This window comes from Chenopodium album, chromosome 2 (genome assembly GCF_948465745.1).
Source record: "Chenopodium album chromosome 2, dcCheAlbu1.1, whole genome shotgun sequence".
Lineage (NCBI taxonomy): Eukaryota > Viridiplantae > Streptophyta > Magnoliopsida > Caryophyllales > Amaranthaceae > Chenopodium > Chenopodium album.
In genome coordinates, this window is record NC_137835.1 from 30,954,249 (window position 1) to 31,026,337 (window position 72,089).

Consider the following 72,089-nt stretch of genomic DNA (forward strand, 5'->3'; position numbering starts at 1 on the left):
CTTTAATGTTTCTTGTCTTGACGTTTTTTGTTAAAGTGTCTAGCCATGCAAGTTTCATAGCATTGACTATGATGTAGAGCTTCTAGTTGTTTTTCATCAAGTAGAATTAGCTCCTCATATCTTGCTCTAGTCCATTCGACTTCATCAAGTTTACTTTCCAATGCGAGGCGTAGGGAAGTAATTTCTAGCTCTACAAGTTGTACGACATCCATTCCGTAGACTAAGGAGAATGACGTATTTCCTGTGGATGAGCGAATTGACGTGCAATAACCCCAAAGAGCAAAAAGAAGTTTGTGAGGCCAATTCTTGTAGTTTTCTGTCATTTTATCGATGATAGACATTAAGTTCTTATTGGATGATTCTACCTCACCATTTGCTTGAGGCCTATATGGGGAAGAATGATGGTGTCGAATACCATATTTTTGAAGCAATTATTTGCATTCTGCTTGAAATTGGGTTCCATTGTCACTTTTCATTTCATGTGGGACTCCATACCAACATATTATGTTTCTTTCGATAAAGTGTGCTACATGTTTTGCGGTTAGTTTTGCATATGATGCCGCTTCAACCCATTTTGTGAAGTAATCAATTTCCACTAGGATGTATTCATGAACTCATGTCCAGGGAGGAGTGATTTTTCCAATGATGTCTATACCCCATGTTGAGAATGACCATGGTGATGTATAGGTATAAAGGAGTGATGGAGGAACATGTTGTAAGTTAGCGTATATTTGGCATTTAGGGCATCTCTTTACGTATTGATGGCAATCCCTATTCATGGTAGTCCAATAGTACCCTTGACGCATTACTTTTTGGGCTAGCATTTTGTCATTCATATGAGTTCCACATTCTCCTTCGTGGATTATTCTCATTGTTCTTTGAGCTTCCTTTTTGGCTACACATAGGAGAGATCTACCTTTAAGTACCCTTCTATGAAGCTCATCGTTTATGAGTACATATTGAGAAGCCAAAAGCCTTAGAGCTCGCTTTGCTATCTTGTCAGCATGAAGTGGATATCCACCTTTGGTCACATAATTGAAGATGTTAGTATACCAAGGTTCTTCCTCTTCTTCTTGTTCTTGAACTAACTCATCATCTTCAATAGCTTAAATGTAAGCCGGTTTATGCCTTTTCTCTATTGTTAAAAGCATTTGCTCAATTTCCTTAGGAATTTTAACCATTAAGGCTAGTCTTTCCAAGGCATCAGCAAATTGATTTTCCTCTCTTGGTAGATATGTGTATTCTACCTTTTCGAGTTGATTAGAGTGAGTTTCCAAGTATGTTTGATAAGGAGCTAAGCTTTCACTCCCTACTTTCCATCTTTTGGAAATCTGATTGATGATTAAAGAAGAGTCTCCGAATTTTCGAATTTTCTTTACACCTAATGCCAAAGCATTTTCGAGGCCTAACACACATGCTTCATATTCTGTATCATTGTTAGTAATGTCAAAGTCTAGATTTATGTAGATTGGGACGTGTTCCTCTTTAAGTGACACTAATAATACCCCTACGCCACAACCCTTTTGGTTTGAAGCTCCATCGAAGTATAATGTCCAACTATAATCTTCCGTGAGCATAAAATCTTTGTCTGGAAAATCATTTTCATGTGTTGGTGTCGAATCTTCTATTGGAAAATCTGCTTAGAAGTCTGAGACCACTGATCGTTTGATATCCTTTTAAGGCATAAACCTTACATCAAACTGGGCTAATTTGACTATCCATCTTGATATTCATTCGCTAAGTGTAGATTTATTGAAGAGATACTTTAGTGGGTCCATTAAAGATACCACATAGACTGTATGAACGAGCATGTAGTGATTTAACTTGGTCGTGGCCCACACTAGTGTGAGGCACAATTTTTCAAGTAGTGTGTAGCGTACTTCATACTCGAGCATCTTTTTACTTAAGTAGTAGATGGAGTTTTCTTTACCTTCTAATTATTACACAAGCATAGATCTTATTGTATCTTTAGTGAATGTTAGGTACAATCGAAGAGGAATTCCTAGAAGCGTTGGTGCTAATATAAGAGGATTAGGGAGATATGATTTGATCTTTTTAAAGGCTTTTTTGCACTCATCGTCCCATATCACTGGTACATTCTTTTTTAGTTTCTTGAACATTGGTTCGCATATCGTGGTTATCTTGGACATGAACCTACTTATGTATTGCAACCATCCAATGTATCCTCGAATTTGTTTCTCGGTCTTGGGCGGCGGCATTGATATAATTGCTTTAATCTTGGTTGGGTATCTCTATTCCTCTAGAGCTAATGACATAGCCCTAGAGTTTCCATAAGGTGACTCCAAAAGCGCACTTAGATGGGTTTAGCCTCATGTTGTATTTCCTTAATCTTTCGAAGAATTTCCTTAAGGCTATTGGGTGTCCTGGGCGATCTTTTTATTTTACGATCATATCATCCACAAAGACTTCTACCACTTTGTGCATCATGTCATGGAGTAAGGAAGTCACTGCTCTTCGGTAAGTAGCACCCACGTTTTTTTAACTCGAATGACATTATCGTGTAACAATAAGTGCCCCATGGTGTTATGAATGCAGTCTTTTTCATGTCTTCTTCTACCATGAGAAACTGGTTGTATCCTGCGTACCCATCCTAAACGAGAGAAGTGCGTGTTTCATTGTATTATCTACCAAAATATCAATATGTGGTAAAGGGAAGTCGTCTTTTGGACTTGCCTTATCTAGATCGCTGTAGTCGGCACACATTCTTACCCTTATGTCTTTCTTAGGGAATATTTAGAAGTGTGGTAATGGTACGACATTTGCGATCCATTCGGGGTATTTAGATACCCTTATAAAACCAAGTGTCATTTGTTTTTGAATTTCTTCTTTTATTTTTAGAGCTACGTGGGGTTTCATTCGATGTAACTTTTGTTTTACAGTTTTCATTCCTGGGATTAATTGTATTGTTTGTTGAGCTATTTCTCTATTTATTCCTGGCATATCTTTGTATGACCAAGCGAACACATCTATAAATTCTTTTAGTTGATTTATTAAATCGGTTCTTTCTTCTTTTTTACGAGTTAGACCAATTTTAACTTCTCTTTTAATGGTTGTATCTTTTGAGATTTCAACCGTTTCAGTATATTCATTTAACGGTATTTTATTCTCAAGTTTTTCCATTGCCTTAATTATTTCTTTGTCATTTTCATTATTAGCTAAGCAGTGCTCATCATCTTGAGTAAGGGAATGGCACAAGGAGTAAGCAGAAGAAGACATGTTATTAAATTTGGAAATCATTACATCAAATAAAGATATGTCCATTGGAACTTGACTACTAACTATCCTAGGGGTAGACTTTGAAGTAGAAGTGAGAGAAGGAGATGCTACTACAGAAGGTTTAGAGGACTCAGCTACAGAAGACTCGAATTCAGACTCGGACTCAGACTCTGACTCATCAAACATTGGTCCTTGTCCCTGATCGCGGGTAAAAGATAGGTCGTTGGGACTACTAACCCTAACCAAATTAATCATTTATAATACCTAAACCTACACTAACCTAGTTAGTGGAAAGTAAAGGGTCGAACCCAAAAGGACTAAGTGTATCAATTTGTGCTAATTAGACTACTAGGAAAGCTTGTGAGATAAAGAGAGGTTCAACTAAACACAACTAAGAACAAATAACTAAAACTAGGGAAAGTGGAATCCAATTACATCAATACATTCAATAACATCATACAATTAGATGAAAATGACCTTGATTAGGAACAATCAACACATTTAACTCACTCTCGCACAATTAAGCATGTTAATTATCCTACTAAACTAATTCACTCTCGTGCAACTAGCCTAGAAAAGGTATGGAAGAAATTAGGGCTCTCAACCAACTCACTCTCGCACAATCGATTGAAAGCATAATTAAGAACATAGAATCAATTAGCTAGAAAGATTCTAATCAATAAAATCATCATCCATACACAATAATCAAGAAACAATTCCATACTAATCACAATCAATCATTCAATTTATTAACATAACCTTCATCCATTTCCCTAGAACAAAATCTAAGCTAACATAATGAAGAAAGACATGGAAAACAAGGTAAAATAAGAATAAACACAAGATTAAACAAATAAATTAATTAATCTACTCAAATCAATAAACAAAAAGCAAAAACTAAGAATTAAGCAAGAAATAAAGATGAGAGAAAGTTAGAAAATGCTCATTGAATAGATGAGAAGAAGTTCCACAAAGTTGCTTCTTCAACCTCTCAAAAACTCCATGGAAATCCAAGCTTTCTCTCTCTACACTACTCCTAAACTAACCCTAAGAGAGAGAAAATAAAGGCTAAACTAATCTAAACTATCTAAAATAAAATGTTGATTCAAAGTTATTGAAAATGACCCAAAGAGGGTATTTATAATACAAGCTAAAATAATATAAAAGAAATTAAAAAGAAATAAAACAAAACTAAAACAATTAAAATACTAAACTAAAAACCAAAAAAAACAAAACTAAAAATAAAATAAAATAAAAGGAAAATGAAAAGGAAAATAACCCCCAAAATTCCCCACAAAACCGCCAGACCCATCTTCTTTGCCTTAGAAATTTGCTGCTCTCATTCTCTATATAAACAGCAAACTATCATCATCATCACCACCGTAAATCAACATCATCATAAAGCATCATCACATCGCAGCCGTCCGATTTTCATTAAAAGTCACGCGCGAAGCTCGTGAAATGGTTCGTTCAAACCATGGGTTGGTGCGGCCGAACTACGGGGTTGGTTTAGTCGAACCATGGGTGTATTCGACCACACCTCTTCAAATTACAAAAACTCACAAGTTTCTGACTCGAACTTCGACCGAACTCCTTTGGTTTGCTCGAACCATGATAATTCGTAATTTGCTCTGATTTTGCTCTATTTCTTGCGCAAATTGGTATGATGGTGGCCGAAAATTGCTGCTGTGTTGGCCGATTTTGGTGTAGCTGTTGCGGCTGCTAGGTGTGGAGGTCTGGTTGGTGGTTGATTAGTGGCGTATTGGTTGTTGGATATGCATGGGTGAGTCGGGTGGTTGTTGTTGTTGATTGGAGTTGAAGGTCAGGGGAATTGGTTGTTGCGGTGGTGTTGGTGGTCAGGTGGTTTGGGGCGGTGTGGCTGGGTTGTTGAGCGAATTGCGTGGCTGAAGGTGGATGGTTTGGGTTGGAGTTTGGTGATGTTGGTTGCGGTTTATGGGAGCAGGGGAGTAGGTTGAGTTGTGGTGTAGGAGTGGTGGAGCAGGTGGTTGTTGATGTGCGGTGAAGGGGGCTGAAGTGTGGGTGTGAGAAGGTGGTTGTTTGTGTTGGTGTTGTTGGAGGAAAGCAGTGGTGGAGCTTGGTTCAATTTTGTGCCTCAAACCTCGGACCTTGAACCCGATCGACCACATACCCGAAAACACCTACAACCAAAAACAACACGAGGGGATTTTTAAAAGATAAAATAAAATAAAATAAAATAAAATAAGATAAGATAAATAAAATAAAATAAGATAAGATAAATAAAGTAAAATAAAATGCTAAAACTAAATAAATAATAAAATAAAATGAAATAAAATAAAATAAAATAAAACAAACTAGAAACTAAAAGAAAATAAAATAAATAAAATGAGAGAAGCGGGAAATTATTAACTAAAACTACAAAAATAAACTAAAAACTAATAAAAACTACTAAAATATTCCAAATAAAGATAAAAGACGAGAATAAGCAAATAAAAGAAATAAAGGATAAAAAGGGTTAAATTATTGGAAAAATAAGCCGGAAAACGACTCAATAAACACCCTAAAAGTGACATAAAAGTCACTTATCAGTCCCATTGTAATGGAGATCTTTCTTCCACTTGGTGCAGTCACCTTCACAGTTTTTCTCCGTCTTTGAATTAATCCTTCTGCCGGAGTACTGAGCTTTGTAGGATCGAAGTCTTCGTTTGAATAAGAGCAGAATTGTCATCGATACGCTTAGGCTCGTTTTTCTTGTAGCCAAAGAGTAATCTTATGAAATTAAAGTCAAAGCATGGAGGTGCTTTCTCCTTATGGGTAGGAGTTGGGATATCATCTAAGAAATTGCAATCCACGAAGATTTCAAACCCAGGTTGAATTGTCTTATCCCATCTTTGTTCAGGAAATTCATAACATGGGTAACCCTCACCCTCTCTTCTGAATTGACCATTTAGAATGAGAGGATATTGGTCCATAGGAATTTCTTTCTTTTGAGTACGAGCATTCCTCCGTGCATTAATCTTTTCCCGGGCTTTCTTATAGTCTTTCGGAGTTAGTTCAAAACCAAGTCCAAAAGTATCTAATTTAGGAAGTCCATGCGATTCCATTTACGTTGCTACTCCTTTTTTCTTTCAAAAAGTCATTCTAGGAAAGTGTCCTTTTTTTGGAGTATACCATTAACTATCATGTTCGAATGGAGGCCGTAGTGAAGAGAGGTATTTTCTTCTTCGTCGATTAAAGAGACCTCTTCCGCGTTAAAGCCCCATAAGTCTTCATCGTTTTCATCTTGCTCCACATTTATAATAGGCTTATCAATTGCCTTAATTCTCATTGGAGAATCATCGATAGTGACAGGAATTCCTCCAAATATGGCCTTCACTTGTTGGTGAAGGGATGAAGGGACGGCCTTAAGGTTATGAAACCAAGGGCGTCCTAACAACAAGTTGAAAGAAGCTATTCCTACTTTAGCCAACTCCTCGGGAGTGGTTTTAGAATTTATTCCTACTTTAGCCAAAGCATCCATTACTGCAACTCTATGCTCACGGGATGTGGCTAGTAGTTTTCATACGTTCATCTCGACTTTAGTCTTCCTTAGTTGTTTGACAACATCAGTGTCTTCTATGATGGGTATGGAAATTTGTTGGGTAGTAGGAATAGGTTGTGTTGTAATGGGAGGTTGCATTCTCCTCGATCTTGTAAGGACATCTATGGGTGAGTCTTCTTCATCCCAAATGTCATCTACTGGATAGAATGTGGAAAATGGAGTTTCTTCCAAATCTTTGAGGTAGACATCCTCATCATCACTTTCCCAAACTCCATTAATACTAACATCTTTTTTCTAGAGTTGTTTGGACCAAATTCTTGCTATCAATAGTCCTTAAACTAGATCCTTGAACTTAAAGCAATTTTCAATGGTGTCCCCCCTTGATGGTATGGACATTAGAATCTATATGTCCTTTTAAGTGATTCAAAAGGTCTTGGCTCGAGAGGTTTAATCTTCCCATTCTCGAAGAGCTTTTGAAACATATTTGCATAAGAGGTCCTTATTGGAGTATAAGGCTTATTTCTCCTTTTATGTTTTTCAACTACTTGGAGAAAAAAGGGTTTTTTCTCAGTAGTCTTAGCAGTTGTCATCTTTTCTACATCACGCTGATTTTGAGCCATTTTTAGATGGCCGAGGGTTTTGCGACATATATCAATTGCCTCTCTTAGCTTGTTTATGAGGTGTCATACCTCTTCTTTACTGGTCGGCGACTCCCCAATAGTGTGCTTCTTGGCATCGAAAAAGATTTCCTCTTCTTCTTGGATGGCATGAATCTTTTCAACTTGTTTAATGAGGTTTTTGGATCGATGTGATCTTCCTCATCATAAATAGCCAGGGAGTCTGAAAGTGGAGCATTATTAATACTTGGCTTCTTGCTTGCAGAAGGCAATGTATGCTTATTATTATCATTGAGATCTTGAATAGCTTCATTTAACTTCCAGCAATTTTCAGTCAGATGGCCCCATGCCTTGATGGTATTTGCAATGTGCATTGGGGTTCCAACTAGCTGTCCTTTTTTCGACTATTAGGTTCCTAAATGGTCTAATGGGAGTTATAAGACTTTTTGCATGGAGGCGATCAAATGCGGTGTCATAACTCATGCCAATAGGTGTGAAGTTTCTCCTAAATGGCTTCTTTTTTCCTTGGTTATTTATAGCCAGGACCTCATTCATATTAAAGGTGCTAACATTATTTGAGTGGGTAGTTTTAGAAGAAGAAGGATTGTCGCTCTTCTTTCCTTTCCAGCCACTGTTGGAGTTGTTAACAACTTTTTGCTTTGCAAGGTCATCTTCAATGTTAATCCCTACGTCATAGATGGCCTTGAAAGTGTTCAAATTGCTTTGATATTTGAGATGCTTAGAGTAATTTTCCTGGAGATTCTTAATGAACATTCTTATAGATTCTTTCTCAGTGGATACCACAACCATTTGAGCAGAAGTTTCCTTCCACTTATTAAAGAGAGAAATAAATTCTTCATTCTCTTTTTGTTTAAATATCTCAAGTTCCCTGTGGTCAATTTTGACTTGGACGTTGAATTTGTATCTATTTATGAAAGCATTTATTATTCCATCTTAATTAAGAAGAGGTTTTCTTTTTTCCGTGGGAAAAGAACCATTGTTGACAAATGGTTTCTAAAGATAGTGAGAAAAAATTATGGAAGACATTCCAATCAATCCCCTTGATGTTCATTATAGTTTCAAAGGCTCTTAAGTGAAAGTAGGGGTTGTCTGTTGATTTGAATTTAGGGATGTCATTGGCATTGAAATTCTAATGAAGAATTTCCTTATCCACTAAGACCCCTTGTGAGCTAATTCCCTGGAACTTATAGTCATTTGAGATCTTGCTCAAGCTTTCCTCCATCTGTTGCATTTGTTGCTGTTTCGCAGGGTCATTGACTTGAAGAGCAAGGGTCTTCATCGTCTCGGTCAAACTAGCAAGGTTTTGCCTAAACTTGTCAACTTCTTGTTGGGTTGCCATTAGTATGAACTTTTTTCAGTGTCTGATGGGCTTATTAAAGAGTAGAACTTGAACAAAGGTGTTGTCCTTGATTAGCCGTCCTTCTCTTCTTAACCAAGTACTGTAAATTAAACCATATTTGTTTTAATGAATTGACTCAAGTTGACTTTTACTTTATTGGTTTTAAAGGAAAAAAGCAAAAATAGGGTGCTTATTTTTGGGAATCCAGTATGGGGTTCAAACAACATGGTTATGTTTGGACGATTAATATCCGACTTACCCCTCTACAAAAATGATGGAAAACACGCGCACAAAGACTCTCTAGACATGGTCAAGTGTGTAATATGTATACAAAGTGTGTGCTTTAGAAGTGAGTGAAAGTGGCATGATTTGTCACTTGTGTAAGACCATGGGACTATGTGCTTAGACTCAATTAAGGACTCAATACGGTTTGACTCGTCGTGAAGACTCGAGCAGGAAACTGGACCATCGCACAAACGATGGGACTTTCATGATGTGCCATCCCTGTTGCGGCGCGACATAAAAATGTGGTGTCGCGCCACAGGAATAACTTCGGCGTCATTGTTGAAACGTTAGTCTGGGCCTGTTTCCACTGTTCTACCATAGAGGCAAAATCCTATAGCCGTACTAAGTCAGGTTCGATCAATTTATTTAGACTTTAAAAACTCATATTAATCGGTTAATTAATTAAGCAAAGTCTTTTAGTCATGAATTAATTTACAAGTCAAACAAACGGTTAATTTAAATATGCACAAGCAAGAGATGCACAAGTAGTCAAGCAAGCACAATATGATGCAATGAGTTTGCAACTATAGACACCCATTTGTGTCTTCCCAAAACCAACCACGGTGATAAATACCTTTTGCGTCGAATCATAATCGAATCAAGTGAAAGTGTGAAAATTCTAATGTTGGGGTTAGTTTTTATTAAAAAAATCTTTCTTTCTGTTTTCGAAAATCTGCTCTATTTTATGAAAATAGCCAATCCAGTTTAGTTTGGTCCATGACAAGGGTCCAATAATGGTGTAGCTGGATTGAGCCCGAAAAGTGCTTTTCAACAATATATTATAAGCCCAATTCCGATGAATAATGAGGAAGTTATGACCAAAATACTAAACTGGGCGCGGTTTGATTCTTATATGCAGTCCAATGATCTTGAGGAGGGCATATTATGAATTACCATTCCTAATGCAATTAGGATTGATTATAGTCTTGTAGAATCTTCTAGAAGGTTCTTTTCAACTCTAATGGGATTAGGATTGATAATTATGTTTTATGAGTTTTATTTGGAATAAAAATAAGTGTTTTATATGAAATTATAATTTTACCCTTTGTACGGATTTTACGACTTGATTTTATCAAAAAGTAGATTCCGCGTGGAAAACCTTATGCATCGCCAAACGACAGTTTTGTCGCAAGGAGACGAAGCCTGTCGCCTGGCGACGAGCCATGTCGCTGGCGACAGAGAGGTGTTTTATTCCTTTTTGAACTCTGATTCGTTTCTATCGATTCCGGACCGTTTTCTTATAAACAGGGTCCCTGGACCTCTGTTTTTTAATAACCAGAATTCTCTAATTCTTCTCTTTCTCTAAGCTAAAGCTTATTTTCTCTCTCCCTCTTTCTAATCTAGCCTTTTACAAACACAATTCCTCATACATTAGCACTAGACACACCTAGCCAAGTTCGAAGTTGCCTTCGCTCTAGACGTGAAAGGTTTGATATTTGTTAGGGTTTTGTCTCAAATCTCTACTTCAATTATTTAATTTAATTGTTTTGATTTATTATTTTCCTTGAAGTTACAAACGTGTGTATTTTGTTATTAGAAAAAGGTACGAGGCATCGAAGTAAGTACTTTAATTGTTCTACTAATATTATGATATAGAAATCATGTTTAGATTGGTATTTTGATTCCTAGTATCATGTTAGGATGTTTTATTGCTTCCTAGTATCATGTTTAGGGTAATGATTAAGTTTCTAATAGCAATTATGATTTCTATGATGGTTCCTATTTTCTTTCCTAATATCATGTTAGTATCAAGTTAGGGTTAAAGCTTTGATTTTTAATGTTTAGTGACATGCTAGGGTTTGTTATTAATCTTGTTAGTATCATGCCTATGATCTTGCTATTATTATGCTTTAACATGATTATTTTTTATTATTATGATTATTATGTTGGTTGATGTTATTATTGTTATTGCTTGATCACGCCTTTTATGCATTTTTTAAGGGAATTTATACTTGTAATGACGCTTAATAAGATAATTAATAATCTTGTTTAGGGTTAATATGATTATAATTCAAGTGATCGCTAATAATAGTTTTATTTGTGCATTAATATTCAACCAACATAGATAAACAGGTTTAGGGTTAACCTATTGATTGCATGTTAGTCCAAAAGCGCACATGAATACGAGAAGAATAAAGTAGAGGCCTATTATTAGGGCAGGTTCTTTCCCTTTTAGATTGAATTTGTACCTTCATCCCCGAACTTCCAGTCTTGGTGCTAGACCTATTGGAGTTAACGATCTCCTAGATCGTTAAGGGGTGTAACCTTCACCCTATGAATGGTTTACAAGTTCCTAAAACTTGTTGGCAATTCTTTTTCTCTACTTTCCTTCCTTTTGGATGCTACCATGCTTAAGTGTATGATCACAGTGGGGTTCAAGTTTGAGTAAGGCTTGAAATATTCCCTACAATTTTTTCGGCAACTCCATAGGGGAGGATTTTTATTTTAATTCCTAAAATTTATTTTGGCAATAATTTAGAATGAGTGGATGAGACTCGAAAAGTTTTATGTATTTCATGTGCATAATTTTGATTAACATTATTGTCATATGCATAAAAAATGGTTCTCATTGGAAAGACCATCCGTAATGAGTCAAAAACATAGGATTTTTACACGTAGGAAATTTGAAAAATATCTTTCACAACTAGAATTGAAATAGTACTGTGAAAACTGGAAAATTCTAAGACCACAGAAAGCTGTTAAGGCATGTAGGAACTAGCGTCTAGAAAACAGAGTGCATCGCCTGAAAAAAGGCCTCGTCGCCTAGCGACAATTTTGTCGTCTGGCGACGGAGTCATTTTCTGGCGACAGACTCTGTTGTCTGGCACCAAGTTCTTCCAATACCAAGCCAGAAATCTGCCTTCTTGTTTTGACTAGTTCTAGCACTGTTGGCTCGATTCCACTTCATGATTGAATTTTTCTCTCTTTTCTGAAACCCATATGTGTTCCACATATGGACATAACACTCTGGGAATTCATGCTCCATCTACCCAATCAACGCTCCGAGCAACGAAGGGTACATCCGAGAATGTTGAATTCACCAAACCATAGAAGCGAGTTTAACTCGCGGGGTCCCATCCACACGCGCCAACCCTTCCAAAGGTAAGGCTTCCGTGCAGTGCATCTGGACTCATAACCATGGACCCTCTTTGACTAACCCATATCCTGAACTTTAGAGAAGTAGAGCCATGGTTATGTTGCAAAGTCATTGCATCATATTGTGACTACTTGACTACTTGTGCATTTGTTGTGCATACTCTGTGTGTTTTTCCTAATAAACTTGTTTGACTTGTGATTAAGTATTAATAAAATGATTAATGACTAAAAGAACTTTGCCTAATTAATTAATTAATTTGAGTAATTAAAGGCTAATAAATTAATCAAACTGAATTAGTTTGACTTTAGGCCTATCCTTGTAAAGTAAAAAATACTGAAAACAGTCCCACATTAATGTTCCAGCAATGGCGCAAATATTTGGGTTGTGGCGCCAAATGCTGCTGTGAAACACCGAGCGACAATCCTGTCGTCTGGCGCTGCACTGTAGAGTGCGGCGAAAATCCTGTTGCTTTGGCGACAGTTCAGTTCTTTGCTCGAGTCATCACGATGAGTCTAACTAAACAATTTATTAATCAGTTAGATCATTTTGTTAATGGAAGTATCCTTATTTAATCCTTAATTGAGTTTAAGCACCTAGTCTCAAGGTTATACACAAGAGTCAAAGCATGTCATTTACACTCAATAATAAAGCACACACTTAATACGCATGTTACACCTTGACCATGTCTAGAGAGTCTTGCGTGCGCGTGTATTTCTTCATTCGAATAGGGGGTCCAATTCATTCCTATTCTCATCTTACCGGTTGCATGTTAACTTGAGCTTGAGCCAAAAAAAATAAAAAAAAAAAAACTTACTTTTCCTCAGCACTTGATCAAGGAGAGAAGAGCATTTAACCAAGACAATACTTTTGGTAAAGCATCACTCTTTTATAATACAAAAAGGGTTGTAATAATGGCCAGAGAAAAAGAAATCTTCTTAAGTAATACTAGTGAAAACTCATCAAGTTTGGAAGAGAACGTTCAGGAATTACGAAATACTGTTGTCATGCTTATGGGTTTAATAGAAGGACTAGGAGATCAGATAATGGTTATCAAACAACATTCTCATTTTCAGCACCATAGAGGCCATGATCACACCACCCAAGGATGTTTCACCCTCAAGGATCGCGTTTAATACCTCATTGATTCAAATCTCCTTCATGTTCCTCGAAGCAACAAGAAGGCCAATATTAGTAACAATAACAACAGTGGCTGGAAAGGAAAGAAGAACGACTATCCTTCTTCTTCAGAAAACACCTACTTTAGTAACAGTGTTGGTACTTTTGACCTTAATGAAGTCTTAGCCATGGATAATCAAGGATCTAAAAAGAAACCTAAAAGAGAGCTCACTCCCATCAAAACTACCTATGATGTTGCTTTCGATCGTCTCTATGGTCAAAGATTAATCAAACCTATTGTCCCTACTGAAGATCCAACACTAGAAAAGCTATCTTCGAGATGGAATCATAACTCTTATTGCAAGTACCATCAAGTAAATGGTCATACCACAAATGAATGCTACAGATTTCAAAATCTCATTCAAGATCTAATAGAAGCAAACAAGATCCCATTGCCTCTAGCTAGCAAGAAGACTGGGTGATGATAAAGCAAAAAATACAAGGCGGGCTTCAACAGCAAGATTTCGTGACCTCTTTTTCTATTTTTCTTTTATTCTTCCTTTCCCCAATATGTCTAGAATAGGCAGCTTTCACTTTCCTTAGATTTATTTTGTAGAATTTTTTTCCTTTTTCCTTTTAATAAAATGAGCATTTATTTCCTTGCATATGATCATTGCATTGCATAAAAAAAAAAGAAAAAAAATCCATGTCAAACTAAGCACAAGGTATACCAATGATTTGAGGCACCTCTTTTAGTCTATCATATCATCTTCACCCTTACAAATATACAATCCTTTCTTGATAAACCACTTTGAGCCTTGTCTAATGAGAGACCTTTCTTTCATCAACCCACATCTACTTAACCTTGGGATGGGACAGTGTGCAACTTATGCAATTGTATAAAGCTTGAGTGATTTCAAAAGATCAAAATAAATAAAAAAATCAATAGCAAAAATAAAAGTGTTCTAAATTCTCTGATATGAAAATGTCTTTGATATGAACACATCTCAGATTGCGTCTCTTATCGAGTGCTCGGTACCGTGCCTGAGAAACATGAATCCCAAGTGACTGATAGACCGCATGATCGGGATTGCCCACAATTATTGAAAAAAGGTTCAAAATAAAAAAAAATGCAAAAGAGAAAAAAAGAAAGAGAGTTCAAAAGTGAGAAACCTCTAGCATGAAAATACAAATATTCCAATGTAAGATTGCACACCTTGGGAGCTTATCTAAGGGCTTGAGTTTTTATCCCTTTCTTCTTCAACCTTTAGCCTAACAACGTTACAACCCTTAAAAGACCTCTTTGAGGTATACACACACGTGTGCGAGGTTCGTCTAGAGCTACGTTCGGCCTGATTCCTAACGCATACGTAGGCAACCTCACATCGAGGTACGACCATAATAAAAAATGCATTCATATTTACGTTCATAATTGATCATTCTAGGAATTTCCAATGCTCATCCCTTTTCATTAAGAGCTAGACCTGGGGGCTTGATCACTACATTATTAGCTTACTTAGCCTAAAGAGTCACCATCATTTGACTCTTCTTGAAATAATATTTTCCCAAACACTTAGCTCTTGCAACCTAGCTTTAGTGTCACTTTCACACACTGCACGGATACATGACCAAATATACTTCCTTAATTAACCCTTTGTCAGGAAATCTTAACACCACGTTGAATCATACTTTGTCATAACAAAATCAACATGAATCATCATTGCATCACAAAGTATGAAGTACTTAGCCTCCGCTCCTAAGTTACCTAAATACTTCCATTATCAAGTCAACTAGGATATTCTAAGATGTTACCATCCTTGTATTGTGAGTGACAACGTTAACGAATTAAGCTCATTTAACATGCACCATAAAAACTTCTTCCTTTTTGTGTCTTTCTTTTTCGGGAGAAAGTTAGTACCCTCCACAAAAATGACGGATAATTTTGTTTTTCTGCATTTCGAGTCATGTACATATCAAGTTTCATGAGTAACACTACGCACACACGAGTCACACGAAGTGAGTCATCATTAAGTCAAATTTATACCTTGAGTCATGTTAAGTCAATGAGTCAAGAAACACTAAGCCTTAGGTCAACCCTAAAGAAAGATAAGCAAAGTCCTATAGTCCAAAATACAAATGCAGGTACATTCCAGCGAGCAAGAACATTCCCGGAATCTTTCGAAAAACCGCAAATGAAAACATGACTCCAGCGTCAGACGACAAGGCTGTCACCTGGCGACAAGCCTGTCATTTGGCGACAAGCAGAATGCGCGGAGACGATGCCTTCCAGCAGGCACTGGAGCGGTAACAAAGTGTGTGGCCCCGTAATATGGTTATGTGGACCTCATGCAGCAGTTTAGGTTCCTTGGTACGCCAATTACCCCCTATAAGAAATTTGACATGACTTAGTAATCGGCTTGATTACAATCTCAAGAAGTGATTGACCTGACAACGATCGTCTCACTTAGCTTAAAGCGCCTAAACATTGGCTCATTGCAAAGGCACCGACATAATGGTTCATAAATAGTAGAGGCACCGACATAATGGTTCATAAATAACAGAGGCACCGACATAATGGTTTACAAGCAGTAAAAAGCGCCAACGTACTGGCATAGCAGCAATTTCAGAAAAAAATCACGAAAGCAAAGTTCAAGCGAGCTTTAAAGGTCAACAAGCGTTGGTCTTCGGTAATTTTCTTGGGAATATTATCGCAACAACTGAGGATGACTTCAAGCGAAGGTATCTTCGACAGCATTTCCTAGCTTGCGGAGGTTTGTCACGAACAACTGGAGGTGATTTCAAGTGAAGTTGTCTTCGATCATGTTCCCTGGCGTGTGGAAGATGGTCACAAGGCGGTAAAGGATTGTTTCAAGCGAAGCAATCTTTGATAGTATTCTCTGGCTTGTAGAAGACTATCACAGCGGAAATTGGAGGCGGTTACTAGTGTAGCAGTCTTCAGGAGGTATCCTCTAGCTTGAGGAAGATCGTCAAAGCATCAGGATGGCGTTCCCTAGCTTGTGGAAGGTTATCATAACAAATTGGTTACCCTTCAAAGACGTGTGCTCGACGGTGCAAGATACACGTTTCTTAACTCTCTTATCTGTTTTAACTAACACTAGTTTGCAGGTATCGGCGTTACAAGAATGATTTAGGATCTCAAAACGTTCTGAATCATTCTCCGTCCATATCGCTACTTTGACTGTTGTTTCGAAAATTGCGTTTCTCGAAACTCAATCAAAGTGGGGGCTTCTATAGACACCCATTTGTGTCTCCCCTAAACCAAACCCGGTGATGAATACCTTTCGCGTCAAATCATTTTCATATGAAGTGAAAGTGTGAAAAGTCTAATGTTGTGGTTAGTTTTTATTAAAAAATCTTTCTTTCTGTTTTCGAAAACCTGCTCTATTTTATGAAAATAGCTAATCCAGTTTAGTTAGATCCATAACAAGGGTCCAATAATGGTGTAGTTGGATTGGGCTTGAAAAGAGCTTTCAACGATATATTATAAGCCCAATTCCGATGAATAATGAGGAAGTTATGACCAAAATACTAAACTGGGCCCGGTTAGATTCTTAAATGCGGCCCAATGATCTAGAGGAGGGCCTATTATTAATTATCATTCCTAATGCAATTAGGATTGGTTATAGTCTTCTAGAATCTTCTAGAAGGTTCGTTATAATCCTAATGGGATTAGGATTGATAATTATGTTTTATGAGTTTTATTTGGAATAAAATAAGTGTTTTATATGAAATTACAAGTTTACCCTTCGTACCGATTTTACGACTTGATTTTATCAAAAAGTAGATTCCGGGTTGAAAACGTGTGAAAAACCTTCTACATCGCCAAACGACAGTTTCGACGCAACGCGACGAAGCATGTCGCCAGGCGACGAGCCCTGTCGCTGGTGACAGAGAGGTGTTTTATTCCTTTTTGAACTCTGATTCGTTTTTGTCAATTTCGAACTGTTTTCTTATAAATATGGTCCCTGGACCTCCGTTTTTCAATAACCAGAATTCTCTAATTCTTCTCTCTCTCTAAGCTAAAGCTTATTCTCTCTCTCCCTCTTTCTAGCCTAGCATTTTACAAACACAATTCCTCATACATTAGCACTAGAGACACCTAGCCAAGTTCGAAGTTGCCTTCGCCCTAGACGTGAAAGGTTTGATATTTCTCTCTATTTCAATTATTTAATTAATTGTTTTGATTTATTATTTTCCTTGAAGTTACTAACATGTGTATTTTGTTATTAGAAAGAGGTACGGACATCGAAATAAGTACTTTAATTGTTTTATTGATATTATGATATAGAAATCATGTTTAGATTGTTATTTTAATTCTTAGTATCATGTTAGGATGTTTTACTGCTTCCTAGTATCATGTTTAGGGTAATGATTAAGTTTCTTATATAAACTATGATTTCTATGATGCTTCCTATTTTCTTTCCTAATATCATGTTAGTATCATGTTAGGGTTAAAGCTTTGATTTTTAATGTTTAGTGACATGCTAGGGTTTGTTATTAATCTTGTCAGTATCATGCCTAGGATCTTGCTATTATTATGCTTTAAAATGATTACTTTTTATTATTATGATTGTTAATTATAATTATTATGATGATTATTATGTTGCTTGATGTTATTATTGTTATTGCTTGATCACGCCTTTTATGCATGTTTAAAGAGAATTTGTACTTGTAATCACGCTCAATAAGATAATTAATAATCTTGTTTAGGTTAATTTAATTATAATTCAAGTGATCGCCAATAATAGTCTTATTTGTGCATTAATATTCAACCAACTCAGATTAAACAGTTTTAGGGTTAACCTAATGATTGCATGTTAGTCAGGAAGCGCACATGAATACATGAAGAATAAAGTAGAGGCCTATTTTATAGGGCGAGTTCTTTCTCTTTTAGATTGGATTTGTACCTTCATCCCCAAACATACAGTCTTTTTTCCAGACCTATTGGAGTTAACGATCTCCTAGATCATTAAGGGGTGTAACCTTCACCCTGTGAACGGTTTACAAGTTCCTAAAACTTGTTGGCGACTCTTTTGCTCTACCTTCCTTTCCTTTAGACGTCATCATTCTTAAGTTTGTGATCATTGCGGGGTTCAAGTTTGGGGTAAGGCTTGATATATTCCCTACAGCAACTTAACCATGGCTCTAGTTATCTAAAGTTCAAGGATAAGGGTTAGTCAAAGAATGTCCATGGAAGCAAGAAGGTTGATTTCTTGCTCGGTATTGGAAGAACATAGTGCGAGACAACAAGGCCTCTCGCAAGACAATGATCCTGTCGCTACGCGACAGTGCCATTTCACTGCGATGGGCACTGTTTTCTCAGCGCCACTTCCTACATTCCTCAACAGCTTTCTGTTCTTAGAATTTTCTAGTTTTTTATAGCGTTATTTCAGTTCTAGTTGTGAAAGATATTTTCCAAATTTCTACGTGTAAAAATTCTATGTTTTTGACGCATTATAGATGGTCTATCTAATGCGGACCTTTTTTATGCTTATGCCAATAATTTCAATCAAAATGACGCACATGAATACTTAGAACGTTTCGAGTCTCATCCACTCATTCTAAATCATTGCCAAAATAAATTTTAGGAATTAAAATAGAAATCATCCCTAGTGGAGTTGCTAAAAACTATAGGGAATATTTCAAGCATCTCACACTTGAGCCCCACTGTGATCATACACTTAAGTATGGTGGAGTCCAAAGGGAAGGAAGCTAGAGTAACATAGTCGCCAACAACTTTTAGATACTTGTAAACCATTCACAGGGTGAAGATTACACCCCTTCATGACCAATGAGATCGCTAACTCCATAGTGGTCTAGAACCATGGCTGGATATTTGGGAATGAACATACAAATCCAACCTAAAGGAGATTAAACTTGACCTAAAAATAGGCATCTTCTTTATTCTTCTAATATTCATATGCGGTTTCTTACTAACATACAATCAATATATTAATCCTAAACCTTTTTAATCTATGTTGGTTGAATATTAATGCACATACAAACAAATCTGTTATTGGTTGTCACTTGAATTAAAATCACATTAGTCTAAACAAGATTATTAATTATCTTATTAAGCGTGATTACAAGTAAAATTTCCCTTTCTGCAAGAGATGGCGTGATCAAGCAATAACAATAAATAACAAATCATCATAATAATAATATTCAATCTCAAAGCATAATATTAACAAGATCCTAGGCAAGATACGAACAAGATTAATAACAAATCCTAGTGTATCACTAAATATAAATGATAGGTTGTCGTACACCTGTCAAAAATAAATTCCTAACATAACCCACTAACAATGTAGTTAGGGTCGAATCCACAGAGAGATGACTATTCAATCTAGCTTTCAAGGTATAGAGAAACTAAGCTATGTCACGAAATTGAGATGAGAAAGTAGTGTAAATTAAAAGAGGGATACAATAGTTAATAAAAGACCTAGGGTTGTGGTTCACCATGCTTATAATTCTAAATCTATCAAACATCAATCAATTCAATCAATCAATTATCTAGAGCAATTGCTAAGCCTACGGTCGGGTCTTAACGCTCTCAATTCAACTTATGTAGTTCGGTCGCTAACATAATCAGAATTGCTAATTGTAGGTAAGCCTCTACAAGTAGGATCTTTCGATTCAAACTCTTATTCATTATAATTAATTAAACAATTGATCAGGTTGCAAGATTAACATAAAACACTATCAGTTAGAGAAATCAATAATTAAAATATAAAAAAATCAATCAAGATTCATTGTATAAACATGGATTCCCAAACCCTAGAAATATACTACTCAAACATGAAATAAATAATAAAAACTAAATCTAATAAAGAAAGCATAATTAAAATATTGAAATAAGATTACCTAAAAAATAAAGTAACAAACTCAAGAACAAAACCATGGAGGAGTCCATGGAGTTGTCCACGAGAAACTAGGGCTAGAGAGCACAAAAAAATGAACGTTAAAACGGCCTCCTTCGAAAAATAATAATCACTTGAAGTATTAATAAACTTCCTAAATTCTAATCTAAAAATAAATAAAGAAAAGAAATAAGAAAATAAAGATTACAATCGTTGAATTATTATTGGATGATAGAAGATGACGTGGCCCAAAGACTTGTGACGATGTGGAATGAAAAAGCTACTCGAGGCTTCAAGGATGCTCGACCAGACTTGCAGGCGCAGGCTGGTGGCCGCGCCCTGGAAGTAACAACGGCTGGTGTCGAGTGGTCGCGGGACAGGGGCGCAGCAACATCCCGCGGGTGGCTGACTGCATTACTTGGATTCCAACGCCCGTAACTTCTGTTCTAGGAAGCGTCTTGAGGCGTGTGACCTGTCATTGGAAAGATCTTCAAGTCTAGTTTCTAAATCAATTTGAATCACTTCAATCCAATATGTAGAACTCACGTATTGATCAAAAGAGTTAACAAAGTTCAGTTTTGCCACTTTGTAAAATATCGTTTTTCTTCGTTTCTAACTAAAATTCATTTCCGAAAAGTGAAAAACGACCCTTGTGGATGCTATATTCATTCCTCATGCATATAAATCTCAAAATCAACATTCACGAACATGGTATCTTCGATTAATAAACTCGATTCATCGGCTGCCATCTAAATATCATCCGAATCAACTCCAAACACTTCGAAAGCGTCCAAATGACTATAAAATCACTTGAAACATTAAGAAAAACACAAACGGGGTGTAATAAAGCACAAAAAAAACAACTTATGCATTTTCATCCTAAAAAGCAACAAAAATACCTAAAAAGCTACTATAAACTTAGCAAAAACGTGCTTATAAATCCTATATAAATGTGATTTATCAAATTCCCTCAAGCTAAACCTTTATTTGTCTCCAAGCAACACTAGACACAAGATTGAGAGACAAGACAAATAATACTTCCAAGGAACCAGAATAAGACTGACTTGACTCTCGAGCAAACAATCAAATCAAATATTTATCCCTAACATGATACTAACATGACAGAAGAAATAGGAAGCAACCTAAGTACGATACAAGAAAGCAATAAAAGTATCCTAACATGATACTAGGAATTAAAATAACCTAAGCATGCTTTCTAAAGATATAGAGTAATTAAAACAACTTACTTTGTTGCCTCGTATCTCTTTCTATCAAAATAATACACACATTAGTAACTTCAAGGAAAATATTTAATCAAACAATTAATTTAAATTTTTAAAATAGAGATTTGGGACCAAACCCTCAGAAATTATCAACATTTCATGTCTAGAGAAAAGGCAACTTAGAACTTGGCTAGGTGTGTCTAGAACTCGTGAATGCGGTACATTTATTTGAATAGAAGATTTTTGATGTTTGTGAATGAATAAAAACAGGGAGATACGACCCTAATTATAGAGAAAATAGCCCAGAAAGGATCAGAAAAAGACCGAATCCTATCTAGAATAAAACTACCTTTGTCACAGAATGACATGGTCCAGCGCGACGCGACATCCCTGTCGCTGTACGATAGGCTTGTCGTGGCCAGCCAGCTTTGTCGTTTGGCGATGGTTCACCCATTTTCTAAAAATTTGTACGTAATCTAATTCGATTAAATTCGATTAATAACTTCCGTACTTATCTTTGAAAATCAGATATAATCTCTTTGTTTTAATCAAAATAGAATACTTTATTTTCATAAAAGATATAATTATTATTCATAATCCCATTAGAACTCAAAATAACCTTCGAAATTATTCTAGAAGATTAAAATCAATCCTAATAACTTTAAGAATATTAATTAATGGGCCATCCACTATAGCATTGGGCCATAAACCATTTCAAACCTAATTTAGTATTTTGACCATAACTTCCTCATTATTCATCGAAATTGGGCTTATAATATATCGTTAGAAAGCTATCGAGCCCAATCCAACTACACTATTATTGGACCCTTATCATGGACCAAACTAAATTGAACTGGACATTTTCATAAATAAAGTACATTTTTTAAAACAGAAGGAAATATATTTTTAAAACAACCGCATCACAAAACTTTTCACACTTTCACTTCATTCGATAATCAAATGACGCGAAAGGTACTCATCACTGGGTTTGGTTTTTGGGGAGACAGAATTAGGTGTCTACAATATAATTCTAAAATATTTGTGATCATTTGATTTAATAACAAGATTAAAAAGGATCTTAAACCGATTGTCCAAATTATCTTATTAGTCGTGATATTCAATTACATATTCCCTTTAACATGCAATAAGGTGATCAAAAATATAATAAACATTAACATTGGAAGCAATTCAACAATAAATTATTATTCAAATCAAATCATAATAAACCTAATCATAATACTAGCAACAAGAATAAAAATAAGAGTAATTAAATGATTAATTACTCACTTTCCGCATTTCCTTGAATTGCTATATCATGAATAAAATGTTAGTAACTTCAATAAAAAAAATATAAATCAAATTAAAATAATTAAATTAAATAAAAAAAGAGTTGATTTGGTCCACACCCTCAATTGTTTGTGTAAGGAGGGTGATCCCATCGTACGGGGTACTCTCCTTAAATGCCCATGGCCACTTAAAAGCCTAGGACTTTACACTTGATAGGGGTAGTAGGATTTGAATTCCTGAATGTTTGAGGGACCTTGAATTAGAATTGATTCTATCGTCACGCTTTTTTGTAAGAAACAAGTAGGAGTCGCCAATGAGTTTTAGGAAAAAACACATAAACCTCGTTCATGCCTTTCTTCCATGTGGAATTCATGGAATAATTAGCAAAAATTATAAGTTTACTCATGCCCAAATTGGTCTATAAACCAGAAATGAGTTCAGGAGCGAGGGTACTAAGATAACGTTCCTTTTAGAGGGGATTCATCACCCTAGCCCTAATACGACCTCTACTAGCTTTTCCTTTTTTACAATTTCATCACCAAACAATATATGCAACGTGATACCTAAAACTATGTTAGTTGATTTTATTTACAAACATTAATTCACGTAAGAACTACATCGTAATGTCATTATTCTTTTTTAATTAAATTCGTGAAGAAGACAAGAAAATAAACAAGATTTGCCTTGGCTTAAGTGATCATCCAACAATTATTAAATTCAATTCTAATCTTTATTTAACACAAGATACTATGTGGAATTGATTAATTAATTATTTTAAAGGTGATAAAAAAACACTAATTAATTAATTAAAATCCTTTTAAACAAGAAAATAAAGGTGATTTAACTAAGTGCTCGAGAATTTACCACTTCTCTTTGCTAGATCTCCGTTTAGAACACTTATGGACTTCTTCTTGTTGGGGAACCTCCACCGTAGTAACAAGATATCGAAAGGGTGAGTGTTTAGGACAAGAGGGCTAGGTTCCACAAGCTCACAAGTTATTTCGCCAGAGTTTTAGGTTAATTTCTTTTTGTTTAAGCCGCAGTTTAAGCTTGTATTTATAGGGAATGATTAGGTTTAGGGTTTCGAGCATTCTACCGCAGCAGGTGTCGCGCGCAACAGAATGAGTTGCGCGCGGCAACCTTGCTCAAGTTATTGTGTTGCGCTGCTAGGGGCAGTGCAACTAATTGTCTTGCGCGCGACTTTATGGTAAGATTCGATTTTATGTTTTCCGTATAATTCCGAATAATTACGAATCTTCCGCAGCGCAACTCTGCGCTGGGTGTCGCGCGCTGAATTAGTTGCGCGCAGCAGCCCAGCGCGACTCTGTGAGATGCGCGCGACTTTTCCAGCGACAACACTAAGATTTAAGCTAGGCGCTCATAAATCCGTCATTATTAGGGTTTAAGCACGGGCTTAAGCCTAATTATGATCGGGTTTAGTTAATTAGACCTTTGTTTTTGCTTTTTCTTTAATTTGGGCTAGTCTTTTTTGTTTTATGGCTTAATTAGTTATCCATAAGTATTCTTCACTTCGACCCAGCACGAAGATGGTTTTATTTATTGTCATTGCACTTCCTGTCGGGACAGGAGGCCAAACGTAGATGTCTACAGTTAGCCCCCACTTTGATCGAGTCTAGAATAGACGATGATCAAAGTAGTCAAGGAAATAAATCCGAGACTAATTCTGCGAAGTTGTCTAAGGATAGAGAATCTTTCATAATGTTTAAGGATGTCGAAACAATCCTTTGTTCGCTAAGTGTTTGGAACAAGTAGCTATTAAGGCTAGAAAAAGTCCTTCCTAGTCTTAACGCGCTAAAGAATCTAGATTGATCCTTTGCAATTGTAGAATGCTTTTACAAGTAAAAGTGTACTGGGTGATGTTAGGTCATGAGAAGAGATCGGTTTTAAAAGGATAAAAGGGGAAGATTTCCTCTCAATCGTGTCATCGTTGGTCTAAGTCCCTCGATACGTCATTGAAACTTTAGCGTGACTTTAACAAAGTAAAAGATGAAAAAAGGGGTTTTCGATATTAGAGTCGAAATGGTCCGGTATTCGAGCCGGAAGTCCACAAGATAGAAATACATGTCTCAAGACTAGAGGCATATATCCAAATTCAGTGAGATGGAAGAAAGTCAGCAACTCTCTCATCAGTTTTGTCCACAAGATGAGTATATGTGTCTCAGGACTAGGGGCACGTGACTACATGGGCGCGACATTGTCTCGTCACTTCTTTATACAGGGGATGAATTCGACACCCTAACTATCCGGTAAGTTAGTAAGCGCACTAACTACCGTATCCATTCAAGAAGTGCCTGTTCCTGAAGGTTCGGCGCGCCTGTCGACTCGTTGAGCTAACACCTACAGTAATTCTCTATCTTTTAATCCCGAGAGGTAGATCTCGTAAAGCTTGGGCTGAGTAAAATTTTACGCAACACCTATGCCGTACAATTTTGCGCCATACGATCCGCCATTTGCATTTTCACGCTGCATGAAAACGCCTTCCTTTTTGCTTCGGATGTGAAAAAAGAAGAAAACCCGGACATTTGTAACGTCAGTACAGTAAAATGACAAATCTGCCTATGGGTGCTTTTACGTAAAGCACCACCACGGAACGTCTTAAGGCACTCTTATGAAAAATGTTCAAAACGTATGCTTGGGGAAGGCACAAAGCACGGTGTGCATGTAGTATGATGCAAAAAACTAACAAAAAAGAAAACAAACTACAATATGCAAAGCAATTAAAAAGATTTTGATAATTTGCGTGCCATTACGTGTAATAACGAGTAAAAACTGTTCAAAAAATGATCAAACGGATCAAAATCAAAATCCCGATCTTTTAGTGACCAGTATTCACGCAAAACTTAGAAGGTCGCGCTGGCCAGGCGCGCGCATCTTTCAGAGTTGCGCTGGTATGTCACGCGCAACATCTTAAGTTGCGCTCGACATTTATGGCAGTAAAGTGAAAATCGCAGACGCGATTTTTCACTTCACCCTTTCTCCTTCCTTCACCATTGTTGACTCTTTCTCCCTCTAGGAAGCTCAGTTTTTCGTGATTTTTGAAGCTAAAGGAAGCAAATTTCGTCCTCAATTCATATTTGCCGTAATCCAATGTAACATTTTTGCTAAAATTTGTTCTTTTTCGGCTGAATTCGAATGATTTTCGAATTGTTAAACTCCAAATTTTGAATTTGGGGGTTTTTAATTCGGCTTATTTTTCTTGAAATTGTTTGCTTTATATTTTTATGCTATGTTTAAGGTGTGTTTTGCAACAAATTTCATGAAAAATGGTTAAGTATTGAACTTTGTATGAGCATTTCTTTCTTCAAGTTCGTTCTTTGCCATTCTACTCGAATTTAGCTTGATTTTCTGTAATTTTCTTTGCCTATTCTTGTTATACTTGTTAATTATGCAACAATTATAGTATTCGAACTAGCTTTGGTTCCATAATTAATATTTTGAAAATTTTGAATCCAAAAAATTGGCGCAAAGTGTATACTTAGCCTATTTTTGCAATATTCGAACTCCAAAATTGTTTGGTAAACGATAATTATGTTTATATTACTGTTATTCGGCTAGAATTAGTTGATTCTTTGAGATTTTGGAATATAATCCCTTGAATGCTTAGTTGAAAGTGGTATAGGATGGCTTTTGTGGGTGTTAAAAGCCCTCATTTACTGTGTTTAACTGCAGGTATCGTAGCCCCCAAGTATGGGTGGCATTCGATTTTCGCGGTTTTCCTTATCGATAGCCGTTATGATGCCGAAATGGGTCTAGAATACGTATATTAGTTTAGTTTAGGAAATAAAATTAACTAATTAAAGAAATTTTATCCTTCATAGCATGGATTCGCCTCTGTTTGTCGATGCTGAGGAGGTTCTCATTTGTCCGGACGAGGCGGTTCGCCCTCGGAAGAGGGTGACCCGTCCTCGAGAGGAAATTCGTGAGCGACGCGTCGCCAAGAGGAGGTGGTTTGTGAGGCTCCTCCCAACTGGGACACTAGGGTCCTTAAGTGGGACCCAGACCACCACGTGTCGATCAGAGGATGGCGCGACATCGTGAGTTTTTCGCGCTTTCGTTTCTTTCTCTTCTCTTTTGTTTCTTCTCCTTTTTAAACCATAACCGTTTTTTTATTTTTATTCTTTTATTTAGAGTGAGCCTAGCATGCGTTTGTACGACTATGGTAACCTGCGAGCCTGTTTTGAGAGTTTGCCCGAGGTGGCAAAGGAGATTGTAGCACTTTCTGGGATTAAATCCCAGCTGACGGCTCTTCGGGATTTATCGAGCCAGTCTGCATCGTCAGCTTTCCTCCGTGGATTGTTGGAGTTTTGGTGGGATTCCACTAACACTTCCATTTTCCATGGGGAGAGATGACGGTTACCCCTTTCGCTTTCTCTTTGATTACGGGTTTTCCTTTCGGAGGCGAGCCTGTAGTTATAGAGCTCGTTAAGGGGTCAGACGAGAGATTGCGCGACCTTGTGGGGGACCGTCTTGCGTCGGCACGTTTATGCGCAATCTTGTCCGTACTCGGTTCTTGCCGACGAGTTGTCGGCTGACGAGCTTGACCGGCAGTGTACACCTGAGCTGTTGGCTCGAATATACATTGCTCACGTTCTTTCCGTCACTATTTTGAGTGATCGAGGAGAGTGTTTCACCATTGGGTTACTTATTTGCCTTAGTGATTCGGGGCAAGTAGGTGACCTGAGTTGGGCGAAGGTGTCGTATCCCGTATGCTTACAGCTATGGGCAAGGCGACCCGGTCATGGATTCCGCGGCAGCTACTATGGTGCCTCGGATTTTGCTTACATGGCATGGTCGTATCCTTGAGGTACGTGTTTTAAGCTTCTTTTGGTTATTACTTTTGTTTTTTCCTTTAGGCTTATCTTTTCTCGATTTCAGGCTTGGGGATACTCGTACCTGCCTTTCTTAGCCCCCATGGTGCTTTGGGCTACTCGTTTTCCTATCGGCCGTCGATTGGTCATGATTAAAAGGAGACGAGCTACTTCTGCCGGCGACTTTCACCAGAGGATTCTTTCGGCGACTCGTGCGTCGGTGAGTATTCAAACTACACTTGCTCTCTTTTTTTATTTTATTCATTTTCTGACGATTTTTCATGTGGTTGTGTTTTATAGATCGATCTCCATCCTTGGAGTTTGATCGTCGGAGTCTCTGTGGCTATCCAGTCTGGCACGGTTTGTTGTCGTTTCCGGGCCCTTTATACAGGACTTTTGGTGTTCCAGAGGACAGACGCTTGGTTTTTAGGCGAGCGTTTTCTCTGGTAGCTTTCGTTTGAGGAGCCTTTGGTTCCTACGGATCCCCCGATCCGGATGCTGCGTCCGGACCTGGTGTCTAATGAGGATTGAGCTCAGGCGATCCTTGGTTATCCAGCAGAGCAGCTGGTGCTGCCGGAGGCTTCCTATTTGGCTTTTATAGCATCAAGGCTGACTCCTTTTCCGGATTTTGTTCCAGTTAGTACTCTAACCCTCTTTTTTCTGTGTTTCTATTTATTTTTCGGAACTTTGACCCCTTTTATTGCTTTTTGTCACATGTATTTTAGCGGGTCGAGCTAGGTGGTTGGGTGCCTCCTACAGCGGAGATTACATATACTGATGCTTTAGGATCGGTAATTCGTGAGACCCTTCTAGCAGCCGAGGATGACGAGGGGATACCGATCGTACCTGAGACGGTTGAGTCGGTATGTCTTTTATGTATATGTACTTAGATATTTCTATTTATTTTTTGTTTCATATACATTTGTTTACTAACTGTCCTTGTACTCTTGGAACAGGTTCCGCGGGAGACCATGAACGGGATGGTGAGGACTTTACGCGCTTTCCGAGCTGCTTATTGGAGAGCCCTCGTGACTTTATCATGCCGTGATCATCAGATGTTCGCGGTAAGTTTTATTTCTTTTATTTTTCTTTGCACCGACGTTATTACAATTCATGTATTAATCTTCGTTTTGGATTTTGCAGGATGTGCAACAACCGTCTAGTAGTCGCCGAGCACCCTGATTCCTCCTGTACACATTTTACTATATTTTTTAGGAAACCGATTGTATTTTTTTTGTATATATGACACATTTGTATATATATTTCATTGTTATTTTTTGTTTCCATGTGTACATTCTTATTAATGCGAAAAATTTCGAGGGGGGGAAAGGGTTCCTGACTTACCCCCTTCAAAAAAATAAACAAACTCGAAAAAGAAGGCGAAAATAAGGAAAAAGAAAATAAAAAAAAAAAATAAAGAAGTAGGAAAATAATAAAGAAAATAAAAAGAAAAAGAAAGTAGGAAAATAATAAGAAAATAAAAAGAAAATAAGGAAGTAGGCAAGAAAAGGGACACAACGTGTTAGAAGGCAAGCGTATGATTTATCTTAAGATCTCGTGAAGATTCCGTCATTATATGAGCCTAAATACGGAAATAAACCCAACTTACATGCCGCGTCAGGGGAGACGTGCGTAATTGCGTGAGTTGCGCGCTGTTGTCGCGCACATTTAAATCAGTTGCGCGCGGATGTCGTGCGCAACTCATGAGTTGCACGCGCCAGCTGTCAGTGATTTTGCCTTTAAGCCGAATTTGCCGAAAATTTGCCCCTCTTGGGTCTATTTAAGTGTGGTTTCGTGTAGGCTTTTGATCATCTCGCATTCAGTCACTTAGTAACATAAGAAATTAAAAAGAAATAATCTCTCTAAACTTGACAAGAGGAAAATGTAGGTCGTTATCTACCCTTCCCCCAAGTCAAACTAAATTTGTAAACACCTAACTAACCTTATATGAATATAGGGTAAGTTAAGGGTCGATCCCTAGGGAATGCAATGATGAAAGCTAGAGTCTAAGTCAAGCTACCTCGAAGATGGAGTTTAGATTATGGTTGGCACTATGGTAAACTAAAACAAGTCTAATCAAGTAAATCAAAGGTCTAAACACTAGGGATATGGGTTCCACATGTAAGCTCAATGATAATGCTAGTTTAGAGCTCAATCAATTAATTCAAGTATTGCAATGGACAAACAATAGTAGCAATCAAGAGAGTTCAAATGCTATCTCCTATAGGCCAATCTAGGTGTCACTATGAAAGGCAAATCAAGAAGAATCACAAGCAAACCCAATCAATTAGAGCAACTTTCAATTCAATTGTTCATGTCATTAAGAGTTGCAATGCAATCTAGATTAATCTTATAGGTTGATCACTCCTAGTCTAATCAATCACATGCAAAACTATGTCAACCAATTTAATTGCAACAAATCAATCAATTAAAGAGCATCAACTAGCAATATCATTAATCAAACATGCTTCCCCCTTTCCCTAGCAACTAATCTACTCACTAATCATGGTGAAATTCAAGAACAAATAACTAGAAATTGCATTAATCTTCATTCTATATTAAAATCTAAGAGAAATCAAAATATTCAACAATATCAAATTCAAATCCAAAGAAAAACAAGCAACAAGCATAAATCAAATAGCAAGTAAGTAAGAAATGAAAGAAGGAAGAGATTCTCACTAATATTGATGATTGAAAATGAAGAAATCCAAACTTGATTGATCAAATGTTGAGTTACAAATCTAAAACCAAGAATTTCTCTCTGACCTCTCTCTAAATTCTCTCTCTAAAACTAAGCTAATGAAATATTATCAAAAAGTTCCCCTTTTTAAAAAGGAATTACAATTCTATTTATAGGTAAAGAAGAAACTGGCAAATCCCGCGGTCTCTCTCGATGAATCCGTGGCCGCGGAGAAATGGGTACGGAACCCTCTGCGAGCTTTCTGGGCAGCACTCGCACCCGCGGCCAATCCCCTGCTCCCAAAACTCAATCAGGGGGCCGCGGTCTCTCTGAGATGGAGCGCCCTCTCCAGATTTCCCGCACCCGCGGAGAGCCCGCGGGGTAACCGCGGGAAGCTCCTACCAAAATCTTGCAATTTTCTCTTCTTAAGCCCGCGCCCGCGGATCCACTGACCCGCGCCCGCGGCCTGCTGGAAATACCTTGGAGACCTCTCCGAGGCCTCTCCAAGGCCTCTCTAAGCCCTCTCCAGCCAAATGCTTCTTCCTTACTTGATCATTAAGGCCCCAACTCGATTCCTTTGCAAAGGTGATTCTCCAAATACCTACACAAGCAAACAAAGAAAGGAAATAAAAGGAAAAAGAGCCAAATAAAAGGAAAACACGAGGAAAACACGAGAAACATAAAGAAAAGAGGAGAAAGAGAATCCTAAGGAAAAAGGACCAAAAATAAGAGAAGAAAGCATGAAAAAGGGAAAGAAATAACCCTAAAAGACTACCCTATGAGTGCCATAAATGACACTCATAAAATTCCCCCAAGCTAGACTTTTGCTCGTCCCGAGCAAAACAAAGGCTAAAAAGGAATAAGAAGGGCTTATTCGAAGCAAAAAGAAAAAGAGGGGCGAGAATTTACACTAAGACTCACTGTCGTAGGAATCACGGTTGTTTTTAGCTACAACAAGCCATTTAAACCCCTAGATCGCTCTAGAGGACGAGTGATGCTCTCGTAAGGGTATCCTAAGAGTTTACCCATAACTCTCCACCAAACCCCCAAGAGGCAAACCAGAGAAGGAAAAGAAAGAGGAAAAAGGAAACAAAATCTTTACGAAATGGACTTTACAAAGAGACTATAATTCAAATGAATAACAACCTTTCTAAAGAGAATTATGGTATGCACGTTATAAGATACCTAAGGTTGATTGAAACATAAATATGCTAAGCATAGGAACTAGTTATCACATTCGACTTTCATCCCAAACGGTCTTACCGCGTTCCCCCTACTAATCTCATGTCTCCCCTTAGTGAGCATCTCATAGATTCCGCGAAGGAACCGGAAAAAGATCAAATTTTTGGGCTACTCGACAACCTATGATTCCCTCCACCGATGAAAGACTCAACTCCTAGGTCCAAAGGTCTTCCCCAAGGTTGTAACGCAAGGCAAGAAGGGTTAAGGTAGGCTAAAATTTAAAATTTGGTGGTTATTCTAAATTGTGAAGCAAAGACCGGCCAAATCTCAACACCAAACTTAAGTAGTCACCAAACAAAAACGTATTAACACCCCCAAGCTTATTCAAAGCAACAATCTACAATCATTAGAACAAAAAGCGCAAGCGCTTTTCCCCCAAGGTAAAAGAAACATTGTCCTCAATGCATAGAGAGGAGAAAGACACTTGAATTTTATGGTTTTTCTGTTTTTTTTTTTGCATTTTCTCATTTATAAATTTTTTTGTATTTCCTTGAACTCCTTCAAAGAATTAGTCCTTGCCTTTTTCAATTCGGACGGCTTTTTTTTTCAAATATGCATTTATTAACATCCTTGCCTCTTTTACTAAGGATGGCTTTTACATAAGCATTTGCCATTATTTACCAAATATAAACAACTCAATTATGCGTACCAATTCGAACCAAACGCCAACTTCATAGACCACAATCACCAAACATTGACCCTTGCTTCACAAAAACCAAAAAGAAGGAGAACGAAACAGAAGGGTCAAGATATCTAATTATGCGGCTTGAAAAGAGGGAAAAAGGTTCAAAGGGGTAACAAGTAGGCAAATGTATCCCAAACCCAAAAAAAAGTAAACAAAAAGGGACTATCCTAGAAAAAGAAAAATACCTCCTCGAAATTTGCCTTTGTCCTCCCTAGGTAGTTCGGTCACGGTCTTAGGAATCATACGCTAAGATTCTAGATTAGGTTTGCGAAAATCAAGGATCCATGCCGCTCATGCAAGAGTATGATGAAAGCTTGAGCAAATATAAATCTCACATGGTTGTAGCAAAAACTCACTAAGGTTGTCAAATCAAAGATAGGGAGCAACTACCAACATGCCACAAACGAGTAGAATCCGGTTTCATGATCCCCCTAGTTCTAGACAACTATCTTAGCATGCTTTATCCTAGAATCAACCAAACGTATTCTCAAACCGTGCATACCATTATTACCTAAGAAGACTATTATTCAAAAGCAAAAGTCCATTGCATACAAGCCCAATTTTCAAAAAGAGAAAGAGTGAAAATAAAGCCTCAAAAAGTTATGCACACAAACAAGATTAAAAGAAAAGGAAAGAAAAGAAAGGAAGAAGATGGAAAACTTAGACAAGGACAAGAAAGGGAAAGAGGAAAAGGGCAAAGATGCAATCATAACACGTTTATCCCAATCGACATACAAGCGGTCTAATGGCCACATCGCCAAAGACCCCAAACACACTAGGTGTTAAATTCATACATCCTCGAACCGTTCAACTTCTCCTAAATCTAATCTTAATCTAAGCAACCAAGAAAATGAAGAAGTGAAAATAAAGAGGTAAAATAAGAAAGGCCTCACCAAGCATCCGTGCTAAATTAAAGTACCCAAGGAGTAGGAACGTGCTTCACCAAAAGGTTCCGCAATCCAAAGCATAGGCTACGAGCAAGGTGAGTTAAAGAAAAAGGCTATATATACAAAATGAAATTGTTAGTAACTTCCAAACAAAAGCAAACAATAAAACACTTAGACACAAGCTATATACAAAAACCTAGAGAAACCCATCATCATCATCGTCATCAAGAAATTTCCAAAAACATCATGAAGTGAAACAAAACTACAACAAGCAACAAACCAACGAGACCATTAGCAAAAATCCACCAAAAGCCTTATCAAAGACTTCCCACCGAGCCCCAGTTGCCTCCCCAAACCTACATAAAACATCCTTTTTTACCCTCCCCCCTCACAAAATGAAGGCATCGACCGCGATGCCTATAAACATGCAAAATAGGGAAAGGGGAGAACAAAAAGGGAAACAAACATGCATAAGGGGACTATTGGCCACTAGGGCCGGCACCATCATCACCCGTATCCCAACCTCCGGTGTAACTGGGAGGAAAACCATAGTGACCCTGGAATAGGTCAAGTTGGGATCGGGTTAATTGGTTATAGGGCTCAGGCTGAACAAGGGGCTCGGGGTGATGGGGGTGAACATAGTAGTATGCGGGATCACCCCGATAATCACTCCCCCCCGAGACCCTATAATCATAAGGTGGGAAGTCGCGCCTTGGCACATCGGGGTCCTCCACCCCGGGCCAATATGGGTACGTAGGGAGGTTGTCACCGCCCCATGAAGGTACCGACCCTTGTTGGGGCGACACATAAGGGTAGTTGACCGGAGGTGTGACCTCCCCCCTACGCACACTAGCGTCATACAAGGCGCTAGTTTGATAAGACAAAGTTTGGTGGTCCGAGTACATACCTTGCATGCTCAATTGCATGCGCTCCATGTTAGCTCTCATGGCCTCCATCTCTCGGAGATAAGCATCTCCTTGGAAATCTTGTTGTTGTTGTTGTCTTTGATGTCTCCTTTCTCTTCTTCTTCTTTGAGCATCATCATGAAAATGCTCATGTTGTTGTTGTAGTGGCGGTTGTTGTTGCTCTTCATCATATTCTTCTCCTCTTCCTTCCTCCTCTTCCTCATCATTCCCATCACCCCCATCAATCTCATCATCCTCCTCCATCTCATCATCAAGCCTCCCATTGTCCCTAGGGACCATCCAAATGCTTCTAGCCTCACGAAGGATGGAGGTGGTGGCCGGGTTAGGGAGTAGGCAATGGTGGGTATTTCTCACTAGCCAAGAGTAAGTGCCGGCTCTCCTAGTGCTAGTTATGAAATGCAAAGTGTTAACTTGCTTCAAACTAATCCACACATCTTCACTCCTTCCAACCGGAGTGCAAGAATTCAAGAACCCCTCTTGCTTGAAATACGACACAAGACGTGTCACCATGCCCCCACAATGAATTTCCCCCGTTTTGATCCCATGCATTATCTCCTTACAACAATTCATGAAGATATAGCCAAAATTAATCCTTGACCCTAACTCCGGCTTGGTAGCCATTCATAAAACCATAATCTCCTCCCGAGATAACTTCCCCAAATCTTGCTTATAAAAGACCGAATACCCAAGAATTCTATGAAGGATCCTAAGGACCGGATGGATAATTTCACTAGAAAGGGACTTCTTCAAATCAAACTCCCTCCTGTTGGCTATGGTTTTCCACCAAGAAACCTCATTATACTCAGTTTGGACTAGGGAGATAAGGGGCTCGAAGATATCACCATTGGGGTTGAAACCAAGGGCTACATTGAACTCGGCTAGGTTCATGGTGTGTTTGACATTGAAGAGTTGGAAGGAAATAATAAAATCGGTTTCCCCTACCTTATTGAACTCAAATGTGGAGAAAAACTCAATGGAAGGCTCCAAATAGGTTCTAGGGGCCGATTTTAGAAACTCACCCAAGCTAAGGTTATCTAGAAGGATGTCAAGGTCATTTTCAATGCCTAGCTTGGCCATATCCTCACGAAAGTAATGCCAAGGGGTCTAAACTTTCGGTCTTTCATTTTATTATAGATGGGGGTTTGTCTAGACCGGTTCCAAAATTTGAGAGGGGGTAAAGGAGGAGGAGGAGCATCATCTTGAGTTGTGGAATGCGGTTGGGGTTGAGGGTTTGAGGATTGGCCTTGAGAAGATTGGCCGGGGGATTGGTTTGAGCGCTTCTTGCTACTTTTGACTCTTCTTATCAAATCCATTTTAACAGAATTCACAAGAACACAACAAACTCCCTCAAACAAAACAACTTCCACCAAAAATTACTCACAAACCTCCTTACAAATCCAACCAAACCACCACAAACTACAAGGTACCTGTTCCAATCAACACAACAACCAAAATCCAACAACAAACAACAATATCAACAATAATTCCTCAATATAATCAAGAATCAACAATAAAAAGTAACAATCACCCAAATATACCAATTTTCCCATAAATCAACCATAAAACACAAAAATCATGCTCAAATTCAAGGTAAATAAACCAATGTAAAGAAATCAATTGAAATTGACAAAAATATTACAAAGGTTAGAAGTATACCAAGATTGGAGACTCAAATTAAACTCAAAGCACTTCAAAGACCCAAAATTTCCCGAAAAAGCACGAGAAAAAAGAGTAGGAGTGTTGAAAATGGAGGAATATGGAAGAATTTGTGAAAATTTTGGGCAAAAGGTGAAGAAATTTGTGAGAAATTGATGTTTTGAGGTTAGGGTTTGAGAGGAGGTAGAGAGAGGAAGGGGAAAAATAAGGAGAAGAGGAGGAAATAAGAGAGGAGAGAGAGAGAAGAGGGGCGTGCCCGGGTAATAAACCCAGATCGTCGCGCCCTCTCCCGAAAATGCCTCGCCCGCGGCAAATCTCCCGCGCCCGCAGAGAGACCGCGGGGAAACCGCGGGGACCTCCTGGAATTTTTAGAATTTTAATACCTGATGGGGGTCGCGCCCTCTCCTGATTTGCCGCGCCCTCTCCAATACCTCCCGCGCCCGTGGAGAGACCGCGGGGCAACCGCTGGAAGTCCCTGGAATAGGGTTCAATGTTGCTCGAATTGAGGCCCGCGCCCTCTCCAATCATGACGCGCCCTCTCCAGAACCTCCCGCGCCCGCGGAGAGACCGCGGGGTAACCGCGGGAAGTCCCTGGAAAGAAATTCAATTATGCTTGATATGAGGGCCGCGCCCTCTCCAACTCTTCCGAGGCCTCTCCAGAACCTCCCGCGCCCGCAGAGAGACCGCGGGGCAACCGCGGGAAGTCGTTGGAATGATATTTCAATTTTGCTTCAAAGAGGTGAAAATGCCCCCGAGGTCTCTCCTAGCCCTCGGGGAGCCCTCTCCCCTGCACTCTAAACTCTTCTTCAAACCCCTTCTTTCCAACAAGTGATGATAATGGGCGACCTACAAGACAAACACAAAACCAACTCAAAAAAAAATCAAAATCCAATCAAGGAAAAATAAAAGAAAAGAAAGGGAAGAGAAATGAAAGGAGTATCCGGGTTGCCTCCCGTAAGCGCTTTTGGTTAACGTCGTTACCTCGACGTGCACCACCATCTCATGGTGGCCTAAAAAGAATCATTTTGTGAACAAGTCCAACAAACACTCCATCATAGTACTTCTTGAGCCGATGACCATTAACTTTGAATGAAGATGAGGAGTTTAAAGGAGAAATCTCCACGGCACCATTATCAAAAACATCTTTCACCAAGAATGGTCCACTCCATCTTGACATGAGCTTTTCGGGGAACAACTTCATCCTTGAATTGTAGAGGAGGACTTTGTCAACTACACAAAACTCCTTTTTCTCAATCAACTTGTCATGAACCTCCTTGGAGCGAGCCTTGTAGGTGCTAGCACAATCGTAAGCATCAAGTCGTAGTTTTTCTAGCTCATGAAGATCCAACCACCTCTTCTCCCCCGCACTAGCTAAGTCAAAATTTATCTTCTTGATGGCCCATAAGGCACGATGTTCAAGCTCCACCGGGAGATGGCACGATTTGCCATAGACAAGGCGATATGGAGTGGTACCAATAGGCGTCTTAAAAGCCGTCCTATAAAACCAAAGAGCATCATCTAACTTGTTCGACCAATCCTTTCTATTCCTTGCAACCGTCTTCTCAAGAATGAGCTTTATTTGACGATTGGAGACCTCGACTTGGCCACTCGATTGAGGATGATATGGAAGGCCGAACCGTTGATGCACTCCATGTTTCCTCAACATCTTTTGGAAGGCGTTGTGAACAAAGTGAGATTCGTTATCGCTTATCACAGCCTTAGGCACGCCAAACCTTGGGAAGATGATTTTGTTGAACAACTTCAACACTACTTTGTGGTCATTAGTAGGGGAGGCAATGGCCTCAACCCATTTAGAAACACAGTCCACAGCCACAAGTATGAATTGATTACCATATGAAGATGGGAATGGTCCCATGAAGTCAATCTCCCAAACATCGAACACCTCTAACTCAAGAATGGGTTGTTGAGGAATCTCATTCCTCTTGGAGATATTCCCAACCCTTTGACATCGGTCACATGACTTCACAAAGCCCCATGAGTCCTTGAAGAGATGCGGCCACCACAAACCACATTGAAGAACCTTGGTAGCGGTCTTGGAAACACCCATATGCCCACCACTAGGGTCTGAAAGGCACATCCTTAAAACACTAGGCACCTCTTCATTTGGAACACAACGCCTAAGTAAGCCATCAACCCCTCGTTTGTATAGGATGGGATCGTCCCACAAGTAATGTCTTGCCTCCCTTTTGATTTTCTTCCTTTGGTTCTTTGAGAAAGAGGGTGGAAACTCCCCACATGCTAGAAAATTCACCAAGTCGGCATACCATGGGAGTTCCTTCACCTCTATGGCATATAAGAAGTCATCAAGCATTTTATCCTCAATAGGTGAACCATCATCATGAATTTGATCACCCTCAAGGCGAGAAAGATGGTCCGCCACAACATTCTCCGCACCCTTCTTGTCCCTAATCTCAATCTCAAAAGTTTGTAATTCAAGCACCCATCGAATCAACCTAGGCTTGGACTCTTTCTTGGAAAATAGATACTTGAGGGCCGCGTGATCCGTGAAGACTATGGTCTTTGAACCCAACAAGTAACAACGGAATTTCTCAAAAGAGTGCACAATTGCTAAAAATTCCTTTTCCGTTGTTGTGTAGTTCTTTTGAGCCCCATTGAGTTTCTTGGACACATAGTAAATCACGTGAAGATTCTTGTCTACACGTTGTCCCAAAACACCCCCAATAACCCAATCACTTGCATCACATATCAATTCAAAAGGAAGATCCCACCTTGGGGCTTGAACAATAGGAGTGGAGATAAGGGCCTTCTTCAATCTATCAAATGCCTTCAAGCATTTGTCATCAAAAATGAACTCAACATCCTTTTGAAGAAGGTCATTTAGGGGCTTAGCAATAAGTGAAAAATCCTTGATGAATCTTCTATAGAAACCCGCATGACCATGGAACGATCTCACACCCTTGACATTCACCGGAGGTGGAAGTTTCTCAATAACTTCTATTTTTGCCTTATCCACCTCAATGCCTCTATTTGAAATCTTGTGCCCAAGCACTATACCTTCCTCCACCATGAAGTGGCATTTCTCCCAATTCAAAACAAGATTGACCTTAACACATCTTTCCAAACACTTCTCAAGGTTCACAAGGCACTCCTCAAATGAGACACCCCCCACCGAAAAGTCATCCATGAAGACCTCCATTTCCTCCTCCAACATATCCCTAAAAATACTCATCATGCACCTTTGGAATGTAGCGGGTGCATTGCATAACCCAAAGGGCATTCTTCGATAGGCAAAGGTCCCATAAGGACATGTGAAGGTAGTTTTCTCTTGATCATCGAGGTGGATGGGGATTTGGAAGAATCCCGAATATCCATCAAGGAAACAATAAAACTTGTGCCTTGTTAGTCTTTCAAGCATTTGATCAATAAATAGAAGAGGGAAGTGATCCTTCTTGGTGGATGTGTTTAGACGTCTATAGTCTATACACATCCGCCAACCCGTGACCGTCCTAGTTGGAATGAGCTCACCCTTCTCATTATCAACCACGGTCATGCCCCCCTTCTTTGGAATGACATGCACGGGGGAGACCCACCTTGAGCTAGAGATGGGGAATATGATTCCCGCATTCAATAGCTTGGTGATCTCCTTCTCAACTACCTCTCCCATTTTGGGATGTAGTTTTCTTTGTCGTTCGATAGAAGGAAGGGCGCCTTCCTCAAGTGTTATGTGGTGTTGGCACAAGGCGGGGCTTATACCTTTAAGATCATCAATTGTGTACCCCAAAGCACCTTGGTGCTTTCTCAAAACACCACATAACGCTTGAGCTTGGCTCGCGCTCAAGGATGCACTAACTATCACGGGGTAAGTGGAATGAGGGCCCAAGAACTCATACCTAAGGTGTGATGGTAGAGGTTTGAGCTCTACCATAGGCATACCATTACCTTCCTTTGATGTGGCCGCTTGCAAAGCTTCTTGGCTTGAGATTTTCAAGCACATTTTCTCATCCACTTCCTCCATGCTTCCATTGAGCAATTCTTCATAGAATGACACTTCCTTGCATGGTGTACCTACTTTGTCCTTGTTCAACAAAACATTCTCAAGAGCATCGTTAGAGGTGAGCAAGTGCTCATGCATGGAAGACACAACATGATCAAGTGAATCAATCATCATGAAATTTTCTAGAGAAGAAGATGGATATTTCATGCTTTCATTCAAATCAAATTCAATGACCTCATCTCCTACCTTAAGGGAAATCTTTGCACTCCTCACATCAATCATAGCACTCGAGGTAGCAAGAAAGGGTCTACCTAAAATGATTGGAATGGTAGCATCTTCATCCATTTCAAGCACAATAAAATCCACCGGGAACACAAACTTCCCAACCCTCAATGGAACATCTTCTACCTTACCTTTTGGAAACTTGACTGACCTATCGGCTAATTGCAAGGTAATGTTAGAAGGTAAGAGTTCCCCTAGTTCAAGCCTTTGATAAACCAAATATGGCATTATGCTCACACTAGCTCCCAAGTCACATAGGGCATTATCAATTTGCGTCTTGTCAATGGCACAAGGGATGGAGAAGTTTCCGGGGTCTTTCAATTTGGGTGGCATTTTGTTCATGATGATAGCACTACAATTTTCGGTCAAATTGATAGTTTCCACAACCTCACAAGTCCTTTTCCCACTCAAAATGTCCTTGAGGAATTTGGCATAATTTGGCATTTGGTTGATCACATCGGTAAAAGGCAGAGAAAGATGAAGTTGTTTTAGCATATCAATGAATCTCCCAAATTGTTCATCCAATTTGTGTCTCATGAATTTTTGTGGGTAAGGGAGCTTGGGTTTCACAATTTCTTTCTCTACTCTCACCTCTCTAGGTGTCTCAACCACAACCTCATCCAATGATGCCCTATCCCCCTCATTCTCAACCAAGGCTTCCTTAGGAACCTCCTTATCCTCACCCTTCCTAGGTAATCTCTCCTCAAGAACCTTACCACTCCTTGTAACAATAGCATTCACGTGTTTCTTGGGATCAAGACCTTGGGAAGGTAAAGAAGAAGGGCTTGCATGATCTTTCAAAGCATTAGCAAGTTGAGAAATTTGGTTTTCAAGCATTTTATTGTGGGTCATCATTTCATTAAACTTCTTATCACTAACGGCCATGTATGTGTTCAACAATTTGGTTTGATTCTCAATTATTTCTTCCAAATTGGTCCTAGGTGAAGAAGGTTGTGAATAGGAATTTTCTCCTTGAGTCCTCGGAAAAAATCCGGGTGGGGGACCTCTTTGAGCATTATTTTGAAAATTGCCTTTCCCTTGGTTGTTCCAAGTACCCCTATTTTGATTTTGACTATAACCTTGATTATGGTTACCACCACCTTGATTATGGTTACCACTACCTTGGTTGTGATTTCCATAACCTTGGTTTTGATTACCATAATTTTGGCTTTGATTTTGGCCACTATAACCTTGGTTATTATAGCTACCACGAGAACCTTGGTTCCCTTGGTTTCTATAACCACCACCTTGATTATAGTTGTCAAAATTGCCTTGGTTTTGGTAATTCCTATTCCATTTACCTCTTTGATTATGAAACCTTTGAGCATTATTATTTGACACATAATTCACATGCTCACTCTCATTGTTATCAAACTCATCAATACATTCATTAGGACAATTACTAGAGTCATGATCATACGATCCACATGCATCACAAAACAAACAACCCATAGGCATATTATGTAAAGAGGGAGGGGGTTGAGAGTTAGAAGGAGTACCCTTCCCCTTAAATTGGGAGGGAAGATTCGAAGCTTGGGAAGAAGAAGAAGTGCTCTCCAACTTGGCTTTGATTGCGGTCATCTCCTTTCCCAAGTTTGTCATTTGGGAGGAAAGGTTGTTGATCGCATTTAGATGGTCCACCGAGTACAATGAAGATTGCTTGCTTGAAGAGTCTCTCTCCCCATCTTGCCAATCTCTATAGTAAGTCACCACGTCCTCAATAATGTCCACCACTTCTTCTTCGGTCTTGTTCATGATAGGACCCCCGCCCCCCCCCCCCCATCAAGGCATGACTTTCCTTGGGGACTTAAACCGCCATAGAAGATTTGGACCACTTGGTATGTTGGGATTCCGTGGGGAGGGCACTCCCTTTGATACTCTTTGTATCTCTCCCATGCTTCGTAAAGGCTTTCATTTGGCCTTTGCTTGAACCCTTGAATCAAGGCTCTTGCCTCCGCCGTCTTCTTTTGAGGGTAGAAGCGGGACAAGAAGGCCTTTGTAACATCATCCCATGTTCTCAAGGAGTTGGGCTTCACTTCTTTATCTAGCCACTCTAAGGATCTTCCTATGAGAGAGAAGGGGAACAACTTGAGGCGTATGAACTCTTGAGAAACTCCGTTCACTTTGATGGTGTTGCAATATTTTTCAAATTCTTTAAGATGGTTCAACGAACTCTCATTCTTAGCCCCACTATATTGCCTCCTCTCAATTAAGGTGATCATGGACGGCCGAATCTCGAAATCATTTGGCGGTGTTGTAGGCGGAGCTATGCCGCTCTCAAACCTATAAGCACCGGGTATTCCTAGCTCCTTCAAGGCCACTCTCGGATTTTATCCCATGCCTTGCTCTTCTTCAATCTCTTCTTCACTTGAAGAACTATACCCCAAGGATCGATTAGCTATTCTTCTCCGTGAGAGAGTCCTTTCAATTTCCGGGTCAAAAGGCACAATGGATCGATCATGAGCTCTATGCATGCAAAACTTCAAAGAAAATATTATTAGCACGGCTACAAGTGTAGCCTAAAGAATCAAAATCTTTTTGTATTTTTTTTTTCGATTAAAATGAAGTAGACTCAACAACAAAAGCTAAGAACCAATAGCATTCCCCGGCAACGGCGCCATTTTGACAAGAGGAAAATGTAGGTCGTTATCTACCCTTCCCCCAAGTCAAACTAAATTTGTAAACACCTAACCAACCTTATATGAATATAGGGTAAGTTAAGGGTCGATCCCTAGGGAATGCAATGATGAAAGCTAGAGTCTAAGTCAAGCTACCTCGAAGATGGAGTTTAGATTATGGTTGGCACTATGGTAAACTAAAACAAGTCTAATCAAGTAAATCAAAGGTCTAAACACTAGGGATATGGGTTCCACATGTAAGCTCAATGATAATGCTAGTTTAGAGCTCAATCAATTAATTCAAGTATTGCAATGGACAAACAATAGTAGAAATCAAGAGAGTTCAAATGCTATCTCCTATAGGCCAATCTAGGTGTCACTATGAAAGGCAAATCAAGAAGAATCACAAGCAAACCCAATCAATTAGAGTAACTTTCAATTGAATTGTTCATGTCATTAAGAGTTGCAATGCAATCTAGATTAATCTTATAGGTTGATCACTCTTAGTCTAATCAATCACATGCAGAACTATGTCAACCAATTTAATTGCAACAAATCAATCAATCAAAGAGCATCAACTAGCAATTTCATTAATCAAACATGCTTCCCCCTTTCCCTAGCAACTAATCTACTCACTAATCATGGTGAAATTCAATAACAAATAACTAGAAATGGCATTAATCTTCATTCTATATTAAAATCTAAGAGAAATCCAAATATTCAACAATATCAAATTCAAATCCAAAGAAAAACAAGAAACAAGCATAAATCAAATAGCAAGTAAGTAAGAAATGAAAGAAGGAAGAGATTCTCACTAATATTGATGATTAAAAATGAAGAAATCCAAACTTGATTGATCAAATGTTGAGTTACAAATCCAAAACCAAGAACTTCTCTCTAACCTCTCTCTAAATTATCTCTCTAAAACTAAGCTAATGAAATATTATCAAAAAGTTCCCCTTTTTGAAAAGGAATTACAATTCTATTTATAGGTAAAGAAGAAACCGGCAAATCCCGCGGTCTCTCTCGATGAATCCGCGGCCGCGGAGAAATGGGTACGGAACCCTCCGCGAGCTTTCTGGGCAGCACTCGCGCCCGCGGCAAGATAGACCGGTGCCCGCGGCCAAAGATGCCGCGCCCGCGGCCAATCCCCTGCTCCCAAAACTCAATCAGGGGGTCGCGGTCTCTCTGAGATGGAGCGCCCTCTCCAGATTTCCCGCGCCCGCGGAGAGCCTGCGGGGCAACTGCGGGAAGCTCTTGCCAAAATCTTGCAATTTGATCTTCTTAAGCCCGCGCCCGCGGCTCCACTGACCCGCGCCCGCGGCCTGCTGGAAATACCTTGGAGACCTCTCCAAGGCCTCTCTAAGCCCTCTCTAGCCAAATGCTTCTTCCTTACTTGATCATTAAGGCCCCAACTCGATTCCTGTGCAAAGGTGATTCTCCAAATACCTACATAAGCAAACAAAGAAAGGAAATAAAAGGAAAAAGAGCCAAATAAAAGGAAAACACGAGGAAAACACGAGAACCATAAAGAAAAGAGGAGAAAGAGAAACCTAAGGAAAAAGGACCAAAAATAAGAGAAGAAAGTATGAAAAAAGGAAAGAAATAACGCTAAAAGACTACCCTATGAGTGCCATAAATGACACTCATCAAAACTCTTATTCTCTTTTTTATTTTTTTTTAACAATGGTGAAGACCTTTGAACAACGTTTGAAGCAATGGGTCACTTCCCTTTCAACCGAGGATAAACTAGCTTTTAAAATTTACCACTTAGACCCTTTATTGAATTATATGCAACTAGCGGTTAACTTTGATTTTCTACATGCTGCAGTCAACCATTAGGACTCCAACCACCATCTTTTCTTGTTTAGAGGGGAGGAGATTATCCCCCTTCCTGGTGAGTTCGAGGCCTTGCTAGGTTTCCCTACAAACACTCTCCATATGACTTATTCGCCTACCTTGTTGGATTCCAAACCTATATTCCAAAGATTTTTTGGCTTGTCCGACAATGATATGACCAACATATATTGGAACTGAAGAAGGCGTGAACTTTATTAAATTTATTGAACACTTTGTTGCCCCTCGTGAAAACATGACTAAACAACGCTTTGAAATTCGAGCATTATGTTATTGTCTTGTTGTTAATTGTTTACTTAGGACAGGCAAAGAATACGGAGATTATTCGATGGTGTCCATAGTAGAGCAAATAGAAGGATTTCATTCACTCGCTCCTTTGGTTTTGGCGGAAACCGTTCTGTGCTTGAATCGCCTTAGCGGAGATCCTAACAAAAACGGTTTCACGTGAAGTCCACTCCTATTACACGTACGTTTTTTTCTCGGCGTTTATCAGCGCAAGTCAAGAAGTTGTGCTGGCATGACCAGCGCAATCTTCTTCGTTACGCGCGGAAGGTGCGCACAACTGATTTAGTTGTGCGTGCCACCTGCTTATGTAAAAAATCGCAAACTAAATGTTTTTTCTTTTTTTTCAGATTTGGCTCATGGAGCGTTTGCGAATTGTTGATCAGCCTCAAAACATTGAGGCTAATGGAGTAAAGACATTCCCTGGACGTCGAATCCTTTATAAGCATAAGAACGAAGAGGAATGGACATCGTTTTTCTGTCATGGGGTTCCTAACATACAGTTTGTGATTTTTTGGTGGAACATAAATAGTATGATTGGGAATAGTCTCAATTGCCCTTACATTAGGCTTTTCGGCCTATCTAGTACTACTTATATTTTTTCTTGTAGGGTAATGAGACAATATGGGATGAGTCAATTTATTCCCCCGCAAGATTGTGATGTGCCTAAAGATGTGACCTTTAAACCCGAAAGGATTGCTCGTTGGATGGAATGTTGGTCAAGTCTTTCTAAGTAGGTAATACAAAATCCTCCCGCGAGTATTACATTATCTTCCTTTTACAAGGCTTGGATGAATGCGGCGGATAAGGGTGAATTAAACAAGGCTCGATCTCAACTTCAAGCCGCCACCGCTCGCCATCCACCTAAGCCTTTAATGCATTCAACCACTACTACTCCTCCTAGTGGCCAAAACAAAGGACTGAAAAGAAAATTAGACTTCTCATCCCCTAAGGCTCGTTCGAAGGAAACAAAAATGAAAGCTCCCTCCAAACCTGCGCAACAAGGTGTGAAGATTAAAGAACCTTCACCAAATACTCGCAAGAAAGCTCCAATAGTCAAAGGGAAAGGAAAATAGGTTGCAAAGGCCCCAATCCCTAAATTGAAAAACAATGTTTGGGTGAAGAAGAAGAGTGTAGGGGATAGCTCCAAGGTTTCTGAAAATGCTGCGATGGAAACTACTCGTCCATCATCTGTGACAATCGAGGACATAGTAAACCTTAGAGTGTTACACAATCATTAGTTTTGAATTTTGAATGAAATAAAATAAGCTTTATATTTTTATATTTTGAAATGACCGAATCATAAAGATTGCCTACGTATTCGCATTACAAAATCAGGTCTTTGCGTAGTTCTAATGTTTTTTTTTATTATGTATTTTTTTATTTTTCTTTAATCTCTTAGATATAAATTAAATGACAAAATTAATCAAACCTTGTTTAAAAGAATAAAATCAAAGTTTAATTTTATTTTCCAAGTACATGTTATATTTAAGAAACACCCTCTTTTCGACGCATGTAGAAATCGCAACTTCATTCAAACGCAAAAATTCGGGTTCACAGTTCGTCATCAGGCGGCGCACGCAACGCCTGTAATTGCGTGTGCCTGTCGCGCGCAACAAAATCAGTTGCGCGTGACATCCGCGCGCAACTATCCCAGTTGCGCGCGACACTTGTGCTACGAATGTCTCGAAAAATTTTATTTTAAAAATTCGTATTGTTACCCCCCATAGTGTGAAGATTATTTTCGTGATGTTCGAAAAAATTTGAACACTTAGAACAGTTTATTATTTCTAAATTACCCCCCCCCAAGTGTTATGTATTATTTTACGGTGTTATTCGGTAAAATGTATAACACTTAGAATCTTCCAATTGAGTGCTAATTAAAATTGGTTGTATGAGTGAACGAGTTTTATCTGGATTTCATATGTAATATCTCTTAAGGCGATCAATGTTTATTAATTAGCGAATTTCATCTCCTCCAATATCCATTACTCTGACGGCTCCTCCTGATAGGATTTCAATTAGGCGGTAGGGACATATCCAATTAGGTTTGAATTTCCCTCTTGGATCGGTTGGTGGACCCCTAACCTCCTTTAGTACAAAGTCACCTTCTTTTATATTTGTAGGTTCTACTCTTTTATTGAAATGACGCGCAATGCGCCTTTGGTAGACTTGTACATGATGCAAAGCTCTTAATCGTCGTTCATCGAGGAATAAAAGCTCTTCATACCTCGCTCTTACCCATTCAGCTTCCGGTCGCTTACTTTCAAGTACGATGCGTAGGGATGGTATTTACAGTTCGACTGGTTGAACTACGTCCATTCCGAAAATTAAGGAGTATGGAGTTACTCCTATTGATGTCCGTACAGACGTTCTATAACCCCATAATGCGAAGTGTAATTTATTCGGCCAATCTTTATAGTTTTCTGCCATTTTTTTAATGATGACTGTTATATTTTTATTTGTCGACTCTACAGCTCCATTCATTTGAGGTCTGTATGGGGATGAGTGATGATGTTTTACTTTATAACGAGTTAAGAGGGTCTCGACTTCAGCTTTAAATTGAGATCCCTGACCACTAATTAGTTCATGTGGAACTCCATATCTACAAAATATGTTTCGTTCGAGAAACTTTGCGACATGTTTAGAAGTGATATTCACGTAAGAAGCAGCCTTAACCCACTTAGTAAAGTAATTAATGGCAACTAATACGTACTCGTGCCCTCCTGATCCTGTTGGATAGACTTTTCCAATTATGTCAATTCCCCAAGTCAAAAAAGGCTAAGGGGAAGTGAGATTGTATAGTTCGGATGGTGGAAGGTGTTGTAAATTAGCGAACATTTTGCACTGTGGACATTTTGAACATATTGTATGCAATCATGTTCCATAGTGGACCAATAGTACCCTTGTCGTGAAATTATTTTTGAAAGCATTTTACCATTCATGTGAGGTCCACAAAACACCTTTGTGATTATTTTCCATAAGGCGTGTGGCTTTCGGTTGGCCTATACATAATAAGCTTTAACCATAAGGTCCTGTTTTGCATAATTGACCATTTATTAGACCATATTGGGTCGCAAGTGTTCGTAAGGCTCGTTGGTCTTTCGATGAAGTATTTTCGGGATATGTGCCATGAGTAATATATTGGAGGAAGATATGATCATACCAAGGATTGTCTCCTTCAATGCCATTTATTTCCTCTATTGCATTGCAATACGCTGGTTCTTCTCTTCTATCAACGCATAATGGCATCATATTTAAGTGATCTGGAATGTTGATCATTGAGGCTAATTTTTCTAGCGCTTCGGCAAATTGATTGTCATCCCTTGGGAGATATTTAAAATCAATATGTTCAAAATGCTCGATGAGTTGCTCTAGGTGTGCTTGGTTTAATATCATTGTGGAGTTCTTTATTTTCCAATTTTTAATATATGATTTATAATCAAACTGGAGTCTCCATATACCTATAATTTTTGCACACCTATGCTAGCCGCTGCTTCGAATCCAGTAATGCACGCTTCACATTCTACGGCATTATTAGTAACCTCAAAGTCTAATTTAACAGAGATTGGAGTATTTGCTCCCTCTGAACTTATGAGTAACACTCCTACGCCACATCCTTTTTGATTGGATGCACCGTCAAAGTACAATACCCATTTGTCATCTTGTGTCATGAGAATCTCTTCATCCGGAAGATGAGTAGTTTCTGCACGACTTGTTTGAATTGGATGATGCGCCAGAAATTTGGAAATTACTTTTCCTTTCATTGATTTTTCAGGAATATATTTTAGCTCAAATTCAGCCCACATCACCAACCACATAGATATCCTTCCTTGTATGGGTGGTTGTTCAAACAAATACTTTATTGGATTTTGTTAAGAAATCACATGAGTAGTGTGTGGTAACATATAATGTCGTAACTTTTTGGTGGCCCACACTAATGCTAAGCTTTTCTTTTCCAAGATGCTATATTTTTTTCGTATGGGATGAATTTTTTACTTATGTAATATATTGCACGTTCGACTTTTTCTACCTCTTGTGCTAACATGGCGCCTGTGGTTGTGTCTGTAACTGTAATGTAAAGCCTAAGAGGTAGTTTGGGTACTGGTGGTGCTAAAATTTGTGAACTTTTGAGATAATCTTTTATTTTCTCAAAGGCATTTTGGCATTGATCGTCCCATTCATGTTTCTCCTCTTTTTTCAACTTTTTAAATATTGGCTCACAAGTCATAGTTAATTTGTTGATGAACCGACTAATGTATTGTAATTTGCCAAGGAATCCCCTAATTTCTTTTTCTTTTTGAGGGGGAGGCATGTCAACAATTGCCTTTATTTTAGAGGGATCAATCTCGATGCCACGTGTGCTTACTACGGATCCGAGTAACTTACCAGAAGTTACTCCGAAGGCGCATTTTTGTGGATTTAATCACATTTTATATTCTTTTATGCGAGTGAAAAATTTGCGTAAAGATTTTATATGTCCCATTCTATCTTTGGACTTTACAATCATATCATCCACATACACTTCTATTTCTTTGTGCATCATATCATGCAAGAGAGTCGTAGCCATTCTTTGGTACGTAGCTCCTGCATTTTTTAAACCAAATGGCATGACTGTGTAACAATACGTACCCCAAGGGGTAATAAAGTATGTCTTTTTTTCATCTTCTTTGGCATTAAAATTTGGTTGTAACCTGCGTATCCATCCATAAAGGATAACATCGCATGTTCAGCCGTGTTATCTATCAATATATCAATATGTGGTAGAGGTAGCTTTATTAAGATCCCTAAAGTCGACACACATGCGAACTTGTCCATCCTTTTTAGGGACTGGAACGATGTTCGCTACCCATTCTAGGTAACTACATACACGAATAAAACCGGCGTGCCACTGTTTTGTACTTCTTCTTTTATTTTTAATGCGACATCAAGTTTCATTCATCAAAGTTTTTGTTTTACTGATTTAGAAGTAGGGTTCAATGGAATGGTATGTTCCGCGATTTCCCTATCTATTCCAGGCATGTCCTTGTATGACAAAGCAAACACGTCTTCGAATTCTTTGAGCGTCGATATGAGGGTTGATCGCTCTTCCGGATTTAGAGTTAAGCCAATTTTGACTTCTCTCTTATTTTCGTTAGTTCCTATATTAACTATTTCAGTTTCTTGAACAATAGGGTTCTTTTGTTCCCGTTCATTCATTAATTCAACCAATTTATTAATGTTATCATCTGCATTAGATTGATTGTTATAGCATTCGAAAGATTCAAGAGAAGGCATATACTAGGAAATAGAGCTCATATTATTAAAATCCAAAGAGAGTACATCAAGAGAAGACTCCTTTTTAGGATCTTTGTCCTTAGAACTAGAAAATAAAGACTCAGTAATGGCCACAAGGCCTAAATTTTCAGCTTCCGTAGAGTCTATAATAGATTCATCGTCCGATTCTTCGAACATCTTTCCTTCGCCTGTGACGATTTCCAGTTTATCGCCTTTGTGATTGATCCATTTGAAAGATTTCCTCCATCCATGCTCAAAATTTTCGTTTGAAGGGGTGATCAGCGAGGTTAGGTCAAAAGCTTCATTTTGAATGGCGTTTTGATTGCTCATTGTTGCGACATGATTTAGCTCTAGTCCAAATAGAAAGTTGAATGCTTGCCTATCATAGCACCCTAGAGTTGGGTATTTTGATTTAATAATACTAAGATCGTCATCCAAGAAGTAGAAATCATGAAATATTTCAAATCCAAGCTTCTTGATTCCTTCCAAAACTAAGGGTTCCAGAAAGTCGTAGCATGGGTAATCTTCTCCCTCCCTAATGAATTGTCCATTAAGGGTTTGTAAATAGGATGGGAATAAAGTGATTATCCCTTTCTTATTATTGTCTCTACGTGCTTTGTTTTTTGCATCGTGAGACTCCAATTCTTCTTTGGTTGGTTTATATCCCAATCCAAAGGAGAAGCTTTTCTTTGGGATAGGAAGTAAGAGAGATTTCTTCATTCCTATTCCCAAAGGCATCCCAGGAAAGTAACTACTCTTGAGCAAGATGTTGTTTACTTTCCGAGTGGAATATGGATCAAGCTTGAATAGTTCTTCAAAGTCTTCTTCCATTTCAATTGTGTAGATTGGCTCCACGGCAAATCCCCACATATCCTCTTCATCATTATCATGGTTTATTTCTAAGAGTGATTGATCATTTATTGCTATTTTGAGTGGAGAAGAATATATAGTCATAGGAAGCCCTTGATGGTTCAACCTAATCATTTGATGAAGCGAGGATGGTATTGCACCAAGCTCGTGTATCCAAGGACGTCCAAGTAAAAGGTTGAATGTAGGTTTTATGTCCATAACATGGAATTCAACCATCTTTTGAATTGGGCCTGTGGTAATTAGTAGCTTAACAGTTCCACACACCGATCTTCTCGAATTGTCATAGGCCCTAATGCTTTGTTTTGTTGATTGAAAATCTTTTTCTAGATTTAGGCCTAAGTATTTTGTCGTTCGTAATGGGCATACGTTTACAACCGGCCCATTGTCTACTAAAGTTAGAGGGATATTGTATCCCTTGCATCCCACAGTAAAGTATAACACATTGTTATGGGTAGTGTCTTTTGTAGGCAAATCATCATTAGTGAAAATGATTGACTTGTCAGATTTCTCGCTAGTAAGCAAGCTAACGAGGTCCTGAGGGGTTCCTGTGCTTATAGACAAAGCCGTTTGAGCGTTCATGAGAGAATTCCTATGTTCTTTAGAAGTACTTTAGAGTTCCCAAATGCTAACATTCGCCTTGGATTGACGAAGTTGTTTGACCAATAAATCTTTCACCTCAAGTGGAGGTGGTATTGTATTTTGTGTTTGACCTTGAGTTTGATTTTGTGTGGTCGATGATCCCTTTGGTGGTGTTGCTTTGTAGACTCGCCCAGAACGAGTTAAATGATCTATCTCATTTGGGTTAGTCATAGGACTCATAAACCAACTTTCTTCTACAGGCTTTGGATGTGCCTCCATTTTAAGATGTTCAATGAGTTGTGCTTGATGTCATTGTTCATCCAAGGAGAGATTCGACAAATCTTGCGATTTCCCCAAGAAATGATCCCAATCAAGCGCTCCATTTGTTTCATTTTGCAAACAAGATGGAGGTGGGACAACGGCATACTTAGAGACATATAAATCTTGAAAGTCGTCGTCTCACAGTCCACATACTTCATTAGTTGCTCCTATGAGTATTGTGGATAGAGGTTCTCCTATATGTGTGATATAGTCCAAAGGATTGAACGTATCACTTCCCATATGGTCTTCATCGATGTGAAACACCCCTAAGAGGGATGCATTGTTGTTAGGTTTAGGCGTGGGAATTCTCCCATCGTCAACTAAATCTTGTATATTGTGCTTTAAAACATAGCAATGTTCAGTATCGTGTCCAACGCCTCTATGATAAGCACAATAAGCACTACCATTCCATTAAGGAAACCTCCTTTTTGGTGGAGTGGGTGGTGTTGGCCCTGTTGGCGCATGTAATCCTTTTTCATTTAATTTTTCTAACAATTCTTTATAGCTTATATGAAATGGAGTAAATTTTCTTTATTTTGTCCATCTTTTTCTAGGATCATGATATCGTTTTGTGTTATTGTATTGCGTGGAAGTCGGAAATACGTCAATAAAGGATGATGCATTATCATTCCCCTTCTTGTAGCTATTCTTAGGTTGATGATGATAATGAGGTTTGTTTGATTTTTCTTTAGCAAGATCATCTTCAATCCTAGCACTAGTAGAAAAAACCAAAAGGGAAGCGGTTCAAACCCCCAAAAAGGAATCGGTTTTGAACCGCTCCGGTTTGGGGGGTTTTTAAGGGTAAAGGGAAGCGGTTTTGGCGCCAAACCGCTTCTCTTTTGATTTTTATTTTTTTTTAATAATATTTATAATATTTATAATAATAATATAATAATTATATTAGTGACCTGTGACAATAATAATAATATCACTGGTTAATAATAATATATATTAATTATTATTAATATTATTATTAATTATTAATTTTAATTAATAATAATATTAATATATTATTAATTAATATTAAACACAACAAAAATACAAATAACATTTAATTTTAATAAATATCAAAAAGAGTAACATCATTAACATATTTAATTATAAGTATTATGTCATTACACCAAAATATATAATGATAAAACTCACAAATACTTCGTACTAATTATTTATAAGTAATTAACATTGACATAATAATATATATTTACAAACATAACTAATAGAATAATGTACGTTCATATGTCACGAAAAAATCTAGCTCGATCTCACTAGATACCATCAAATGTCACGAAAAAGCCCACATGTCGCGAATTTCATTGATTTCTTTGCTTGTTAACGGGCCTTCCCTTTGAATCTTGCAAACCTTTGAAAAAAAATCAACCAACCATTATTATATATCAGTATATCATGTGTATGACATGAAAAAGTTAAAATAAATGTTTCCTTACACCAATATAGCAATTAACTAAGTCAAGCACGCCTTACATCCAAAATGGCCCATATAAGGCCTATACGACTTCTATTTTGCCCATTTTCTACATTTCTTATCAAATGAAGTGTTTATTTCTCATTACATGTCAATATTACCTAGTATTGAGTGTCTAATGTTTGAAATCACACCAATATAGCAATTAACTAAGTCAAGCACGCCTTACATAAAAAATGGCCCATATAAGGCCTATACGACTTCTATTTTGCCCATTTTCTACATTTCTTTTCAAATAAAGTGTTTCTTTATAATTACATGTCAATATTACCTATTCTTGAGTGTATAATGTTTGAAATCACACCAATATAGCAATTAACTAAGTTTTAGCACGCCTTACATCCAAAATGGCCCATATAAGGCCTACACGACTTCTACTTTGCCCATTTTCTACATTTCTTATCAAATGAAGCGTTTATTTCTCATAACATGTCAATATTACCTAGTCTTGAGTGTCTAATGTTTGAAATCACATTAATATAGCAATTAACTAAGTTTTAGGACGCCTTACATCCAAAATGGGCCATATAAGGCCTATACGACTTCTACTTTGCCTATTTTCTACATTTCTTATCAAATGAAGCATCTCATTCCCATAAAATGTCAATATTACCTATTCTTGAGTGTCTAATGTTTGAAATCACACCAATATAGAATTTTTCTAAGTTTTAGGACGTCTTACATCCAAAATGGCCCATATAAGGCCTTACGACTTCTACTTTGCCCATTCTCTACATTTGTTATGAAATGAAGTGTTTCATTCTCATACCATGTCTATATTACCTAGTCTTAAATGTATAATATTTGAAATCACACCATTATAGCATATTTCAAAGTTTTAGGGCGCATTTCCATCGCATAACCAAAATCACCACAGCCACTCCCCGGCGGCGATGCAGCAGTGACAAAGGAATAAACGTGTCGTCAATTGTCTATCCCTAGATCAAATACAATTTATACAACCTAAACAAACCTAATATGAGTATAAGTCAAGCATAGGGGTCGAATCACAGGGAACGAATAAACACCACCAAATGTTATCGACAATTAAGCTAGTCCGGAATAAGAGATAAATAAACTAAAGTCTAAAGATGCTAAAACAAGAAATAAAACATTAAGGGAAATGGTTTAGGTATATCATTCACTTGAACATAAACAAAGGCATAGACATTGAATTAATTATGAACTAAACATGCTCATATATCGAAGTAAAATATCCAATCTAGCCGCCTTCCGGGGTCAATTGGCTTCTCTTAACATAGCCTCTATGCTTCCACATTAGAACCATATACTAGGAGGTGCAATCAAAGAACAATCGATAGTAATGAACCTTAACTAATTCAACTTCCGTTCCTTGTTAGCAAATATTCACCTTTAATCAACCAACAATGTGCACTTGCAAGAAGATTAAAGAATATCAATCATATAAAGACTTTAATCACAAATAAATCAATTCTAAACCCTAGAACATGCTCAAGATCCAACTACATCACAACCATCCCCTTAATAGGGGAATTACTCACTAACAATGCTAATAACAAGATTAATTAACAAATAATCAAGAATAAACATGATTATTAATCAATACCAACAACAAAAATAATAATCAAGCAACCCGAAATTTTGGGTTTTGTTTGTTAATCCAGCATGATTTGTATACAAGTATGTCTCATCTTGTACTCTTTTTCCTGTTCTTTGTGGTATTGTGTATCGATTATTGCTACATTCAGTGCCTGTCAATCTGTCATCTTATAATTTTTTATTCTTACCAATTTGCAGGACTTTGATGAAAATATTGAGCAGACTGATATTGGTAAAATGCAGGACTTTGATGAAATTCCTGAGCAGATTGATATTGGTATGAACACTGATTGTCTTTATTATTTATTAATTTTTGTTTCCAGTTGTAAAATCACTTGCATGCTACGAGTACTAATGGTTACATTGCTCGACATAGAATGTAATATTTCTCCAGGACAGTGTAAAACAATATTGTATGATAGGGCACTATGAAATTTGCTTTTGCCTGGCTGTTCAACTCCACTTGCTAAGCACCTGAACTAGATACCATCACCCTTAGACGAAACCTTCGTTTTCAATTCTCTTTAGTATAGAGCCTATAGACTCCAAAATGGAATCAGGCTTCTTTTGTTGTGATTGTACAAATGAACATTCAAACCTGCAATGTACAAATAAAGAGGCAAGAAAATGACGGAAACAACATTTTTATTGATGATTTTTGGGTTACAACTCTTGTTGATATCTTGATTCCTCTCTTTTTCAAGGGCTTGATTTATTGGAGTCTTATCTACTTATTCCAATTATATCTTCAATGTTAGATATTAGGGAGGAGATGGGTTATTGTGACTTATTCCATCACAGCCTCTTAAACCCTAGAAACAACCCATATCCAAGCTCAACAATGGTGAAACCCTTACTTTCTCTCTCCAAATTACTCTAATCCTAACCTAAACCTAGAGAGAAAAGCTCTCCTAAATACTAATTAGAGAATTGAATAAATGGTAATTGTTTAATCCCCCTTTCTAATTATCCCAAAAATGGGTATTTTTACTAAGCTAAGAATACTAAGTAAATAAAAGAAAAGAAAATAAGAAAAAGGAAAAAAAAATAAAAGAAACTAAATATAAAAAATAAAAGAAAGAAATAAGAAAAAGGGAAAAGAAAGAAATAAATTAAATGAAAAAGAAACATAAACCCCAAAAATATTAGACCCCCTTTTCCTCTTCTATTTCGAAGTTGGCTGCTCAAAAATGGGGGAATGATCCCATGCTTTGCATCTCACAAAATCAAACTAACGACCATCATCATCAAATCACCACCGCTCATCATCATTGAAAATCGGCATCAAGCAAACACCACCGTTCGATCTTCATTAAAAACCATGTGTGAAGCTCGTGGAGTGGTTCGGTCGAACCATGGGTTGGTGTGGCCGAACAACAGGGTTGGTTGATTCGAACCATGGGTGTGTTCGACCACACCTCTTCAAATTAAAAAAACCTCAAAAGTTTCTGACTCGCACTTCGACCGAACTCTTATTGGTTTGCTCGAACTTAATTAATTTGCGATTTACTCTGATTTTTGGGCACTTGATTGAAGGGTTGAGTAATTGCAGTGGATGCAAAGATTGGGTTGATGAAATTGAGTGGCTACGGTGGTCGGAGTCGTGGTTTGGTGAGGTTGCTGCTGTTCGAATTGGAACAGGGGAGGCATGGCTGGTTGTTTTTGTTGTTGTTGCGGTGGTGGAAATGAGGGAGCAGGGAGCTGTTGCGAGGTGATGGTGGAAATGGTGGGTGATGGTGGTAACAGCGGCTGGCTGGGTTGGTTGAGTCGATTGGTGGCTATGGTGGTGTGCGAAATGGCTGTAAATTGGGTGGCTGCGGTGGTCGTTGGTGGTCAGGTGCGTGGATTGGATGCGTGAGAGAGCAGCGGTGTGGCTGATTGTGGTGGAAGGAGGCAACAGTGGATATGCTGGGTTGTTGTTGTGGTTTGGTTTTGGTGGACGTTTGGTAGCTGTTGTGTTGCGTGAGGGAGGCAGCAGGGGAAAGGTTGGTGTGGTGAAGGTTAAGAAAGAGGTGGGGTGAAGGATAGGAGACAGCAGCTTTTTATGCCCTTATCTCAAACCCGAGACTCACTTGACATGAAACCCGGGACCCTAAATACAAAACCGAGGAGAAATCATGACAAATAAAAATGAAATAAATAAATTAGGAATAAATAAAGTAAAAGAGAAAAGGAGAAATAACACTAAATTAATAAAAATTAAATAAAACTATACAAGTAAATAAAATCAAATAATTAACAAAATAAACTTGAAACTAATAATAACTAAACCAAAACTATACAAGCAAAGAAAGTAAAATAAAATAGCAAAATAAACATAAAGCTAATAAAAACTATGAAAGTAACAAAGAAAAGGAACGAAATAAAATAAATCAAAAGCAAATAAAATATGAAAATAAACTCTAAACTAATTAAATAAAGAGATTAAATTAAAACATACTAAAACTAAGAAATAAACTAGAAACCTTATTAAAAAGAAAACAAGAGAATAAAAGGGAAAATAAGATAAAATAAACACGAAAATAGCTCTAAAACTACTACCTAAGAGTGACATAAATGTCACTCATCAAATTCCCCCAAGCTAAACCTTTGCTCGTCCTCGAGCAAAGCTAAGGAAAAAGAGAACAAGATGGAATTATTGAAAGCAAAAGAAACAAAATAGAAACAAAGAGAAAGAATGTACACTAACTCACTGCCGTAGGAATCACGGATGCATTTAGCGTATGCATCAAGCCCTTTAAACCCCCATGTCGCCAAAGAGGACGAGTAAGCTCTCGTGAGGGTTTCCTAAGAGGTTTAACCCACAACTCTCGACAAAAACCAAGGCAAGGCAACAAATGGAAAAAGAGAAGAAACATGAAAAGAAAAAACAAACACAAGCTCATGTATGGACAAAAGATAGGGACAAGTACTAATGAATACAAACCTTTCTAAATGGACAAATGTATGCACGTTCCAAGATGTCAATGGTTTATTGAAACATAACACATGCTAAGCGTAGAGAACTACTTAGGACTCAATCCACCCTAGCCCCAAGCAATCGGGCCACGTTCTCTCCACTAGCTTCAAATCAACCCCTTAAGCTAGCTTCTCAACATTCCACGAAGGAACCGGAAAAGATAAAGAAATGAAAAACTTTGAGAAGGTAATCCCGACGTCTTAATTATGCATACTCTTTCCATAGGTTTGAAGTCTATATCCCTCCACCGTTCTTTTGACCTAACCCACTAGAGTCTAAGGGTCTTTTTATTGGTAGTAATGTAAGGCTAAGGGTTAAGGCGGGGTAAAAATTTTAAATTTGGTGAAATTTCCTAAGTGAAGAAAAAAGTGCAACCGACACTCAAAAACAACTCAAGAAGTCACTAAATATCAAGCAAAAATACCAATAATGCCACTCCCCCAAGCTTATTCAACACCAACACACAATATATACAAAATGAAGGAACGATCCCACCAAGCTTGAACAAAGCATTGTCCCCAATGCTTAAACTAAGGAAGAAAACGAAACCATCAAAAATATTTTTTATTATTTTTGTTTCTTTTCCAATTTTTTTCTTTTTTTTTATTTTATTCTTTGTCCTTGCCTTTTTAACTATGGACGGCTTTTTCTTGCAACATCATTTGATTTTCTTGAATTGCATCTTTCTTTTGAAACTCAACTCTAACCAAATCTCAAAGTGCTTCTTGTTTATGATCAATTTTTTTCAAAACTCAAACCTCACATGCCAATGCTTCACTAACTAAAAGGTTGGTAAACATATGCCATTAGGTTTATAACGCGGTTTAAACAAGAGCGGGAAACATAAGGCTCAAATTGGTTAGCAAGTAGGTAAATGCAAAATAGAAAATCAAATTTGTAACAAAACAAAAAGAAGATAAAGAAAAATGAGAAAGGGGTGCCTTTTTCCTCCTCTAGAGTACTTCGATCACGATCTTGGGAGCTATAAGTCAAAACAAGGATCAATACATGCATAGTTAAGGATCCAAATGTGCCACACAACAAAATTATGAAGGCTAGAACAATGTTACCTCACAAGGGATTATAACTAGTCAAATACCAACAAGGGTGTCAAATCCACTATAGAGAGCAACACCATCTTACCACATACCCGTGAACTAGGGCTTCATGGACTCCTAAAAAGTTCTTAAACCGGCTACCTTAGCATGTAATATCCTAGAGTCAACCAATGACACTCTCAAATCGTGCACACATTAACCACTTAGGAAGAAAGGCATTCAAGAGTAAACAAATCCACAAGATATAATGTCCTAAATAAGAACAAACAAAACATATTTTTGCTAAACTTGCCTTGAAGTAAACAAAAATCTTTTTGGATTTTTCAAAAGCATGAAAAACATGGAAATTCATATACTCAAGTGCATGGCATACATGAATCAACATCCCACCAAACATGATAGAATACCCTCCCCCAAGCTTGAATGAGACCAAGCTCTCAAATCATGAACAATGAAACCAAAGAGGGGAAAACAAGGAGAAATTACTCCAACATTACCAACGCATGATCTTCAAGTCACAATGAGTAGGAGAGAGGGAAAAGAAGGATATTACCAGATATGGGGAAAATGCAAAATCACACAAAAACCCAAAATAACCTCATAAGAACCACAATCTCTACATGGCTTGAACTCCACATGGATAAGTTGAGGCACATTTCCTTGATTCTTGATCATCACCAATGCACAAGAGTATATCGAGTTGTGTACCTAGCAAGAAACACAAACACGTCCATGAGAGAAAATCTAATCTAAAAAGAAAAGAAAATGAAAGCAATAAAACACGAGTTACTTTCCGCAAAGGCTTGTTTAAAGTCCAAGCGAGACCGCTCTAGGAAATAATAATTCAACGCACGCAAGAACTTGTCCAATGCACTACTACACATTTCATGGGGGTGTAAATAGGCAAATGATGGAATAAGAATGTGCAACAAAATCGTTGCATGCAAGTGAAGAGGGAGATGCCAAAAGAAAGAAGAAGAAGGATCGAAAGGAAACCCAAGAAAGTAGGAAGTAGAAGAAGGAAAAGAAGAATGGAAAGAAAAGGAAAAAGACAAATCCTCATCACAAAATTTTTGGTTGACAAAATTCCTCTCTTCCTCAATAATTATTGAATGAGGGACATGAAAATCATCCATAGAGGGCGGCTCCCTAATAAGCTCTTTAAGGTGAAAAGGAAGAGAAATAGGGTAAGGAGGTATGTGGTCAAACCTTAGAGAAAAAGGGGTATGAGAAACGGGAAAAGGGGTAGCTACTCCCTCACCACAAGGTCTCCCATCGCCAATGAGGACATGAAAATCAATCATAGAGTCCTCAAACGAAGGACACTCACGATCTACACCTCCCTCAAGCTCAAAAACTCCAAGGGAATCAAATTTATCCTCGTTTTCACCACAATAGACAACCTTTCCTTCAACTATCTCAAAACCCAAGGTCCCAAAATCATGCATGAATGGAGGTACATTCATCTCAAACTCATCTAAGTCCCAAGAAGCGTTCTCGATGAAATCATCCAATAATCTATAAGTCCTCATATGACTCTCAAAAAATATGTGGGACATTACCTCAAAAGAGTCTATATACTCATAGATTGAAGGGTCACAAACATACACTTGAGACTCATCAAGATGGGAAGAAGGATTAGGATTTTCAAAATTAACACTCTCTTCATTTTCAACTCCTTCACCATCACTCGAATGCTCTCTAATGGGATCCTCACTCATATGGGGAAGAGAAGAAGAAGGAAGGGAATTTTCTTGAGAGTTGGCTAGTTGGAGAATTTGGCTCTCGAGCATCTTCATTCAAGCTTCCGTCTCCCTATTCTCAACTTCCCTCATCTCGTTATACTTCTCCATTATCTTCATTATCTTCTCTTCCTTCAAATTTTCCATAGAATTACCCTCATAAAAGGTCTCATTAGAAGTATAAGGGATATCATTTGAAGCCATGTAAGAACAAGAAGATGAGGAGGGAGGATCATTCACATTATAGACATGAGCATCATCATATTGGGGAGAGGGGGCATAATCAAGCAAATGAGATTCATCATCAACAATAGGAGATAGAGAGTTGAAATCACTTGTACTAGGTTCACAAATAGGATCACAAGACAAATCATGGGGATGCATGCCACTAATAAAACTATTATCACATTGAGAATCAAAATTAGCAACATTACATGCCCTATTGCGTAAATCCTTAGCAAACCATACAAAAAAGCTCCAAGCACTATGAACCGATAATGCTTGAAATTCGCCATTAAACCTCCTTTCAACTTCATATCTCGTTTGTTCATTCATGCCATAATAACAAATCTCACAAGCTTCACAAGGATTACAACAATTATAGTTCAAAAACCCTAGAAGTCTATGTAAGTAGACATAAAAAGACTCACCATCATATTGAGGAAAAGAAAAACGTGCCATTTTTCAACCAAAAAACAAAACAAAGAGAACAAAAACAAATCAAAAGAAAAATATATACAATGGACTAGTCTCAATAAAATAACACAACGGTAATGGAAGCCGTCCCCGGCAACGACGCGAATTTATTGACAAGGGAATAAACGCGTCGTCAGTTGTCTATCCCTAGATCAAATACAATTTATAAAACCTAAACAAACCTAATACGAGTATAAGGAAAGCATAGGGGTCGAACCACAGGGAACGAATAAACACCACCAAATTTTATCGACAATTAAGCTAGTCCGGAATAAGAGATAAATAAACTAAAGTCTAAAGATGCTAAAACAAGAAATAAAACATTAAGGAAAATGGTTTAGGTATAGCATTCACTTGAACATAAACAAAGGCATAGAAATTGAATTAATTATGAACTAAACATGCTCGAATATCGAAGTAAAAGATCCAATCTAGCCGCCTTCCGGGGTCAATTGGCTTCTCCTAACATAGCCTCTATGCTTCCACATTAGAACCATATACTAGGAGGTGCAATCAAAGAAAAATCGATAGTAATGAACCTTAACTAAGTCAACTTCCGTTCCTTGTTAGCAAAGATTCACCTTTAATCAACCAACAATGTGCACTTGCAAGAAGATTAAAGAATATCAAGCATATAAAGTCTTTAATCACAAATAAATCAATTCTAAACCCTAGAACATGCTCAAGATCCAACTACACCACAACGATACCCTTAATGGGGGAATTACTAACTAATCATGCTAATAACAAGATTAATTAACAAATAATCAAGAATAAACATGATTAATAAGCAATACCAACAACAAAAATAATAATCAAAATAAAGCAAATAAAAATAGAGGAGAGAGAGTTAGAGATTATCATCATTGATTGAATGTGAAAATCTACAAGCAAGATGATCAATCTTCCTCTTCAATATCCAAGCTCAACAATGGTGAAACCCTTACTTTCTCTCTCTAAACTACTCTAATCTTAACCTAAACCTAGAGAGAGAAGCTCTCCTAAGAACTAATTAGAAAATTGAATAAATGGTAATTGTTTAATCCCCCTTTCTAATTATCCCAAAAATGGGTATTTATACTAAGCTAAGAATACTAAGTAAATAAAAGAAAAGAAAATAAAAATAAAAAGGAAAAAATAAATAAAGAAACTAATTATAAAAAAATAAAAGAAAGAAATAAGAAAAAGGGAAAAGAAAAGAAATAAATTAAAAGAAAAAGAAAATTAAACCCCAAAAACATCAGACCCCCTTTTCCTCTTCTAATTCGAAGTTGGCTGCTAAAAAATGGGGGAATGATCCCATGCTTTGCATCTCACCAAATCACACTAACAACCATCATAATCAAATCACCACCGCTCATCATCATTGAAAATCGGCATCAAGCAAACACCACCGTTCGATCTTCATTAAAAACCATGTGTGAAGCTCGTGGAGTGGTTCGGTCGAACCATGGGTTGGTGTGGCCGAACAACAGGGTTGGTTGATTCGAACCATGGGTGTGTTCGACCACACCTCTTCAAATTAAAAAAACCTCAAAAGTTTCTGACTCGCACTTCGACCGAACTCTTATTGGTTTGCTCGAACTTAATTAATTTGCGATTTACTCTGATTTTTGGGCACTTGATTGAAGGGTTGAGTAATTGCAGTGGATGCAAAGATTGGGTTGATGAAATTGAGTGGCTGCAGTGGACGGAGTCGTGGTTTGGTGAGGTTGCTGCTGTTCGAATTGGAACAGGGGAGGCATGGCTGGTTGTTTTTGTTGTTGTTACGGTGGTGGAAATGAGGGAGCAGGGAGCTGTTGCGAGGTGAGGGTGAAAATGGTGGGTGATGGTGGTAACAGCGGCTGGCTGGTTTGGTTGAGTCAATTGGTGGCTATGGTCGTGTGCGGAATGGCTGTAAATTGGGTGGCTGCGGTGGTCATTGGTGGTCAGGTGCATGGATTGGATGCGTGAGAGAGCAGCGGTGTGGCTGATTGTGGTGGAAGGAGGCAGCAGTGGATAGGCTGGGTTGTTGTTGTGGTTTGGTTTTGGTGGACGTTTGGTAGCTGTTGTGTTGCGTGAGGGAGGCATCAGGGGAAAGGTTGGTGTGGTGGAGGTTAAGAAAGAGGTGGGGTGAAGGATAGGAGGCAGCAGCTTTTTATGCCCTTATCTCAAACCCGAGACTCACTTGACATGAAACCCGGGACCCTAAATACAAAATCGAGGAGAAATCAAGACAAATAAAAATGAAATAAATAAATTAGGAATAAATAAAGTAAAATAGAAAAAGAGGGATAACACTAAACTAATAAAAATTAAATAAAACTATACAAGTAAATAAAATCAAATAAATAACAAAATAAACTTAAAACTAATAAAAACTAAACAAAAACCATACAAGCAAAGAAAGTAAATTAAAATAGCAAAATAAACATAAAGCTAATAAAAACTATGAAAGTAACAAAGATAAGGAACGAAATAAAATAAATCGAAAGCAAATAAAATATGAAAATAAAATAGAAACTAATTAAATAAAGAAATTAAATTAAAACATACTAAAACTAAGAAAAAAATTAGAAACCTTATTAAAAAGAAAACAAGAGAATAAAAGGGAAAATAAGATAAAATAAATACGAAAATTACTCTAAAACTACTACCTAAGAGTGACATAAATATCACTCATCAAGCAGCTGCCTCCGCCTTTCCCCGGCGGCACTGTAGCTTCCATGGGTAGCCCTTCCATGGCTGCTGCTGCAGCTGCCTGGGCAGGTGGCTGGGCTGCTGCTGCAGCTGCCTGGGCAGGTGGCTGGGCTGCTGCTGCAGCTGCCTGGGCAGGTAGCTGGGCTGCTGCTGCAGCTGCCTTGGCTGCAGCTGCCTTGGCTGCAGCTGCTGCTGCCATGGGCAGCCTTGTCTTGGCTGCTGCTGCAGCTGCCTGGTCAGGTGCCTTGGCTGCTGCTGCAGTTGCCTGGGCAGGTGTCAGGGCTGCTATTGCTGCAGCTTTGGCATCCTTGCCTTGGCAGCTGCCTGGGATGCTGATGTAGCTGTCATGGGTAGCCCTGCCTTGGCTACTGCTGCTGCTGCTGCAGCTGCCTAGGCACCTTCCTGGGCTGCGGATGCAGCTGCCATGGGCAGCCCTGCCTTGGCTGCTGCTGCTGCTGCATGGGCAGGTGCTAGGGCTGCTGCAGCTACTGCCTGGGTAGGTGTCCTAGGTGCAGCTCGCTCAGGTGCAGGTTTCTCGGGTGTAGTTGCCCTGTAAACAGCAGTCTCGGGTGCAGCAACCTCGGACAATGCCTCGAGGTCAGTATATATTTGGGCTACTTTCTCGGGTTTTCTCTTTCCCATTTATGTGTTCGGTGAAATTATGGAAGCTAGTATGGATCGAACGGAAAAAAAAAGTAATAAAATAAATTGATACCTCATTAATGTGTTGAGCTTCCGTGCAACTATTGACTAACTCAAGCATAAACCTCATCACGTACAAGGCATAGTCAACTCCGTTGTCTTGTTGCACACACTAAAATACCATATGTTAATGAAATCATGCATAGCCGTTATCGATGTGAAGTTTATTAAACAAGTCACTATGTCAAGGCATTACCTTTGCATATTTCAACGTAGGACCTGCAACCGAACGACAATTTAGCTTCTTCATAACACTGTAGGAAAATAAGTTCAAAGTTAGAAATATAACTATCCAATTACTTAGGTGGGGACATTCAACAAGGGGTTGCAATTTGTACCTATTCAGTAGGTTCTTTATTAGAAGATTTTGCGGTGGACTCACATGGGCCGAATCAAAATGGTAGATTGTGTTATTGGAAACACAAATCACTAAAAGAGTCCAATGAGCACTACATATATATTCACCAAATAACAATCCATTAATGATTAGACGGCAACATAGTTACTAAGCAATCAACAGAATTATGACATATTTAGACGTACTCCTCAAAGCATGGCGCTAATATGAACGTCTCGCGCTCGGGTTGATTCCTTAATACTCCGCTCGAGATTATCTTGCACATCACGCAGGTTGCATAAGCATCTAGTAACGGAGGTCTGCTCAGGGCATAACCACCCAATTGTAGCCTCAGAATTACCTTTACTAAGAAGGTGCTCCTGTAGAGACCTTCATGAAAGTAATGTGTGGATCATTTATTAAATGCACAATCTAAATTCGAAATGCAACAGCAATATAATTAGAAATAACACCATTAAATTACCTCATGAAAGTTTGAATGATGGAAATGTTAAGCATGGAACCGGTTAGAAATTCTGTCACATCCACTCTTGAAAGAAATGCGATTGCATCTTCATCATAGTGGAACAACTCCTTAGGTAGATTCACTTCAATAGATCTATCAAATGGCAACTCACTAACACGGTTGTGAAGAAAAGTGCAAGCCTTAGAGAGCGAACGAAGGACATTAGCTTCAACTAGTGGAGTACAGCTCAAGGCAGAACCTCTCGAGCTCTTCTTCGACATGTGTTCACCCTTCAACCCTTGTCCTTCTTCCGTGTTGTTTGGAGGTTGGACGACCTTGGATTTTGTCTTCTCCAACTTCTCCACCTTCTTCCTTTTTGAGGGTTGATTTTCCTTTGAAATCTAGTAACATAAAAGCACATGTCATATTACAAGATATGTTATATTTGTTATTAAAATAAGGTATTTGATACTTACCCCTCCTATCCACCTCACCCAATCACGTGGCCATTGAATAAATCTGCCTGTCGAATCTTGTAGCTTAAAGAAGTCATACTCCTCTCTAGGCACCGGTAGTGGTAAGTCCTCAAAACTAGATAGTATAGAATTGATGTCGACCGAGATATACCGGGTACTAGAATTAGACTTGAAATGGACCTTGTCAAATGCTTGTGCGCTACCATACCCCCACCAACTTCAACTTTCCATCCAATTTTTCCCCGGGGTGAAGGAGCTCACAAGGTGTCTCTTCCTACACATTTGATTAGGACATGAGTTATTAAGTGACCGATGTAAAAAGTCTAATAGAAGCACATTTGATTAATTCTGACATTTGCCTTAATATCTGGCAAAGGATCAGGTGTTGGATGTACAATCTCCAATGTGTCTGCATGCGTAGGAGTAGGAACCTGCAATAGTAATATAAGTAACTCGCTCTCAACAAGTGTATGGAAATCGTTCTTATTTTCACCAAATTTGATTGTAATAAAATTACCTTGCTCTCAACAACTGGATCATCCCCGACGCCTTTTGGATGACTACATGACTCCACTGGAGTAATCGTGGGCAACGACAAGATCGGCAAGTTCATGTGCTTCAAAATTGCATTAAATTGACTTTGCAATTGTTCTTGCACCTCTTTGCGTATCTTTGCCTTAAGTGATTCCTTTTCCTTCTCATTCATACGGTGTAGCGAATTCACACTTGTTCTACTTCTTCCTGATCTGCTATATTCTGGACCCATCACCTTTTCCCACCCTAGTTGTTTTCCTCCAAATCCAATAACTCGCCTAGGGTGATATGGTTTTCCAAGAGCTAAGGTGAAAGGATTGTTGTGTATGCTTAGATTCAGCTTGCCTTCAACCACTTCCGACGTGTGCTCGAGCTGTAAAAACACCAAAAAATTCCATTGCAAAGTTAGGTTGTAGTTTATATGAAAATACATAATAATAAGGTTGTAATATTATCATAAGTATCATAGATTTCTCACGAGTGCATCTGCTACGACTTTAGTATCCGGACGCGGGATGACATACTTGTCGATGCCCTTGTCCAGGCCAGTACAGTAGCCCAGGCAGCTGCCCAGGCCACTGCAGCAGCCCAGGTAGAAGCCCAGGCCAGCTTTAGTAGCACCCTAAGCCACTGCAGCAGCACTCCAGGCAGTTGCCCAGGCCACTGTAGCAGCCTAGGGAGCTGCAGCAGCACCCAGGCGGGTGCCCAGGCCACTACAATAGCCCAGGCACCAGCCTAGGCCAGCTGCAGCAGCCTAGGCAACTGCACCAGGAGCTGCAGCAGGCCCAGGCAGCGGCTGAACCATCCGATGTCATTTTTTTTTCCCGAGCTCACAATTTGACACTAGAGTTATCATTCACATACAAATACAAATAAATAGCAAAACTAAAATAAAATCACTTACCATTGTATCATCTCAAAACGTCTGAAGCAATCCTTCGGGGACCTTCGCCCAATCAAGTGTGATGGGTGTTTTATGAGTAAGTATGCCAATGTAATTAGAATATTGGCGGAGCCATTGGCCAGTAGGTTGATCAAACTCATCCTACTCGAGAACCATGGGAACCCCGGGTTTCTTAAAAGCTTTTGTTGCACCCCGTCCCTTTCTCTTCACCGGTGCCTTTACCTCACCTCTACCAACGGTGGTGTTCGCATGAATTTGTGTTTGCCTTTGTCCTTGTGAATCCGTTACAAACTAGGCGACAACATTATCCACAATGGGGGGGCACATTCCGCTGATCTCTCAAAATCATCAAGCCTACATAGCAACTCATCGTGAGCTCGATCTTCTGCATCACCCAAATCTGTCTCCTTATTGATATCATACGCCTCATTGTCAGATTGAGAATTCTCATGGTCTTCATCATCCATATTGTCATCACAATGAAGGTATTCATCATCACTGCTCATTATATATACACACCTAACATCACAAGCAAACCAAATCAATAGTCATCATTAAAGACAATCAAATTAATGGAGAGTACCCAAAATAGACAAACAGTTACCCAACTTCTTTGTGTTGAAAACAAATTCACATCTAATTCATCTAACAACTCATAATTGGTATATATAACATGTTTATCAGTACAAAATGCTCACAAGTAATTGTTTTCAAGCTTCAGAAGCTCTTAGGGGCGAATTCAAATTAAAATTGCTCAAATGAGGTCCTAACTTCCCTAATTCTAAATAGTCATTAAAATCACATGTAACTGGTATACATAAGGCCCATATAAGTCTATATTGCTGCATAAGTAAATGTTTTAATGCAATAACCAGCTTTTAGGAACGAAATAAGTTCAAAATATCCTAAATGAGATTCTTACTTTGATTCAAATTGAAATTGCTTCCAAGTACTTGATTTCATGCCCAAACAAGATTGTAAAAGCCAATTAAGTTGTAAATGGCAAAAATAAAGTACCTCATTCGAGTATTTCCTCGTTGTGGTCACATCGAATATAATTTGCATCATTGTCTACATCATTTGCTATATCAACTATAGGAGCAGTGAAGGGGGGAGAATAATCAAACGCATCATATTCTTCCTCGTCTTCCACATCTCCAACCCCTAAAATCCTTCATTTACCAGCTAAGACGATAGACCATTGTGGTTCAGCAGGATCGGTTACATACAACACTTGCTTAGCTTGTGACGCAAGGATAAATGGTTCCAAACTATCCCGCAAATGGCCAAGGTCTACAAGAGTGAAGTTGTCATGTCTTACGTTACGCCTATTATTATCAATCCATTTACACTTGAAAAGACCCACCTTGAAATCACGATAATCCAATTCCCATATTTCTTGAATTCGACCGTAGTATGATAATAGTGCGTCAACTGGTGATGTATCCTTTGCACTTGCAAACTCTCTTGATGAAGCCACTAGAGTCACACCACTATTTTAAGTCGATGAGGATTTCTGATCCCGACGCTCAATCCAAAATGTATTCCCATTTATATCATAACCCTCAAATGAATGTACATTTTCCTTTGGACCATAAGCTAGCCACTTTATTGTATCAGAAACAATGTCATCCAATTGACGCATCACACGATCATGGAACCATGTCACAAACATCTTATTATGCAACTTCATTAGTGCCCTTTCCCCTATTGATGGAAATTCAACTCGCAAACTTTCCATGTGCTCTTCTAAATAAGGGTGAACCTCCGCAACATGATGAAGCACAAATAGCTGAGCTTCCAAGAATTGTTCTCGAGTGGGTGAGATCCGTTTTGACCTGATTGTGCCATGACCATCAAGTCTCCCTTCATGTCGAGAAGTGGGAAGCCCAATATGTTCGGCAATGGCAACATACTCTGCAACAAAATTACCAATCTCCTCAGCAACAACCCCTTGAATCATACTACCTTCCGGATGGGCTGGATTTCTAACTTTATCTTGCAATGTACCCATGTGTCTTTCAAAAGGGTAGCACCATCTCATAAAGACTAGACCGTACAACTTAATCTCACAAATAAAATGAAGAATTAAATGCACCATTATGTTAAAAAAAATACGGCGGAAAACACATCTCAAATTTGCACAAAGTAACAACAACATTCGCCTGGAGAGCATCAAGTGTAAAAGGATCAATCACTTTGCTTCATATAGTATTAAAAAACAAACAAAGACTAGTAATAGCTTCTCTGACATGCTTCGGTAAAATACCACAAATTGCAATGGGTAGAAATACTTGCATCATCATGTGACAATCATGGTTTTTCATACTAGTCAACTTCAGTTCTCCATTTAAGGAAACGAATCTTTTCATGTTTGACGAGAACCCAGATGGAAGCTTGATGTCATACAAACAAGCACAGAACTTTCGTTTTTCTTCCTTTGACAATGTGTAGCATGCTGGAGGTAAATAAACCTTTTTCTTCTTGCCGGGTCCATCATCTGTCTTCTTTGATACACTCGTGGCTTTTCCCCTGCGCTTCCCCTTACATGTTTTTCCATCATCTTCGCTTCCCTTCTCCTTTTCCTTTGCCTTCCCTGCCTTTGGCTTAACCCACAATTCCGGACGAACACCCCACGCTTCCAAATCTAATCGAGCACCCTTTCCATCCTTTGTTTGCCTGGAATGTTCATAATTGTCCCAACAATTGCATCATAAACATTCTTCTCAATATACATCACATCGAGACAATGTCTGGCATCATGTTCTTTCTAGTACTCAAGCTTCCAAAAGATTGATTCCTTTATAAAGAGAGCATGTGGATCAACAGGTTTTGATGTTTTACCAAAAACAGTTGGTATACCCTTCACTCGAACATAAACCTCCTTTCCACTTAATGGCCTAGGAGCATCATCCTCTTCTACTTTCCCATTGAAGGTCTTTAATTTCTCTTCCTACGATATGGGTGATCTCGCCTAAGAAATATTCGGTTCCTCATGTACACATCTTTGCCGTAGTGATCAAGGTACACGTTCGGTGTGTCATCAACACAAATGGTACATGCTTTGTGCCCTTTGTTCTTGTACCCGGACAGGTTGCCATATGCTGGAAAATCATTAATGGTCCACAACAAGGCTACCCGCAATAGAAACATCTCGTTGTTATGGGCATCATAAACGGAAAATCCTTCGTCCCACATCTTTCTCAAATCATCAACAAGGGGCTCAAGGTAAACATCAATGTCGTTTCCAAGTTGCCTTGGCCCCGTTATCAAAAGTGAAAGCATTACGTATTTGCGTTTCATGCACAACCACGGAGGCAAGTTGTAGATCACTAAAAGTACCAACCATATGCTATGTTTGGTACTAAGAGTGCCAAATGGATTCATACCGCCCTTGCACAACCCAAGCCTTAAATTTCTTACTTCATCACCAAATGCCCTAAACCTCATATCAATGTTCTTCCATTGTGGAGAGTCGGTCGGATGCTTCAACAAACCGTTTTTCTTTCTTCCCTTTGCATGCCATCTCAAGTTCTTAGCGTATTTTGGAATTGAAAATAGACACTTTAACCTTGGAACAATGGGAAGATACCACAACACCTTAGTAGAAGGTCCCTTCATCCCAACATTGCAGCTTGTTCGCTTGTAACGCGACTTACCGCAATGTGGACACTCCTCTAACTCTTCATATTCATTTCGATACAGAACACAATCATTAGAACATGCATGAATCTTTTTATACTCTAAACCAATTGGACACATTAGTTTCTTTGCATAATAATAGGAATTAGGAAGTTCATTCCCTTCTGGCAACATGTCACATAACGCAGTCAACAAAGAAGTGAAACTAGTGTCACTCCAGTTATGCTTTGACTTAATGTTAGAGTTTTGTGTATTTTTTGGACCCGTGATACAAAGGCTTTTTGGCAGCCTCTGATAAGGACTAAAATACATCGGATCAGTCCCCGAAGGCACCTGCAACATTATGCATCATCTCATCCAAGGGATCAAGGCCACCATCCTCAATCTCATCCCTCCCCTCATCCCCATCTCCACCGTCATCAATCCCATATTCCTCTTCCACACGAATCTCGACACACTTTTCATGCGTATCATTCCCAACAACATTCTTTCTATACGATCCCTTTTCACCGTGCCAAACCCACACATGATATTGAGGCCTAAACCCATGACATTGTACATGAACCATGATAGTATCAACACTATCGACCAATGTGACATTATTACAATTCACACAAGGACAATAAAGGGCATTGACACCCGTTCTGAGCTGATATTGTGAAGCAGTCTTGCAAAACTCTTGAACACCATTGAAGAATTCCAATGTATCACGTCTACCATACATCCAACCGCGATCCATCGACGTTTCAAATTGCCTTTAAGCATACCAATACATATATGATTAAATATACCAACACATTTATGATGTCAATCAGAGTACAATCCATATATATTATCCATATTGCGTAAAAATGAATGCTCCAAAAAGGTCCTTATCACTCCAACCTTACCCTTCCTTGAACGTTTAATCTCACTAGTGAATGTATGTCAACTTTCCAATTTTAGGGAAAATACGGCAGCATTTTCCCCCAGTTCTCCAAGTACACTATGTGGGTAATAACTTACCTACATATGCACCCATAGAACAAGGTGGGAAAATGATAAGCCAGGATATTCCTTAAAATCGAAAAAGAGACACACATTCACTACCTAAGTGAGATCAAACATCCAAGAACAGTCCCAACCGAGGACTATTCAAGACTTTCTCCTAATGAGAAAGAGTCGAACGGGTATCTAAGCAAATGATGATGCAAGCATTAAAGTATTTGCATTTATTTGACATTCAAGAATACACTAGTTC